The sequence below is a fragment of the Schistocerca americana genome, chromosome 7 (genome assembly GCF_021461395.2).
Source record: "Schistocerca americana isolate TAMUIC-IGC-003095 chromosome 7, iqSchAmer2.1, whole genome shotgun sequence".
NCBI lineage: Eukaryota > Metazoa > Arthropoda > Insecta > Orthoptera > Acrididae > Schistocerca > Schistocerca americana.
This window is the reverse complement of record NC_060125.1, coordinates 201,394,049-201,466,137: the sequence shown is the minus strand read 5'-3', so window position 1 is coordinate 201,466,137 and position 72,089 is coordinate 201,394,049.

Here is a 72,089-nt window from a genome sequence, read left to right as displayed (position 1 = left end):
CAAAGGGTTACAATCGAGCAGCAGCAACACAGATAAAAGTGAGCTGCTATCGTAAGGGTAAAATCACACCTTCCAATCCATAGATTTCTCAAGGCCTGATTTTTTCCTCAATGAGCACTCGTTTGACACAAGCGACCTCCCAAATGAAGGTTGGCACGGAGCCGTCCTTGAAGTAACCGATTTGTAACGGTTCATTGTGTCATTGTGGTCCCAACTGCTACTAGTATTGCTGCTGCAGATGCAGTACCATATGCAGGCACTATACGTCGAACACGATTCACTTCCCATTCAGTATTGCCACGGGGCCGTCCGGAGCTTGGTCTTCCTGCGCATGAAGATCGTTGGGAGCGCCGCTGTCAGCAATCATGTAAAGTGGCTTCATTACGTCTTTCTCCATTATCATACAAGGAATATCCAGTTTCACGTAGCCATATTATACGACCTCCTTCAAACTCAGTGCGGTGCTGAAAATGCTGTCATTGTCGCCTTAAGGGCATTCTTGACAAACAGCAACTCAATACGTCAAATCTCAGAGGTAACTAACGCTCACAAAAGTTACTGAGTGTATTTAAAACAAATCCAATTCGCATATTCATCGAGGCGTTACTAGCGCCACTCTTATCCGACTGGGGCAGAATTTGAATAGTCTTCGTCTCGCAGACATAGAGACATGCCTACCAACTTTCATTCATTTCGCACAACTCCTTCTTGGCGTTGTTAATTTTTTGCAGTCATTGTATATCTCCCTCAATAATCCTTTCACGACATTATAAAGTTTAATGCAGGGGACATCAGGTACCCCAAAGAAATCTCACGCCCCTTCCCCATATGTGTCATTGTCAGTACCATCCATGAACGATGCGAGTTAATAACAGCTATTGTCGTTGTCTCCTTGTCACTTAGCGACATATGTGTAAGCTGAAGCCTTTTGTTGATTGACTATTGTAGGAACGTACGTTCTGGAGCTTCTACATCTGTATCTACATGCTTACTCCTCAATTCACACTTAAGTGCCTGGCAGAGGGTTCATTCAACCATTTTCATACTACTTTTCTACCATTCCACTCTCGAATGGCGCGTGGGAAAAAAAAACACCAAAATCTTTCCGTTAAACCTCCGATTTCTTTTATTTTATTATGATGATCATTTCTCCTTACGTAGGTGGGTGTCAACAAAATATTTTCCTATTCGGAAGAGAGAGTTGGTGATTGAAATTTGGTAAATAGATCTCACCACAAAGAAAACCGCCTTTGTTTCAGTGACTGCCAACACAACTCGCGATACCTTATCAGTGACATTCTCACCCTTATTGCGAGATAACACGAAATGAGCTCCCTTCTTTGCAGTTATTCGATGGTTTCCGTCAACTCTACCTGGTAAGGATCCCATACCGCGCAGCAATATTCCAGTAGAGGACGGACAAGTGTAATGCAGACTGTCTCTTTATCGGGTTTGTCCCAACTTCTAAGCGTTCTACCAACAGATCCCAGTCTATGTTTCGCCTTCCCCACAATATTATCTATGTGGTCTTTCCAATGTAAGTTATTCGTAATTGTAAGTGCTAGCTATTTACTCGAATTGACAGCCCTTAGATTTGTGTGATTTGTGGGATACCTTTTAATACCCATGTGGATGACCTCGAACTTATCTTTGTTTAGTACCAGTTGCCCCTTTTCATACCATACAGAAATTCTTTCTAAATCATTTTGTAATTGGAATTGATCGTCTTATGATATTACTAGAGGGTAAATTACAGCGCCATCTACAAACAATCTAAGGGTGCTGCTCAGATTATCACCTAGATCATTTATGTAAATCAGGAACAGCAGACGGCCTGTGACACTACCTTACGGAACGGCAAATGTTCTGCTCGATGATTTACCGCCTCTTACTAAGAACTGTGACCTCTCTGAGAGGAAATCATGAATCCAGTCACACAACTGAGACAGTACTCCATATGCACGTAATTTGATCAATTTTTGCTCGTGAGGTAAAGTATCAAAAGCCTTCTGGAAGACTAGGAATGTAGAATCGATCTGAGATCCCTTGTCGACAGCACTCATTACTTAGTGGGAATAAAGAGCAATCTGTGTTGTAAAAGAACGATATTTTCCGAATCCGTGTTGGTTATGTATCAATAAGTCAATTTCTTCAAGGTGATTTCTAATGTTCGAGTACATTATATGCTCCAAAATCCTACTGCAGATTGAGGTCAGTGATATGGGTCTGTAATTAAATGGGTTACTCCTATTTCGTACCTGAATATTGGTGTGACGTGTGCTACTTTCCAGTCTTTAGGAAAAGACCTTTCGTCAAGTGTGCGGTTGTATATGATTGCTAAGACAGGCGCTATTGTGTCTGCATACTCTGAAAGTAACCTGTTTGGTATACCTTCTGGACCGGAAGACTTGCCTTTCTTAAGTGATTTGAGTTGTTTCGCAACACCTAAGATACCTTATGTCACTCACGCTAACAGCTGTTCTGGTTTCGAGTTCTGAAATATTTACTTCGTCTTCTTTCCTGAAGGAATCATGGAAAATTGTGTTTGGTAACTCCGCTTCGGTTGCACCACCATCGGTAACATTTCCATCGCTACCGCGCAGTGACGGTATTGACCGTTTTCTGTAACTGGTGTACTTTACATACGACCAGAATCTCTTTGGGTTTTGAGACAATGTTTCATTGTGGAAACTATTAAAAGCATCTCGCATTGACGTCCGCACTAAATTTCGAGCTTCCGTGAAACTTAGCCAGTCTGGGGGATTTTGCGTTCTTCTAAATTTGGCATTCTTTTTTCGTTGCTTCTGCAACAGTGTTCTGACGAGTTTTGTGGACCATGGTGGATCAGTCCCGTCTCTAATTTAATTATGCGGTATGAATCTATGTTTTGCTGTCGATACTGTATCCTTGAATTTGAGCTATATCTAGTCTACACTTACATGATTAGCTTTGAAGGAATGGAGAGTCTCTCTCAGGAAGGCATAAAGCGAATATTTTTCTGCTGTTTTAAATATATATATTTTGCGTTTATTATAGTGGTTTTCGTTGATATCGTTTTGAGCCTCGCTACAATGACGTTGTGTTCACTAATCCGTGTATCCGTCATTACGTTCCCTATTAGGATTATTTGTGGCTGAGAGGTCAAGTGTGTTTTCGCAACCATTTGCAATTCGTGTGTGCTCATGGACTAATTGTTCAAAGATATTCTCAGAGAAAGCATTTAGTACAATTTCTAAAGATGTTTTCAGTCTTTCACAAGCTTTCAACATGTATTTTCGCAAACAAATCGAGGGTAGATTGAAGTATCCACCAATTATAACTGTATGAGTGGGGTACTTATTTCTAATGAAATTGAAATTTTCTGTGAACCATTCAGCTATTATATCACCTCAGTCGGGGGGTCGGTAGACGGAGTCAATTACTATTTTGGTACGGCTGTTGAGTATAATCTCCATCCATAGTAATTCGCAGGAACTATCTATTTCAACTTCACTACAAGATAAACTACTATCAACAGACACAAACACACCTCCACCTACTTTATTTAATTTATACTCTCTGAACACGGTTTGCGCCTCTGTAAAAATTTCGGCAAGATTTATCTCCGGGTTTAGCCAACTTTCGGTTCCTATAACGATTTCAGCTTCAGTGCTTTCTATCAGCGCTTGAAGTTCTGGTACTTTTCCAACACAGCTACAACAATTTTACAAGTACAATAACGACACTTACTTGGTCAATTCTCGTCGTTTCTTTGCCCCGTACCCTTTGCAGTTCTTTTCGATCTATCCCGAGACTAACTTAAAAAACCGCTTAGTCCACGCCACAAAGCCCCTGCTACCTCTGTGGCCGCCTCATGTGTGTAATGGGCACCTGACCTATTTAGCGGAACCGGAAACCCCACCGTCCTATGACGCCAGTCGAGGAATCTACAGCCCACACGCTCGCGGACCGTTTCGGCCTCTGATTCAGACCCTTCACGCGGCTCTATACCAGATATCCGCAATCGGTCCTGTCGACGATGCTGCAGATGGTGAGCTCTGCCTTCATCTCGCTAGCAAGGCTGGCATTCTTCACAGATATCCGCCGGAAACCAGAGAGAATCTCTTCCGATCGATAGCGAATCACGTCATTAGTGACGACATGAGCCACCACCTGCTGTTGGCTGCACCCTGTACCCTTTATGGTATCCGGAAGGACCCTTTCCACATCTTGAATGACTACCCCCGGTATGCACACGGAGTGCACATTGGCTTTCTTCCGGGCCTTAGCTGCCATATCCCTAATGGACCAATCACACGCCTAACACTGCAGCTCCCAATAAGGCCGCCCTCGCTGGCTCAGAAGTACTTTCAGCAGTGGGCAGTACCTCAGACCTGTTAGAGAGGCGTAACGGAACAACCAGCCAATAGGCGAGGCCACCCTTGCTGGCTCAGAAGTAGTGGACAGTATCTCAAACCTGCTACGGAAGCGTAAGGGTAATGCCTTCCGGCCACGCCAACTTTCGCCCTCCGCCCAGGGATTCGCGACGCCGCCACGGTTCGCCAATCACCGTCAGGCAAGTGTCGACCACCATAGACATCCGAATCCCAGGGGTGAAGTGGCATCAGAGATTCCAGGCGATGCTACAGGTTCCAGAGGCGCCAAAGCGCTCACCTCTGGTGTCCCAATGTAGACAACCTAAGGGAGAAGTGGTTTACAAAACACTGATTCGACGGAAATAACCACAGAAATCAGTGTGAGACGTACGACGAACGTACCCGTTAGGACAAGGTGGCGAAATTTTTCTTTAATGGGCTATGGCAACAGACGACCCACTCGAGTGCCTTTGCTAACAACACGGCGTGATTTCCAGTGCCTCTCCGGGGCTCGTAAGCAAATTCGAGAAAATGTTTTGCGTTGAAACTACCCGCCGGATTAAAACTGTGTGCCGGACCGAGACTCGAACTCGCGACCTTTGCCTTTCGCGGGCAAGTGCTCTACAATCTGAGCTACCCAAGCACGACTCACGACCCGTCCTCACACCTTCAATCCTGTCAGTAACTCGTCTCCCACCTTCCTTCACAGAAGCTCTTCTGCGTACCTGGCAGAACTAGCACTCCTGGAAGAAAGTATATTGCAGAGCCATGACTTAGCCATAGCCTGGGGGATGTTTCGAGAATGAGATTTTCACTCTGCAGTGGAGTGTGCGTTGATATGAAACTGTGTTTTGCATTTTACAAAAACAAAATATTTATTTTTAAAGTATTTCAGACGAAACAGGAAAGGTTTCTGGAAAAAGAAATTCAAATGCAAAATAAAAATAGATATTTTGCCTATTTATTTCCACTTAAAACACTTGTATTTCATATAATTCATATCTCCGCCTCTTGTAAACACAAGGTTGCCGTTATCTATTGTTGTAATTGAGCCTGGTCGATCATTCTCACTCCATCGGACATGGATGCCTTTGGAGCCTTCTCATGTACATAAGGCAATGTTCTGAGTAATACAAAACTCCTGAGCTTTATTCGTCACACTGGTCTTTGGTTCAGTTTCACGATGACTCTTACCCTTGTCATAGAAATATTGTCTACGGGTCATGTTGTAACGAGGAACACCGCCACAGGGTTCCGGAGCTGCTCGCTAATTGGGCCACACTGTCCTGCCCCGTTCCTTCAGCAGCCTCGTTTTTCGGGGCCAGCACTATGTGGGTCTACAGTTACGCTGACTTCACGTCATTTGTACTCCAACATTCTGTACACGACGGGGAAACGTCTGGCAAAACACTCCCACACTTCCATTCATTTGCACCAGGTATTTGATATGTTATATCACTTTATATACCACCTCCATAAATTTTTCAGTGCAGTGTATACCCACGTTAATCAGTTATAGTCCTATAACTCACTTTTGAAGTTCTTCCGAAGCGACCTTCACTCTTTTCCGGGAATAATTATTCTGTAGTTACACTTTATTCCTTTATTTATTTGATCATAGCTACTTTCAGGACGAATCCGCAATATATAGCACTATTGCACGAAAGAAATGCATGAAGCATGAGTTCTAGTACGCACAAATACATGACACTTAGATAAGTGATTCCGTTGCTAACAACCACGTGACAGTTATCAAAATAAGCTGGTATGCAACACATTATGTCATGGAACATTCCTTATATAGTTGTCGCAAATATATGTAGGAGCAACAAGTACGATGTATGTTGCGAGACAGCTTCGAACATCCACCCTGAATAAAATCAATGAGAGTCCTTAAAAACCCGTTACATGTTGTGTAACTAAACATGTAATGGTACCCTTAGTACAAATGTGCGTAAACTGTATTACGTCTTAAAGCAAACGCGGACAGCACACTCATTTTAAGGTTTTCATTCAGTCTTACTGCAGCGAGACTGCAATCTTACACTGTGGTTTGAAAGTTACACACAGCTACGTAACTTACGAAATATACAGGAATCTGCCCAAATAATGTCAGAGGAATAAATAAGATACCTTACTTCTGAAAACAGTAAACTTTTCCGGAGGCAATAATCAATAATAAATAGCACAATTCAAGCACAAATTTATAACTTGCTTTTGTTTTTAGTTGAATGTCTTCTAGGTAAGCGCATTTATGCGTCTTTCACACCATGTTGTAAATATTAGTTTAGGAGCACTTAACGAAAATTTTGATGCACAAAAAAATATTTTTTTCCAAATTACACTGATTTTGCTACCGATGGTCTTCGACTAAAACCAAAAAAATTCTTAGGTGGACGAAATATAGGCACATTACCTACAAGTATTTGCAACACTTGACATACATATGGAAATTAGTATATGTAGAGGAGGAAAATTTCGTATGTAATATTTACAAGGTCCAGAAAGTTTAATTAGTGGGACAAGGAATGTATTAGTTGACTCTGCGTCAATATAGATCATTAGATTTAAGTATGTGGGCGTAGCACACAGGTTTACTAATGAGGTTCCGCTAGAAAAATGTCGAGAACTCTAAACTAGCCATTTGACTTTTCGTCATCATAGATTTATCCCATATTTTGCCAGTCCCTGGGGCAAGAGGTCTCTCCAGTTGTAACGAATCGCAAACGCAAATGACAGATTCTGTAATATGTCGCTGTAGGTTCAAGATAAGTCATTTGTTATTTGCCCTGGAATAGATGTAAGTGTGAAGCTTATTATCAGAGGTCACCCACTAGCTACTGGAAAATTTTCTTCACTACGATTCTTGAGTGCTCATAAGGGACCACGCATTTATCGGACAGGATATCCACTATCATTACCACAATTTGAACTGCCTGTTGGTAATAATTTAAATAAACATTGCATTATACTGATATAATTAATAGATCTAAAGTCCGGACCATGAGATTTCACCTTCAAATAGCAGGTTCGACATTGTAAGAGAACGAAGTCTTTCGCGACGGCACTGAAGTGTGAAACATTCTCCGTTTTCTTGCCGCGTCAATTCGGCTTTCGACGACAGCCTCCATCGTCATCGTCAGGAGCAACTGTCTGTTTTCACTGCTTTTTATTTATTTTTTCTTTATTGTGATTTTAAAACCTGGACAACAGGCAGGCTGGCAGCAGCATTCTACGCTGCTCTTCAGCCGTAGAATAGACAATGAGAGAAAAACATAAGGAATTCACATAGTTTACATAATGGCGGGTAATAAAACAGTAGACACATAAATACAAAAACACGGAGACGTTCACACTCGACGATAATCCACACTGAAGATGTCGATGGCACATGTGAACGATGGAGTGTGACGTTGAACACTAAACACAAAACACGACGGCACACACGAGAAATGGATGGCGACGATCTCCGGCGCCCTAATGTTCACGTAACGTGTGCGAGTCCGGGAACCTGCAAAGAGGGGGAGAAGGGTGAGGGGGAGGGAGATGGGAGTGCAAAGATGCCAATGGCTGAGGAGATGGGAGGTGGAGTAGAGAGACGGGGGTAGGGGAAGCCCAGGGGAGGAGTGGGAAGAAAGGGAGGAGGGAGGGAAGGAGGAGAGAAGGGAGGGAGGGTGCCCAAGGGAAAAAACACAGAAAGTGGGAGGGGTGGATCAAAGTTGATAGGAGGGCTAGATGGAGGGGAGGAGGGCATCTTCAGCCACCTTAGGAGAGGGTAAAGAGGGTGGAGAGATGGAGACCAGGTGGGACGTGGGAATACAGGCGCAGCAGCCAGCAGGGGTGGGAGAGGATGGGGGAGGCAAGCGGGTGAGGAGGATCGAGTTTACGAGGGGTGTAGAGGATCCATATCCATTCGAGGAAAAGAAGAAGGTGGAGGAACGGAATTAGGTCGTATAGGATCCGTGTGGGGGAGGGGAGACGGATGCAATATGTGAGGCCAGATGGGTGTAACAGAGGATAGGGTGGATGAGGGATTTATAGGTGTGGAGTATGGTGGAGGGGTCCAGACACCACGTACGGCCGGAAAGGAGCTTGAGGAGATGGAGTCGGGAGCGTGCCTTGGCTTGGATTGTCTGGAGATGGGGGGTCCAGGAAAGGCGACGGTCGAGGGTGACGCCAAGGTACTTAAGGGGGGGGTTAGGGCGATAGGACGGCCATAGATGATTAGATAGAAACCGAGGAGGCGGAAGGAAGGGGTGGTTTTTGCCTACAATGATCGCCTGGGTTTAGGTATTTTCATTGCTGCTGTGGTGACCTTATGTAGCCTGTAGACGGCTTCTGATTGGTCGGCTTCTGACTGGTCGACGACTACATACTGCTGTCGCAGACAATGTCAGTGTCTGTACTGGTGGCGCCACCGCTCCCCTGGGAGAGTGAACACTGCAAGGAATGTCTCAGCTGCTTCTCTGCATCGAGTGCTCGTTTCCATGCACTGCTGAGATAATATCCGCTATCACGATTATTATTTCAACAGCGTCCTTAATAACAGAATCCTAGTATGTGGATACATGGGACGAAGTTTTTGTTTTATCAAACAATATTTTATGTTAGTAAGGTTGTGCTCCATAATTGCCGATTTCTCTAGATCTCTATTTTTAATATACCGTTGGTGGTCTGCACAGCGGTCGGAAACGGTATGAATGGTCTGACCCCTATAGCTGGTCGGCGATTAGCTCGCAGAGAGCAGTCATGTTTTGTAGCTCGCAAAGAGGACTTGAGTTCTGGAGTTCGAACAGGGCAGTCCAGCGGGTGGCTTGTGTTGGGCCGGTCGTGCAGGACAATGGCAGTGCCTGAGCGATGTAGCATAAGTCAATAAAAAAAATTATTGTTGTCTGTTACCGTGCTCATATGTTAATTGCCACAACTTATTTAACCATAATTGCAATGTTAGAGTCCTATGTAATTCCCTGAAGAAATGTTTCAATAATAGCTTTTGTTCTGAAGAAAGCTTTTGCCAGTCATTTATCTGAGTTCAAATAATTTACGAATTTTTCCTGTGCATACTCATGATGATGAAGCAAAAGAAAATCAGTTGTTTTCCTGGAAATGAAAATCTAGTGGTCAGCATTGTACCGGTCTGTGTTAAAAATTTCTTATAGAAGCAGATATATTGATAGCCTTATCCGGTGACATCATTATGAGGTAAGAATTTTTCAGTTTATTCAGGATGATTTCACAGGGCCACGACGCAGCGCTGCTGACGTCAAAACTTATTAATCTCGATATGCAGTCAGTCTTTAATGGAAGGTTACATTAAAACTTGAAATTTTATTATTGGCAAGAAAAGTTTTTCTTGGGAACATACACGAGATTTTTTTCTGTTAGGAGGTTGCAACCTAGAAACGAGGGAGAGGATCCGTCCCCGCCGCAAGCCACAGTGGTCCGCAACCCCCGACGACTACCGCAGTCCACTTCGCCCCTCCGCCGCCCCACACCGAACCCAGGGTTATTGTGTTGTTCGGCCCCTGGTGGATCCCCTACGGAACGTCTCACATGGACGAGTGTAACCCCTATGTTTGTGTGATAGAGTAACGGAGGTGTACGAGTACGTGGAGACCTAGTACAGTTGAGGCGGAATAAGGGGAACCGGATCGCATTCGCCGAGGCAGATGGAAAAGTGCCTAAAAGCCACCCACAGGCTGGCCGGCCCACTGGACCTCGACCGAAGTCCGCCGGGCGGATTCGTGTCGGGGACCAGGCGCTCTTCCCCGCTCCGGAATGCCGTGCGATTGAGCGCTCGGCTAACCGGGCGGGCATACAAAGATTAGTTAGAGTTGTATTAATGCAGGGTAGGCCAAGAATTCGGCTCGCAGGCAATGCCCGGGCCAAGTGCCAAAGCACTCTTGTCTCGCTTCGTAGTTCCTCCATCGCCACGCCACGCTGTCTGAGCGCGAGGACAGGGTAGAGGGGAAAACAGCTAACTGGCCGCATTGAAACAGCAGTGTAGTCGCACTGTAACGACTTGGTTTTATATTTCACATTCCTCAACAAGATAGATCACAAAAAATTTCAGTTTTTCTGTATCAATTAATTAATTTTGGTTGGAGATGTCATAAATAATCTTTATCTGATTGAAACTTTTGGCAGACGCAGACAGTTTCACAGAGCTTCGCACTGAAGCTGACTTATTTCTTCATCTACATCTACATTGATACTCCGCAAGCCACCCAACGGTGTGTGGCGGAGGGCACCTTACGTGCCACTGTCATTACCTCCCTTTCCTGTTCCAGTCGCGTATGGTTCGCGGGAAGAACGACTGTCTGAAAGCCTCCGTGCGCGCTCTAATCTCTCTAATTTTACATTCGTGATCTCCTCGGGAAGTATAAGTAGGGGGAAGCAATATATTCGATACCTCATCCAGAAACGCATCCTCTCGAAACCTGGCGAGCAAGCTACACCGCGATGCAGAGCGCCTCTCTTGCAGAGTCTGCCACTTGAGTTTATTAAACATCTCCGTAACGCTATCACGGTTACCAAATAACCCAGTGACGAAACGCGCCGCTCTTCTTTGGATCTTCTCTATCTCCTCCGTCAACCCGACCTGGTACGGATCCCACACTGATGAGCAATACTCAAGTATAGGTCGAACGAGTGTTTTGTAAGCCACCTCCTTTGTTGATGGACTACATTTTCTAAGCACTCTCCCAATGAATCTCAACCTGGTACCCGCCTTACCAACAATTAGTTTTATATGATCATTCCACTTCAAATCGTTCCGTACGCATACTCCCAGATATTTTACTGAAGTAACTGCTACCAGTGTTTGTTCCGCTATCATATAATCATACAATAAAGGATCCTTCTTTCTATGTATTCGCAATACATTACATTTGTCTATGTTAAGGGTCAGTTGCCACTCCCTGCACCAAGTGCCTATCCGCTGCAGATCTTCCTGTATTTCGCTACAATTTTCTAATGCAGCAACTTCTCTGTATACTACAGCATCATCCGCGAAAAGCCGCATGGAACTTCCGACACTATCTACTAAGTCATTTATATATATTGTGAAAAGCAATGGTCCCATAACACTCCCCTGTGGCACGCCAGAGGTTACTTTAACGTCTGTAGACGTCTCTCCATTGATAACAACATGCTGTGTTCTGTTTGCCAAAAACTCCTCAATCCAGCCACACAGCTGGTCTGATATTCCGTAGGCTCTTACTTTGCTTATCAGGCGACAGTGCGGAACTGTATCGAACGCCTTCCGGAAGTCAAGAAAAATAGCATCTACCTGGGAGCCTGTATCTAATATTTTCTGGGTCTCATGAACAAATAAGGCGAGTTGGGTCTCACACGATCGCTGTTTCCGGAATCCATGTTGATTCCTACATAGTAGATTCTGGGTTTCCAGAAATGACATGATACGCGAGCAAAAAACATGTTCTAAAATTCTACAAGAGATCGACGTAAGAGATATAGGTCTATAGTTTTGCGCATCTGCTCGACGACCCTTCTTGAAGACTGGGACTATCTGTGCTCTTTTCCAATCATTTGGAACCCTCCGTTCCTCTAGAGACTTGCGGTACACGGCTGTTAGAAGGGGGGCAAGTTCTTTCGCGTACTCTGTGTAGAATCGAATTGGTATCCCGTCAGGTCCAGTGGACTTTCCTCTATTGAGTGATTCCAGTTGCTTTTCTATTCCTTGGACACTTATTTCGATGTCAGCCATTTTTTCGTTTGTGCGAGGATTTAGAGAAGGAACTGCAGTGCGGTCTTCCTCTGTGAAACAGCTTTGGAAAAAGGTGTTTAGTATTTCAGCTTTACGCGTGTCATCCTCTGTTTCAATGCCATCATCATCCCGTAGTGTCTGGATATGCTGTTTCGAGCCACTTACTGATTTAACGTAAGACCAGAACTTCCTAGGATTTTCTGTCAAGTCGGTACATAGAATTTTACTTTCGAATTCAATGAACGCTTCACGCATAGCCCTCCTTACGCTAACTTTGACATCGTTTAGCTTCTGTTTGTCTGAGAGGTTTTGGCTGCGTTTAAACTTGGAGTGAAGCTCTCTTTGCTTTCGCAGTAGTTTCCTAACTTTGTTGTTGTACCACGGTGGGTTTTTCCCGTCCCTCACAGTTTTACTCGGCACGTACCTGTCTAAAACGCATTTTACGATTGCCTTGAACTTTTTCCATAAACACTCAACATTGTCAGCGTCGGAACAGAAATTTTCGTTTTGATCTGTTAGGTAGTCTGAAATCTGCCTTCTATTACTCTTGCTAAACAGATAAACCTTCCTCCCTTTTTTTATATTCCTATTAACTTCCATATTCAGGGATGCTGCAACGGCCTTATGATCACTGATTCCCTGTTCTGTACATATAGATTCGAAAAGTTCGGGTCTGTTTGTTATCAGTAGGTCCAATATGTTATCTCCACGAGTCGGTTCTCTGTATAATTGCTCGAGGTAATTTTCGGATAGTGCACTCAGTATAATGTCACTCGATGCTCTGTCCCTACCACCCGTGCTAAACATCTGAGTGTCCCAGTCTATATCTGGTAAATTGAAATCTCCACCTAAGACTATAACATGCTGAGAAAATGTATGTGAAATGTATTCCAAATTTTCTCTCAGTTGTTCTGCCACTAATGCTGCTGAGTCGGGAGGTCGGTAAAAGGAGCCAATTATTAACCTAGTTCGGTTGTTTAGTGTAACCTCCACCCATAATAATTCACAGGAACTATCCACTTCTACTTCACTACAGGATAAACTACTACTAACAGCGATGAACACTCCACCACCGGTTGCATGCAATCTATCCTTTCTAAACACCGTCTGTACCTTTGTAAAAATTTCGGCAGAATCTATCTCTGGCTTAAGCCAGCTTTCTGTACCTATAACGATTTCAGCTTCGGTGCCTTCTATCAGCGCTTGAAGTTCCGGTACTTTACCAACGCAGCTTCGACAGTTGACAATTACGATACCGATTGCTGCTCGGTCCCCGCATGTCCTGACTTTGCCCCGCACCCGTTGAGGCTGTTGCCCTTTCTGTACTTGCCCAAGGCCATCTAACCTAAAAAACCGCCCAGCCCACGCCACACAACCCCTGCTACCCGTGTAGCCGCTTGTTGCGTGTAGTGGACTCCTGACCTATCCAGCGGATAGGTACATTTGGTACATTTCCACGGAATACTGTTGCAAAAGACAGTGGAATAACGCATGCGACATCAGGAACTTTGCAATTTGTACCATCAATTCCTCACGTTCTTTCCACAACTGGGAATAGATTTTTTACACGAATATGTCGATCGAAATATTGAAGTACTTCTCCAACTTCATTATGGAGATTTGTAAAGTCTACCTGAGAAAAGCAATGAAGACGTCCTGAACAGTTTTAAAGTAAAAAATTTTTCACTGTAACAAGAATTATCCTTGCAGGTCAGTCATTTACGTCTGCACTTGCACAGGGGCCCTTTCAACTGAAACGGGAAACGATCTCGAAACAGTTTGAAAAGAACTGAAGACTGATAGTGTCCTCAAAACTTTTATAAGTCTGTCCTTTCCATTCCAGCAATTCCACAATGAATTCTTGATATCTCGCACTTTCTCTAACGCACAGGAAACTGGACTGCCCTTGTCAGAACACATCCCTCCTACAACACGATTTTGTTTTGAAATGGATCCCCATCAAATCAGAGAGAATTTATCTTCCAATGCCTTACGGTGAGCAGTGTGCAGTAAAGTCCACTATAATATTCGAAGACTGCAGTCCATTCCAGATGTTGAAACTTTCATTTCGGCACTCCCTTCTCCTTCATAAATTCAGCAATAGCCCGTTTCACGTCGAAAAACCATTTCAGGCGTACCCTTAGACTTAACCACCGTACTTTGCAGTAACATGTGAAGCCTCCGTACATTTGGTCCATTTCCACGGAATACTGTTGCAAAAGACAGTGGAATAACGCATGCGACATCAGGAACTTTGCAATTTGTACCATCAATTCCTCACGTACCCCATGCCTGCACATTTAGCACAAAGTGCTTCACCATATACAGAACAATCAATGCCGCATGAAGATCGTTGTAATTTTTGGCTCTTTCGTTAGTATTGAGATGTTTAAATTCTCTGTGCATGGTACTGTAACGTCGTGTCATAGAAAGTAAGCAACACCCGTCACTTATGCGAACTAAGAATTACCGCTCCTCTCTTCTGTCATTCCCTTTCATTTTAAAGGATTGTGACGATATATCGCTAGACTTCCCGTTTGTGCGTAAACGTTACTGGACCAGTGAAAGTCCTTGATACCATGAGCAAATAGCGAAAGGTAAACAGCACTGACACAACGATTCCGAACTTACACAGTCATGCCCCGCGAAAACTGCCGCAACGTAACGCCAAATCAAATGTCACGCGGTTCCGGACACTTCCGAGAATGGCCGAGCAAAGCCGAATGACAGGCCGGGCCTTACACCGCCAGCGGACCGCACACGCTGCACGCCGCAGTATTGGCACGCCATGGTCGGCCCAGTATTAGAGAGTTTTCAGAATGATTCAAATGACTCTGACCACTATGGGACTTAACATCTGAGATCATCAGTCCCCTACAACTTGGAACTACTTAAACCTACCTAACCTAAGGACATCACACACATCGATGCCCGAGGCAGGATTCGAGCCTGCGATGGTAGCGGTCGCGCGGTACCAGACTGAAGCGCCTAGAACCGCTCGGCCGCAACGGCCTGGTAGGGAGTTTTCCCGGTATGGTATATCTCCTTGTCAAAGACAAATAATCCAGTTTATTGCGGAAACATCGAAAGTGACGGAATGGGCTTCATCTCCAATAGCAGACGACAGGATTGAAACAGTGTGCAAGTGTTTTTGTACTCTTGTGTACTAATCTCCTTCTTAAACACTGAGAACTCTCTGTTCAAGTGAAATATCTATTATCAGATCGGATTACATTTTCAGTTGAAACTATGTCTCGTGTTTCTCATACGAGTACTGATTCAGAGTTGGATCCTCCTGAAGCAAATAATACCGTCGGATATTATCTGGATCACGAAACAGTTCCCGTAAACGGTACAACAAAATCAGTTTTGCTTTGTTGGAGTAGAAGTAAATCATTGCTGTACCATAGAAGTTCGTTCATTTCCAGTTTCAATGAAACAGGAATGGAGGAATATGTCAGCAGTTTCCTGTAAGAGCGGCCGACTATAAATATATTTGACTGTTTGAAAGGTTGCGACTTTGACAGATATCTAGTGAAAAACCTATGTCATATCCTTGTTGTATATCAATGTATACAGTACGTCACGCAATGCACCAAGAATTAGTAGAATCTAGCAGATGCATATGAAATGCAAACATATGTGTTCCCCGAGAATGACCGAGAAGTTCTGAAACTTTAAAAGTACTAGAAGGATCCTTGTTCTGATGCCACAATAAGATTTAAGTATGCTTCTGTTGACACAGGTATTTTACTTGTATTGTAAGGCTTTCATCACATTAAATACGTGGCATAGGTTTCGCTAACTATGACGTAATAACGTATACGGGGTTGACACCTGCGGCCGATAGCGATAATAAACAGTTTTCGACTCCTGCAGGCTACAACGTAACTCGCAGTAGGGGACTCCAAGATTGGTATTGCTATTAGAAACATGCCCGTAATTATAACACGTGTGCAATGAGGCTGCGGTATACGACAATATTTGTGTGTCAGTACGGATATAACATGCTCCCAATTTTTAAAACAGTTTTCAGCTTTTATTAAATATGTTTCTAGTATTGTGGGCTAATGAAACTGTTATCATTAACGACGGAAGCGATGCATTTTACGAGCAATGCGGGGCTAGTTTAAATGAAATGGTGTTCTCGAATAGTCTGCCGTTATATGCGTGGACAGCCACCGGTTCGGTGTATGATACTTGTTTACACGTAGCCATTACAACCAATAACGGAATTAGATTACTGCGTGATTAATGAAGTGCTCAATACAGAACAGCACAATATTCTAATAACAAACAGTGCAAATACATGAATTTTTTTAAAATGATCGTTTACTTTGGTGGCGGCGCTCTTTTAAGATATTACATGATGGAGAAGAAAAGATAAAAATTTATGGAGAAGCGTATCAAGCACAAGGCATCCATTACTGACGCAACCTACGTAAGTAGAGCACTGGTCAAGACACTGTATCCGCATAGGGAGAGAAATAGGGAAATCCATAAGCAGAGAAATAGGTTAAATGGATTAAAATCGCCCTCTGTCTTTCCAAACACGAGGTATTCCACTTTTCCTATTTAATGGTTAACTTGAATATTGGAAAGCCTTTTTAAATACAGAATGGACACAGCCTGACAACATTCCCCCTTCATTTAATTCGAAATTTTTTTTCTTGCAAATAACATCGTGGTCAATGGAAGAAAACACCAATTTTCTGTTTCTCGGGTCATGGTTGGACAAAGACGGGGAAGCTTATCGCCGCCCCCATTACAAAGGAACTGTCGCGGTATCCATTTTATTGAGGTCTATATTTTCCGTAACATAGTTCATAGCGCATGTGCAGTTTTCAGGTCATTTCTGAAATATGCATTACACATGTGAATGTACTCTGAAGACGTAAATTGTATTCATAGGTATTGAATTATAGAAGGAATAATGGATTTTGAATTTCGTCACACTTGTTGAGCGACATGGAAAATAGCGCAGGTTGGGATGGAATCAATAGCCACTTAAGAGAATCCTTCGTCATCAGTGATATCACTACCAAAGAAATGTAGAACCTTCCCCGGAACTAATGTTAGGAAACAAGGATTGTCCTAAAGACTAGTTTGGAAACGTGAAGAAGCATGAAGGAGGCACGAGACTCCCTTGACCTTCTTTTTTGGTGACTCCGATTATAACTATTCCCACAAGCCATTTCGAAATCTCTGGTACAAGGTAATCAGAGAGATTCTGTATTTCCTGACATCTTAAAGCCATCGAAGCAACGCTTATTACAGTAGTACTGTTCTTTGGCACTCTCAAACGATAAAGATGACTTGATTCAGGAGGACTCGGTATGTTATAACGGATGAAGAGTTGTCTATAGAGAAGTCACTTCATGTGTGCCCCAGGGAAATGTGTTCAGATCCTTCCACATCACTATGTGTATTAATCACTGGGCAGAGTATGTTAACAGTAAACTCAGATATTTTCAGATGTCTCACTTATGTATAGTTTAGTAGCATATGAAATACGTTGTACGGTATATCCAGTCAGACCCTGACGTGATTTCAATGTGGTTTCAACGTGATGCTTTAAATGTTTCAAAATATATAATCATGCAGTTCACAAAAGACAGAAGCAAAGTGCCCTGTGACTACTACAGTGTCAGGGTATCACATTTCGGAAGAGGCAACTCTTACTAATACCTGATGTATCTCTTGGCGGAAAATTGAAGTGTAAAAGTCACAGTCACTGAGTCATAGTTAAAACAAGTGGAAGGCTTTGGGTCGCTTCTTTGACAGGACACTGCTATAATGCAGTTAATCTACAAAGCAGACTCCTCACAAAACTCCCTTGTGACACATTCTGCAACACTTATCAAATGTGTGGAACCTGAAAGTAATAGCATTAACTGGGTATACTGAAAGTATAGCAAGAGAATGTACAGCGCCATTGGTCTCTGTTTAATATGCCTCACGGACGAGTGTTCTGGGAACGTGAAAAATCACAAACTGATGGAAAATCGGAGATAGGTGCTTACCATCCAGCTCAGTCTTTCTTTGATTGTATTAAGAAATAATATTTAGTGACGAATCTAGCAATATATTAAGCCCCTGACGAATCGCTCCCATAAAGAGGAGACTACATGAATTACAGTGATCAAGGATAAATTTAATCAGTGATTATTCCTGCACTCCGTATGTGAATAAAAAATGAAATCGGGTAGACCGGTCGCCTGGGGCAGGTCTTTTGATTTGACATCATTTAGGCGACTTGCGCGTCGATAATGATGATATGATCATGAAGACCACACAACACTCAGTTTCTGAGAGAACAAAATCTCGGAACCAACCGAGAGTCGAACGAGGGTCCTTTTGATCAGTATTCTGCCGCGCAGACCACTCAGCTATGTTTTTTTTTCGGTTCGTTCGTTATTGTTCATTTTATTTGGTCGTAGCTGACGTCACATGACATCCACTGAAGTTCGTTGGTGATCCCTTTGCTCGGCTTTTTTTTTTATTTTATTACAGATCCGGCCGCTGTGGCCAAGCGGTTCTAGGCGCTTCAGTCCGGAACCGCGCTGCTCCTGCAGGTTCGAATTCTTCCCCTGCCTCAGGCATGGATGTGTGTGATGTCCTTAGGTTAGTTAAGTTTAAGTAGTTCTAAGTTCTAGGGGACTGATGACCACAGCAGTTAAGTCCCGTAGTGCTCAGAGACATTTGAACCATTTTGATTAAGAACGCTATACCTCTCCAAAACTCTTGAACAATGGAATCTCGCCCCAGGTCCCAACATACTCGCCGCCAGTTGGCATCGTGGCTTCTGCAGAGCCACGATTCATCAGCAGTCTTTGCTTCCCGGTCATGGCATGACTCCAAAATCAGCAGTTCGCGTGGTGTTGTTAATGGCGGCCTGATAATGGTACGGCACTTCCCTAGACCGTCTGCAGCCAGTATCCGACCAATGGTGCAGGATGACTCACGAGGTTGCACGGAGTCCATCACTTGGTCTCGGATAGCAGGCGCACACGTGAAGGGATTACGATGTTCTCGATGCACGGTACCACTATACTACCTTGTGGTGGTCAAACGTGATCATCTGAAGCCTTGAGGATAACTTGACGCACACTGGAATGCAGTCCAGCATCGGGCCACAGTCGCAGCAGAATGTCCCACAAATCCACATAGACTGCACAGTTCGACCCTTCGGCCAAATAAGAAACCCACATTGAGGTCCCTATCTAACTCATGTCAGGTGCTGCTTACACTAACTCACACGAACACGATGCATCCCCGTGCCCCTCACAGCGATCATTCAACATCTGACGGTATTCACACCGATTATATAGCCTACCAGGTCTGGTAACCACTATATAGGCTAGGAACACTAACGCACTATAGGGGTCACTCTATGTGTAACAGAGAATGCAACACTACCCATTTACATACCCGCCGAAGGTGTATCCGTGTACGAAGTTGCATCGACATCTGACAATGTCTTCAGAGCGCTTCGGTTCTTTTGTGAGGCAGTGTACGTGATACAATGAGAAGTATCTCTTCCTAAACACAACACGTTGGTATCTAAAATATGTATGTAGATTTACTTTTAATTCACAACTGAGCACAACTGTGTCGATTTCATACAATAGACTATGTTTCATAATCAGTAAATGAACTTTAACAGCAGCTGCGAATATGACCAGACTCCAGCTGCACAATGTATTGATGACAATGAAAATTAGTGTCGGATCTTGACTCTGAACTGCTATTTCCTCTTTACGCGAGCCTCGGCCATCCATGCACGTTTCCAGGACCGGTCCAAACTTCATATTTCATCCTTCGTCTAGCAGGCCGCGGTGGCCGTGCGGTTCTAGGCGCTTCAGTCCGGAACCGCGTGACTGCTATGGTTGCAGGTTCGAATCCTGCCTGGGCATGGATGTGTGTGATGTCCTTAGGTTAGTTAGGTTTAAGTAGTTCTAAGTTCTAGGGGACTGATGACCTAAGATGTTAAGTCCCATAGTGCCCAGCGCCATTTGAACCTACTGGAACAGGAATGGAATTGATGGTGATGTTAATTTACTTTGTTTCGTGAGACTCTATATTTTTTCGTGCTTATTACAAGGTATACAAGGTATAACTACAAGAAATTTTTGTATATTTGGTGGCATCGACTGTAGGTCATTAAACTCTGTCCCTGGCGATCCAAGATTTTTCCAATCTCAGCAACACGGCCCCAGGTGTACTCATAGGTAGCCTACTGTCAAAACGAGTACTGCGGATCTTTCCCAGGGGGTAAAAAGGCGGCCGAAGGCACGGACTCGCCAGTCATTAAAACGGTTCCATATTAAATAATATGGAGATGATAATATTTTCAATAATGTGATATTTTTGCTTGAAACTTAATGCCGATATAGGTGGCGTAATGGTCGGCACACTGCACTCGTATTCTGGAGGACGACTTTTGAATTACCCCTCCGGCCCTCCGGATTTAGTTCTTCCGTGATTTCCCTAAATAGCTACAGGCAAATGTCGGGATGGTTTCTTTGCAAATAACACGGCCTCTCATTGGTTTCATACTCCGAGTTTATGCTTCGTCTCTAATGGTGGCACTGTCGACGGAATTTTAAATAATTTTTCTTCTTCCTTCAAACAATGTGCCTTAGTATTGTTTGCCCAAATAAAACTGCGACTAAGTAACATAGAAGAGGCCCTACTAAATGCCACTGAATCTCCTTTCAGTTACCTCACCTAAATAACTGTTTGTCCAGATGCCAATTACAAAATGTTTCAAGCTAAAGTTCTTTAGCCGTCAGGGGTAAATCAATCAGCATGATTGTCTTCGTTGTAGCTTTGTTTTTTACAAAGATATGAACAGAATTTTTACTTTTTTAAATAACACGCTGTAATTTTTAATCGGTGATTCATTTCCTCTCCTGAAGAACTATTCGAAAATGTGTCACAGTGTACCATTCACTGAAACACAACGTTATTAATTATAAAACACAACAATGACTTTGAGCCCGGGATCAGAAACTCGTCCACTGGCTGGAGTTGTCAGAAAACAAATGAAATCCAAGTAAAAACAGAAGACAAAATGGACTTTGACTCTCCTGCACCGTTTCCCAGGAGTAGAACATTCAAAGCTGCTCAAAGTGGTGACCCTGGACATCGATATACTGGTGCACTCGTTGAATGAAACAATTATTTACTGCTTCCATTGTTGCCTGCTTAAGATAATTACAAGCAAGCACGATACATTCCTGCATGTCCTCTGGAGCTGTTTGAATGTCGCGATAGGCAACGTCTTTAATGTATCCCGAAAGGAAAAAGTTCAGAGAATTGAAATCAGGAGGCCTAGCAGGCCTCCTCGTCCAATCCATCTGGCAGGATACCTTCGGTTCAGAACACGTCGTGCACGAAAGGCATTATGTGCTGGACATCCATCGTGTTCTTAACGTACTTCATCCAGAAGAGGTGGAAGAATTCGTCTGAGGAAGCTGGCACACGCTGTGGCGTTTAGACTACCATTGTGGTACCAAGCATCCCACACCAGACGTTAACTCTCCACTGATGCTGATGTTCCACCTGTCTAAGCCATCATGTGTTCTCGCTGGACCAATAATGTATCTTCCTTGTATTTATCTGTCTTTTGTTTGAAAAGGAACATTCATCGGTAACTGGAACATTGGAGCAGAAGTTCGGGTTGGCGAGAATTTGCTGTTGTGCCCACTGAGAGAACTGTACACGATTCTGGAAATCATTCCCTAGCAATTCTTGATGTTGGTGTACATGGTAAGTATGGAACCGGTGACGTGTAAGAATATGGTGTACAGTGGTTTTAGGAATGCCAGTCTCGAGTTAAATCTGTCGTGGATTCACAGCAACGGAGGCGAGAACAGTAACTTCGGCAGCTTCGTCTGTGCGAGTGCTACGACGATTGCGTATCGTGGGTTGAAACTTCCCGTTTCCTGAAATGTCGCAACAAGACGAGAAGGCATCCATCGCGAAGGGGGATTTTTGTCAGGATATCACTCTCTCTGCAGTCACGCTGCCTGCGTAGCATTTCGCCTACCTTCAACAACAACAATCAAAGAAACGTTATATCGATGCTGTCCGTCGGAAGGACAGCCTTTACTGTATGCCTACGGTACACAACAGTATTTAAAAGGACTAAACTACTGTACTAAATGTACCAGTGCATTAGAAAACGGTTTTGCAGTTCCTGTTCTGCTAACTTACATTCCCCATAGATGAGTAGAATTTCTATATTCTCTTCGTTGGTGTACATTCTACTCACTCAACTACGATGGTTGGCGGAATGGCGGGTGTGCATTTTGCAAACGTTTAAAATTGTCCTCCGTCAACGTCAGCACTTGGATGTGTTCATTACCTCTAGTACCTGCACTAAGCGCTGGGAGCGTCAACGTCAGTATTGTGTTATGTAATTAATAACGTTGTGGTTCAGTGAATAGTACATTGTGCTACATTTCTGAATAGGTCTTTAGGAGAGGAAATGAATTACCGAATAAGAAATACAGAGTGCCCTTTAAAAAAAGTCATACCACTGTTCATATCTTTGGAAAAAACAAAGCTACAATAATGCTGGTTGATGTTCTCCTGACGGCTAAGGAACATTTGCTTGGAACATTTTGTACTTTGCATCTGGACAAACAGTTATTTAGGGTGATCAATATAAATGGGACACCCTGTATAACTATTCTGAAACGTAACTATTTCTCTGAAGTCCACAGAATATTTGTGGCAATATATTTGTCGTGCCATTTACTGTACTGAAGAAAGTGTGTACAAATACAGGGTGTTTCACTGTGTTTTTACGAATTATAATAACACAAAAATTATAGCGAAACAAAGTTGAACATTTTACATGTGGTACAACATTTATTCAGGTTTACTTATGAAATACTTCATCTGAGAAATGACCGCCATTTGCGGCTACACAATACTCAAGCCGTTTCACCTAGTTTTTGAACACATCTTTCGTAACTACAGGAGGAATTCTGGAAATTTCATCGTGAATTCGATCTTGCAACTGTTGCAAGCATCTCTGCCACTAAGAGTGCACTCGCGCCTTCAAATTACACCACAGGTAAAAGTCTGGCACAGAGATTGGACTCATTTACGAGTTCCAGTCGCCTTTCGGTTACATGCACTGGCAGCTGCACGAAAGTTTCATACCCAATTCAGTACTTTTTCAGGAGCAGCAATTAGATATCGCGGCTGAATCTTGAAATGCTTAAGAAAGGCAAATTGCAAGCGCACGACAGATTCGCCGTAGCGGCAATAGCAACCCCACCGCGAGCGCTCGGTATTGCTTCGAGCAGTACGATATGACTACTGGCCTGTATATGGGGTGAAACTTCACGCTCCGCACTAGTAATAGACGGCGGCACCGTCGCTGTATCTTGTTTCTCAGCGCGCGTTATGATTTGATATCGTCAAACATCATGAAACGCTCTGTAAAAATGAATTGTACTCGTGTATTGAGACATGTGTATTTCGTCTGACAATTTAAATGAAATTTTGCAATTGTAACTGTCTATCGAAACACATAATCTCACCTATGATTACGGATCCAACAGACAACCCCGTTTTTGTTAAACAGAACTATAGCACTGGGATGTATTTTCCAAACTAATTCAGGAGATATGTACCATAATACCTACTGCAGAAATAGATCAATGTAGTATTTTATGGTGAAGCATGTATTCTCCCGCAGTCAACTTAAATGGTGTGACAACATCTAACAACAACAGACTTCCGTGCGAAAACAAAACATAACTTTTGTTCTTTTTGGCAACTGACTCCGATGTTCGCTTTCCTGTGTATTCGTCTGTCTTTAGTAGATGTTCATACAGAAACTCAATGTTTACTGAGATGTGAAACAATGTTCAGCACCAAAGATGAATAACTGCTATGCTTCCTTCCTTCACTGGGATATGGCTGCTGTAGGTGACATTCGCTAGCATCGTCACATAGCAGATGTTCGACGATTCACGGGAAAAGGAGAAACTGGAGGCTTCTATCTTGTGAGTAAAAAATTAATTTAAGAAAATAGGAAATAATTCCCGCTGACACTCTGATGTGCTATCACGTCATAGAACTGCCACCGACAAAAATTTTCAGAACTACTTCACGAAAGGCTGTGGGACTGGGATGTGAAGGGGTTGAGATACGAACAGTGCTTTTATTACAACAAACGACGTCCCCAAAACTACGTATCTGAATATCAGTTTATTCACATTTTATTTTCGAAAAAAGTTGTTAATTTGTCCTGCATAAGAGCTTATTTAACAAAGTGACAGTCCATCCACGGTCCAAATCCTCAAATAACTAAAGTTCAGTAAACAATTATTTTTGACAGCACTGTCCGTACCACCACTAATGTATTTTTTTGTGTCTCCTGAATCAAACTGAAATTTATAACTGTTTAGTACACTGTGTCCCCGAATTTACCGCTACAACTCATTTTGTAAATATGACTAGCTTTTTCTGTTCTTCTGGGTAGGGCTCTTGTTGAATTTACGTTTACGGAAACCTTGGTTCTTGGTTTCTTGTTCCTTCTTCCCTCTCGCGACCCCCTAACTTCACTGAAATATGAAAACTGTATTTTTTTCTCACAATTTTGTGTCTTACTGCAACAACACTTATACAACAGTTTCCTAGCAACTTCTGCTTTCTGCTCATCTCTACATGTTCAAACTCAGTCCTTAATCTCAGTACTGTAATTCTCTTCTCCACTTTACATCATCTGACTGCCATCACAACGAGAACTTACAGTTCCTTTTTCCTCGTAATTATCACTCTTTTCTTTCCCGGAATGATACGTTCTTACCAGTGTGTCATCACACGACTGAGTCTCAGCATACAGTGACTCCTTACACTTGTCACTTTCTCTTTAGAAAGAACTTAAGACATATGAAACTGTTCCTAACGGACGAAAGGGGCTTTACATTCAATCAAAGTACATAGAATATAGCTACATATTTACGTAATATATTAGGTTTCATTTACATTTGAACATAAAATAAAAAAGAGTTCAGTATGTACAAAATATATGCAACTAACCTTACACATTTGCCCAAACCTTAAAATTTATGGCGTTCTTTTACGTCAATGAAAATATCCGTTGAGTCGTGCGTGGCTCGTGTTTCCGCGATCTTGTGTTTTGCACCCTGTTTTAACGTACTTTTACCTCACTATATTAATTTAAATTACTACTGTCACTGAGATGCTGCTTTGCTTGACCGTAACCGGCGATAGCTCTTGAAAGCTTATTGTAATATCCTTTGAAAGATTTTACAAGTTATTGTGGGCCTTCCGCCGTTGGTGTTGCAAAAGGAATTTGTAAACTAAATGTATTGTATTACCGATTGTAGCAATATATGTATTTCCTTAATTTTCAGAATTTAACTTGCAGCCTTCAGCCATTTTGTTGCGTTTGTTTATCTCTTTCTGTGCACCTTGCGGGCCATCAGCCCTTTTAGCATCTTAAAACATTGTGGCCTTTTGCCTTCAGTAATTATCATAGTATATTAGGAAGTTTGAAAATTTAATCCGGAAACCTTCAGCCTCTCCGCATGCTGATTTCATATATGTATACGATTTCTCTAATTCGAAAATTTTACTGTGCGTTAAGTTTTTTCAAAATTGAACTTATTCTAAAGCATCTGTTTGGAGGCCTTCAGCCGCGAAGCAAATTTAATTCATTCAAAAGTGTATTTGTGAACTTAATGATAATAAATTACACTTGTGAAATGAATCGGACCGCAGCTCCCTTGGCCCTTTCCACAACCCTAATTACCTGTTCGCCTTGCGTGATTTGGCGGGCGTACCATCCGTGTTACATCCTTTCCCTCCTAGGGCTTCAGTGGACAGGAAGGCTGCATTCTACCACTAGTCAGTGAGGTCACGAGCTTACGCAACATACTTTTGCTTTACGTTTATATTCACTGAGTACTACCCACAGTAATTAATACTACACCCTCCAACTCAGTGGGTTAAATTATACGTGGATGCTTCAAAAAGAGATACAGTCAAAGCAAGGAATAACCAATGTAAAGGAAGGGATAAGTTGATACTAAACCAGGCCTCCAATAAGAATCAGAGTGATTATGGAGGGAAGTGATGTGGCGACAAAAATTTGTGCTGGGTAACCAACAGATCGTTCCAGTAAGCATGATTATATGGATGTAGGCTGCAGCATATATTAAGAGAGGAAGAGGTTTGCACACGACCGACTTGCGTGGATAACTGCATACAATCAGTCTTTGTGCTAAACCTAAATATTTCATTATTATTATTTCGTGGTACAGGTTATAGAGTACTTTCTTTTACACGACTTAATTTCCTCTTCTCCCACAAGAAGACAGCTCGAAGAATTCATTCATTTTGCAAAATATTTTATCACTGAGGTATTTGTTTTTGTGTCTATTCAATATCTGAACAAAATTTACACTTTTATATTTACCGAATCGATAAATCTGTTATATGATTTTGTGAGAGTCGTGTTGCAGAGCCTACGTAAATTTTTTTTCTTTCTTGGTTGTGAGTATCGTAATTCGTCTGAAACATTTCTGTATTGTTGGACACACACATCAACACCGAGTAGGTATCTTGGCCCGCAGTACAGAATGGGAATATGCAAAATATGACAACAGCATTATTTCTTTGCGAGCTGGACATGAAGTCTTGTTATATGGCAGAAAACCGAGCGAAAAATAATTACGTGATAAATCCATCTAAGATAGATGAAAGAGACACACATTTTTATTTGAACATTTCGACCAAATGCACGGGCAGGGGGTCACGAATAAACTCGGATGCTTTAATTGTTTGGCATGCCTATCACCAGATTTATTTGATGTCGATGGTTTCCCGCCTGGTTGTCTAAAATTTTCTGTCACTCGAAGATCCAAAAGGTATGGGACGTCTCATGGCAGGTAATGTCACCACAGAGGCTGTATTCTTAGTGGTTATAGGAATAAATATAGTGAAACAGTCGTTTTAATGTGCATATAGTTGTAGAAATATGAACGGCGTCATTTGCCGGCTTTTTCATGGACAATATTGACTATTGACAATAGTAAAATACTGGGTGTCCACAGTTGAAGTTCCAATTTCGAAACGTTTTGAAAGAGAGCCAGTGCTCAGAATGACGGCAAATTCGAACAGTAAGTTATTGGAGCAGTGGGAGACGTCATGAAACAAAAAATTACTAACGGTAGTTTGAGCAATAGATGTCGCTGTAAGAATCAGCGTATACACATCAACAGACATGCACCGAGCGAGGTGGTGCAGTGGTGAGCACACTGGACTCACATTCGGGAGGACGACGGTTCAAGTCCGCGACCGGCCGTCATGATTTAAGTTTTCCGTGATTTCCCAACATATCTTCAGGAAAATGCCGGGATGGCTCCTTTGAAAGGCCACGGCCGACATCCTACCCCATCCTTCCCTAAACTGATGTGACCGATGACCTCGCTGTTTGGTCCCGTCATCCAAATCAACCAACCATCAGACGTGCGGCACAGGGCTGTTTCTCAAATTGCGTCTGAGACGCCCAACATGACTCTCTGCATGAGGCACAGCGCGCTGCTGGTAAAGCTCTTTCACAACAACAGTGAAATGCGCCAGTAGCCCTTCAGAAATTCCGAACACTCTAGGGTATGGAAAATGGCATTGGTCCGATTTCTGCTAAGAGTCTGGACAAAAACATTACATAATTCCCAAAGGCAGGTGCTTTTGAAGCGCACAGTGGCAGAGGGAGGAAATCAGTTAATCCGGCGTTTGTAGAAACGTGGCCGTAGCGTTTAAGGCCAGATCGAGCGGTTATCTGCAAACATGCAGTGGACGGGGATTTGCCCGAACGTTGGACGTACCGGCGAGCATGGGGCACAAAATCCTACAAAACTTCATACTTTGCCATCCATACAAAACCACCAAAGTTCAGGTGTTGCCTCCTTCTTACCTGCCACCAAGAAAAACCTTCGCTTTGGAGGAGGAGGAGGAGGAGATTAGTGTTTAACGTCCCGTCGACAACGAGGTCATTAGAGACGGAGCGCAAGCTCGGGTGAGGGAAGGATGGGGAAGGAAATCGGCCGTGCCCTTTCAAAGGAACCATCCCGGCATTTGCCTGAAGTGATTTAGGGAAATCATGGAAAACCTAAATCAGGATGGCTGGAGACGGGATTGAACCGTCGTCCTCCCGAATGCGAGTCCAGTGTGCCAACCACTGCGCCACCTCGCTCGGTCCTTCGCTTTGGAATTTTTGCTCTTGTGGAGGTGTAAAATGAATGGCAGTGGAACATTCTGTGGACAGACAAAGCCCATTTCGATCTCGAAGGTCATCTCAATACTCAGAACTGCAGAATTTGGGTAACGTTACCTGTGCCATCACTGCTAAACGCTATGAGAGTCTTTTGCGCATAAACTCATTCCAGCCCCTCAGCAGCTTGGTTATGTGTGTGGAATCATTTTTATGCTAAATGACGCTCCTCCTCATATGCCACACCCAGTGAAGCGGCTGCTGCAGAGGCATTTCAGAAATGCTTTAATTATCAGTCCTCATTTCCCTACAGAGTGGCTGCCTGTTCACCAGATCTTAATCCTTGTAACTACGGGCTGTGGGGATATCTGAAAGAAATGTGCAGATCCCGACAACTGCGACTGAAAGAGTAGTATGTTCACATGCGGAACAACTTTAAAGTGCCTTCATTGGATAAATAAAGAGAACATAGTTAAACCCAAGCGTGAATTTCTACTGGAGTGTGGATGAATATATTGAAAATACACTTAGGAATATAATGTACGAAAAAATAGAAACACTCACCCTCTTTCAGTAAAATACAGTTTTATTTGGCACATATTCAACTGTAATAATTTTGGGCCTGGGTGATGGTACAATGACAAATCGAATAAACATGCTGGGATTTCTGCTTTATTTTCTGAATGCTTTTGCCTTTGATTAATAGCGCGAGCCATGTTGTTGTTAAATTGCATTATCTTCCATACCTTTCTGACAGCCCTTGTACCAGGAATATAGATTTCATGGCGTGAGGGTTCAGGTGAACCTGAATTTAATGCTCTTAACACTAAAACTACGGTTCAAACAGTGTTATTAATGCTATAAGCACTCTAATATTTGAAATAAGCATACGTGTGGTATACCATTCCACCTTCGACAAGTATGTATCGCTCACTACAGAAGTGAAGTTGGGAATCGATTTGTTACGTTACACTCCGCACTCGTGAGCGACTGACTCAGAGACCATTATCTACCATATTGAAGTTGCATCTCTTATCTGATGACGCAATCGTAGTAGTAGCAGTAAGCCAAGTGCATGAATCAGTATTTGTATCGAAAATACGAATACATAAGCGTTATTTCGAACACCTGTAGGCTTCAATGAATATTACGGACAGAGGTATTAAAATTACAGGCAGGTTGCTGTTAATAGTAGTATAGCTAATGCAAGCTCATGTCCGAATTTCACAGGCGACAGTTAACTAAATTGCCTTCACTCATGTCTGTGAACTTTTGTCGCATGTTTCACACACTCAGCATATGCCTTCTAGATTCTTCATTATACTGGACATTTAAAAGACGGTTATAACAAAGTGACAATAGAGGAAATCGTAATGGTAAATTAGGTAAGAGTTCATGATAATGTATCGCTATTTACGTAACACTTTCATGGTCAAAGTTGTTTTGCTGTTAAAGAGACTGGGAGGTTAATTTTTCAGCAACCCAAAACTGTTTACTTTAATATTGTATTCCCTCGCTACCAGGCTTATTTGATAAATACTTATGAATTTGCACAAGTACACTCTAACTCTCTCGTCCACGTAGTTCTCAGTCATACGTGTGTAGCATATGGGGCCATTTAAATATTTATCGTCGCATATAATGACTCTTGCTTTCATTGAAAATGTGCTGTCATCATGCCCTTTCGACTGCAAACCCGTTTCCTCGTTGGTTCTGCGCGAAGCCTCATTTCTGATTACATCGGTCCACTTAACTTTTGGTATCCGTCGTTAACACGAGTGCTGTGCATGAATAACAGACGTCCATTCCTAGCGGGAACGGACTCCGCATGCATCGTAAGCAAAGTTGCCCACTTTCACATCCACTTACAGTCCAAACCTCCAGTTTAGAGGCCCATAAACGTGTCATCTTGTAACAGTAAACTAAATTTTAACAACAAAATAGTCTGTACATACCAAGTTTCAGGGCGTAGAGAAGTACAACGCGAAGGAATCTGAATGGATTCACTAATCGCCTATATTTGTGTGGTCTACAGGTGCAGGCTTTCAAATACGCCCTCCAGAATCGCAAACTGAATCAAATATCATGCTCTAAGCTTATACCACTAACTTATTGACTCGAACAAATAGTACCTAATATGTGACTGTCGTTTACTTAGGTCTGTCATTTCACCACATTGCAATTCTGTATTCGTCTTTTCTTTTCCGACTTCTAACAATGGACACTCACCTTCTGTATTCAAATTAATCTGCATCAATCAAATTCACGCCACTTGAAAATGATCTCTGACTAAAGAATTATGTAGTAACTGTAATTTTCTCTACGTTGAACACTGTTGCTGTTAACATAATGATTTGAATTGAACTCTGGCATAAAGTGGAAAGCAATCCATCTGTATTTGTGATCACTTTCCCTGTTATAACGTACCACTCCCACCGGCAACTACGACCTGCAACTATAAAGGGAAATTTTTCAATTGCCATTACAAATGTTTTACTACAGCACAATGGAAGGTTACGTTCTCGAAGGTACTAATTGTTCGAGGTCCAAAGATTTATAATGACAGATTGATAATGGGTACCTTTTACCGACACCTTGACACAGATGATGAAGTTTCTGGACAGATCTTATAAACTTTTAGTCTCATCACAGATTGGTACCTCTCTCATTCAATTACAGTTGATGGTGACTTTAATTTATCTTCGATCTGGTGGCGGAAATACATATTCAAAGTAGGTGGTAGGTATAAAACTTCGTAAGATTTTTACGAAATGCTTTCTCCGAAAATTATTTTGAGCTGTAAGTTCGAGAGCGCACTATTGCAATTGCTTGCCAAACACTTGACTTTTCGGTAGCAAATAACCCTGAGCAAATAGGAAAGATCATGACAGGCACAGTGATTAGGAACCACAAAATCATTCCAGTGAGACTAACTACCGAAGATACCCAAATCCACCAAAAGCAAACGTAAAATGTATCTGTTGAAAAAGTCAGATAAAAATTCGCTTGCCGTCTTCCTAACAGACCGCCTCCACTTCTTCTCAGCTAACTAAGTGTAGAAGACATATGGCTTCATGTAAAAGAAATAGATATCTAAGGCAATTGAGAGATATATACCAAAAAATTAATAAAAGCTGGTACTGGTCCAAAGAAGGTGCGAAAAATGTCACAGAGGCAAAGAAAAAACCGTCAAATTTGAATGAGTGTAAAACCCCAAGATTTCCAAAGTTTTATAGAAGCTCGAAATTTAGCACGGACTTCATGCCAGATACTGGTAATGGCTTCCACAACTAAACACCGTCGTGAAATATGACAGAAAAACCAAAGATATTCTTATCGTATGTAAGGTACACCAGAGACAATACACAATCAATACCTTCACTGCACTGTACGGTACCAATGGTAATATTACCGATGACAGCACTACTAAAGCTGAAATGTGTTTTCTTATAGGACAACTATGCAAGGAGTTCCACCCAATAATATCCAAACAGCAGACTCTGTACACAATTTATTAAATGGCCAATACTAAACTCTTTTAAGTAACAACAAATTCATATAACTTACAAAACTTAACAAATGGTTAATGAGTGAGCTTTAAAAACAATAACGGCGGCTTGCCACCATAAAATCAAGAACCTTTTACAATAGTGCTTTTAGAGTTGATCCAAAAGGCAAAATCCAATAATAAATTAACTTTGTATTACAATTTAAAATGATTTATATAAAAATCTTTGAGAAACATATTGGCGCTTGACACCATAAAATGAAAGAAGCGCAACACACAACCAATTAACATTATAACAAAATAATAATTTGATACAACCAAAGGGCGAGGGCAACTCCCAACGCAATTACAGACAATCGAGCTCTCAACACTTGGGAGCCTTCCCACTAGAAACGGTCCCAGAAATAAACCACTGAGAGCTCCCCTAAATGCCTCCCACAACTGCCCATCACTTACGCACCTTGGTTAAGTTCTGTAACACACGACAGATAATATCAACACAAAATAAAATTCAAAATACTGTATATCATCCCGACAGCACATGATGACCACGGCGCCGTTTACTCGGGCGCTCTTAATAAGTGCCGGAAGCCAACACACACAAATCTCAAACCATTCTGGCTTCCTAAGACGAAACAATAAAAGCGAGCGCACATAAATATTCAAACCACTGTCTCAGAAATGCCTTAACGACACCAAACGCGACTATTCCACCAAGTTAATTATAACACAGTAAAAAAAAATTACAGAACATACCTCTAAATGCAGTTACACAACCAAATTGACTAGATCGTGTTGTTCAGGTCCCAGAAGACCACATATACCAAGCAGCAGCAAACCACTATGTATATGCTGTACAAAGCCGCCCTTCTTAGGCAGACTTCACCTAACACATCGACTGCCAAATGTACCATACATGAACGCAACTCCGGGCAGGACTCCTGTTGAGCAAATAAATTAGCACCAACAAATATCGTAACGAGCCACACACACAGCAAAAACCTCCAACAACACCGACCCACATCAGAAAGTTCAGAAACCGCTGCTGGAGCTTCCAGGGGAAAATCTGAAGAGCCAACCGAGCCCACACCCAAACCTGGCAGACGACTCCAAAATTCCGCAACTAGTTGTCTCCGGACCAGAGTATGACAGGACCGCACCGGACCTCCACATGAGACAGGCAGGAAGAACATGTACGCCGACTCCTATTAATCATCACAGCGGCGAGTCGCCTCCGCCCCAGACCACTCTGCTCATATTGCGAGGCACAACAACCTTAGCGCTAGTGACTAGCAGGTCCGGCGGGGCGAACTTCACGTTCCGTGCAGTCTCCGGAATGCCTACTACTCTCTCGCTTTCCGCCGGCCACCGCAAACACACGCCAGCGACGTCATAGCAAATCGCCACCGGAGCGCCACCCGCAGCAGGACAGCGAACTGTAATCGATTACAGTGCGCGCTCTGAACACGATCACAGGTTAGCGGCGTGCACCATACGAAAAGCGGAGTTATTAACCACAGTTTTTAGAAATGACTGCACCGAAGAAGACGAAGTAAATATTCCAGAAGTCGTGTCCGGTATGTGCAGCGTACCAATAAGGTCCCTTTCAGAATATGCTGATGTAAGAGCGCCATACTTAGCAATCATATACAACCAATCGCCCGACCAAAGATTCGTTCCAACAGACTGCAAAGTTGAACAGGTAACACCAGTACTCAAGAAAGGACACAGTAGTAATCAGTTTAATTACAGACCCATGTCACTAACGTAGTTTGCAGTATAGGATTTTGCAACATTTACGGTGTTAGAATATCATGAATTATCTCAAAGGTAAAGGTCGATTGGCACACAGTCTGCAAGCATTCAGAAAATATCGTTCTTCTGAAACGTAATCAGCTCTTTACAAAGTAGTGAATCCTGTCGACAGAGGATGTCAAATTGGTTCTGTATTTCTAGATTTCCAGAAGACTCTTAACACCGTTCCTCACAAGATACTTCTAAGCAAGTTTCGCGCCTGTGTAGTATTGCTTCAGTTATACGACTCGATCCTTGATTTCCTCTCAGAAACAGTAATCGAGGTAGAATCATCGAGAAAAACTAATGTTTAGGCCCTCCGTTGCTCCTAACCTACATACACGATTTAGGAGATATGAGCAGCCTACTTTGGTTGTTTTCAGGTGATACTGTCATTTTCCGTACAGCAAAGTTATTAGAAGATCGGAACCACTGGAAAATCACTTAGCCATGATATCTGTATGGAGCGAAAACTGGCAATTTCCCCTCAATCTGGAAAAGTATGAGGCCAGCCACGTGAGTACAATAAGAGATCCGTTGAATTTCCATTACACGATAAATCACAGAAACCTAAAGGCTTTCAATTCAACTAAATACGTAGAAATTACAGAGATGGTGTTGTGGGGAAGGCAAACCAAGAGCTACAGTATAATGGCAGAACACATACACCCTAACTTCCAGATGTCAGGAACTCAAATCTGTACCAAGCGTTGTATGTTGATAGAGTATCAACCGTCGTACAAGGTGCTGTTGTCCAGCGGAATGGGCGTAAACGTTAGTTAAAAGTAACATCAAAACTATGGAGCACAGAAAAAGTATAAGCGTTAGTGATCACTAGACATCGCTTCTGTTGGGCAAGTTAGTAGTGCATTAGATTGTCATTCCAAGGTCCATTGGTTCAAACCCCAACGCTAACGTTCCTTTTTCTTTACTCTGTTAAGAACTGAAGTGTTACATGGGACAACATGTTTATGACAAGTAAAAGGGCTGTTTGGAGCTTACAGCAGTGTTCTCTTGGCAGTCTGCTTTCGCTGCGTTTCTTTGAAAGTAGTAACCTATAGAACTCATTTGTAGTTTCACAGAACATACAATCAGAACGGAAAAATAGAGAAACAACTGCATCACACGTGCAGAAATAATGGTTATAATGACAATAATAATAATAATATACATAACGAAACTAATAACAGCTGTGATAAAGCAAAATAATAAGTTCATTATTAAGTACATAACTTTAAAAAATCAATGCAAACACGACCACACCAACCCATCCACACACACACACACACACACACACACACAAACGAAGTATCACAGTAATGGCTGCATACGAGTGAGTGTGCTGAGAAAATTTAATGTAACAGTGTCACGTGTAAACAGTTCGAAGAAAACTGCCATCAGAGCGGTCTGAACGTGGAGCCTTTAGTAGTACGACTTCATGCTCCACCAACACCCCACACGATATCCGAAGACAATTACGCACAGGTACACTTTTCCTGTGATTCCTAGTTCTGGTGTTACTTTTAATTACCGTTTACTCATGTTCTACTGGACGACATCCAGCACATAGCACGAACTAAATCGGTGCTAAGTTGTTACTCTACCGACATATAACGTTTGGTATTGATCTGAGTGTTTGACATCTCGAGGTCTGGGTATTGAAAGGTGCTAACAGTTCTACTAAAGAGACTGCCTACACTATGCTTGTTGATCCTCTGCCAGAGCATTAATGGGATGCATGGGGTCCTTGCCAGATAGGATTGACGGAGGACATCGAAAGAGTAAGAGGGGCACCTCGTTTCGTATTATCGCGAAATACGGGACGGTGTGTCGCGGATATGATAAGCGACTTGGGATGGCCATCATTAAAACAAAGGTTTTTATCGTTGCAGCGAGATCTTTCCACTAAATTTCAATCACCCACATTTTTCTCTGAACGTGAATATATTTTACTGTCGCCAACCTAAATAGAGAGAAATTATCACCATGAAAAATAAGAGAGATCAGAGGTCGTACAGAAGGATCTAAGTGTTCATTTTTCCCATACGCTGTTAGAGAGTGAAACGGTAGAGAGATAGTCTGAAGGTGGGTTGAGGAACCCTCTGCTGGGCTCTTAAATGTGTATTGCACAGTAGCCATGTAGATGTAAATGTAGATCTTCGGCGCGTATTTTCTGAAATTTGTTATTGCGAAAGTAAATTTACTTCCATTTCTACTTACAATATGAGTAAGGTAGACAGCCGCGCTGCACACAAGAATCAAAAGAAAATATATATTTCCACATGTCTACGCAGAGGTCAATAAATTAAAGTCAATATAATGAAATATTGCAATACAGGGCTTTGATTTGCTTACCCTACGGATGCGCTAAGTGGTTAGACGCTGACGACAAACTTCACTCAATAAACAGTGCTGACCTGGTAGCTAACACAGGTAAGAGCCCTAATTAAATAAGTTTGCCCCGCCCAAGATAAGAGCAAACACAACTGCTACACCACCAAGCTATTTCCGCTTATGAGACACTATGTCGCGTCACTTCCAAATCCTTCACCGGGTGTAATAGGCCTCGGGTGATATAACCACAATCGTCAGCGTCATCAGTTCTACTTTGTTAAATTGTTTAATTTGGTTTGGTATTGTTAAATTGTTAAATGAACCACCCTACTTATGACCTGTGTGTATAACTCTACGATCCAACGTGTGAGGGGAATATTTATTTTTAAGCTTTGTTTTACATTTATTCAGAAATATTTATTGGAGAAAGTTTAATTACCTTAGGTTAATGAGGACTTTCTCTAGTCTCACTGCTGTTCAGAAATGGAGAGGCACAAGCGATGGTTCATGGTGCTTATACTCGTTTGAGAAACTAATGAATGACATAGATTGGAATTGTCCCATGGGCACGTGAAATAGGACTAAATGGGAAGTTCTAGGAGAAGGAAGAAAAAGTATCTTTTGGGCAGAAAAATCGCTGTTATCAGCACTTTTTGGTGCAAGCGTTCCAGGGAATGCACTGATGTCATTTTGAGTCGTTATTCTATGGGCTGTCGTCATCAGCACACTCAACTGTCAGCTTTCCCGGTATTGGGGTTGTTGTGCTGGTTATACCGATGTCCTCTCCCCTCCCCCGTTTTGCTCTCGGTCAGTTGGGAAAATTGGTGAGAAATTGAATGTCAACATGCTCCGAGCCAGTCTTTTCACGGACCAACAGTTTCTGGGCAATATGCTCTCCATTCTAGGTCTGTGCTCTGTTCTAAGGTATGGATGTGGGTGTGTTTATGGGTATTTATTGAAGAAAATTTCGTTTTATTGTTATTGCAGTAACATGTGTTCCATCATTCGAGGCCTGCATGCTGTGGTGAGAAGAGAGTTACCAGGAGAGTTAAAAGTGACTGCTAATTTTACCATAATTCACAAGGTACAAGACACTGTCATTATAAGTTTATGACGTCACGGCAATTTTCGGAAGTGGCGGTAAATATTAAGGTAAGGTACTTTGCCCTAATAACGTCATGGCATATTCTGCGAAATCGTAATGGATATTAATGCATGATATTTCATTATAAATTAATGGCATCACTCCATATTCCGGGAAAGGGCAGGAATTATTAACTTAAGAGATTTTGACATCACAGCGGGTGTATAAATTGATGATGTCATAGTCAATTCCACAACGTGGAATGTGTATGTGTGACAGACTATAATCTAACCAAAATTTGCTAGCCAGTACTATCATACTTAACGGCTGCCTTCAGGTTGTATGTGTTTATTAACATAATTAGCAGTGAACTATTGGCCAATTTTTGTAATTTGCTATAAGTGCACTGGGTTTGTTTCAGCAATATCTACTCTAAGAACGAGAATGAAAGTATTCCTACGAGGAAACACGTCTGACACTGTGTTCACTGTGGATTTAAACGGAACCAGCAACTGAATTCGCATTTTTACATGCCTCTTCATGACAATATAATATTCCGAGCTATTACGCTGTGGTCGAAGGGATTTCACTTTAAAACCCGACGTTTCTTCCCCATCTGCGGAAAACATTTTCAAGGGGGATCGTAGCTTTGTTGAATGTCCGATTCAAATCCTGGCTCGCTACTGATACAGCAAAATTCCGCTTCCGCGAGTTTCCTGGCAGTGGCGTCCAGTCACGATTTGAATACTCGAACGCAACTAGCCGTTGTCGACTGCGGTCGTCCGCTGTTAATATCGTCCCATGGTGGAAGACTGGTGCACATCTTCCTCAAAACCAGAACCCAAATATCATTCAATTTCTCGCCCTCCTTCTTCCCTTACGTTTGAGGATCTAATAAATCGTTAATCTTACTATAATAGTCGTTCACATTCAAAACAAACGCTGCATTTCCCCTGTCAGCTGGGAGAATAATAACACTATCGTCCTCATTCAGACGTTTTAAACCATTCCTTTCACACACAGTTTCTGCGCGAGACAATACTCTTACAACTTCTGCACACTTCTACACTCTTATAACTTCCACTTTTTCCAGCCCTAACCTTGTCCATAGTACGAATGCCTGCTTCTAAAGTAGCTACTATTTCTTCCGTGGGCACAACCCACGAGCTAATGGCAAAATTTCCACCCTTCACAAGTACAGCTATCTTGATGTCAGATAACGAACGTCCGGATAAATTGATAACTGTGCGGGAAGCGTCTAAATAGTGGATCCTCTTATTAGGTAGCAAGTTATCAATTCATTTTCTGTCTATTAGACGTTGTCAACATACGCTTCCTAGCAGAACCGTGCAAAAGGCATCTATCTCAGTTATCACTCCACAATTTATTGCTGATAGTAATACGGAGAGACATTAATTGACAGTCTGTGCCTGATAGGGCCCATCAGGTCTGTTGAATCCGCTCTCGTAGTAAAGCCTCTTCCGTCCGTTTGAAAAAACGTTGGTGGATAGAGCTAGGAAAAATCTTTGAACCAGTTCTGCTTGACACAGAATTAAAACACTCACCACTGCACTGTTCGGGAATGGCTGTTCGTCCACTGAGGTGAAAAAAGCCTTAAGAAATGGTTCAAATGGCTCTGAGCACTATGGGACTCAACTGCTGAGGTCATTAGTCCCCTAGAACGTAGAACTAGTTAAACCTAACTAACCTAAGGACGTGACAAACATCCATGCCCGAGGCAGGATTCGAACCTGCGACCGTAGCGGTCTTGCGGTTCCAGACTGCAGCGCCTTTAACCGCACGGCCACTTCGGCCGGCAAAAAGCCTTAAGACCACAACGTAGAAACCATGGTGAAGCTCAAGCGCCATTGAAATCGAAATTTTTCCTGCCGTTTGTTAAGGACGTGACTGACCACATAGGAAGTATATTAAGAAAGCGTGACGTCGCTGTAATTTGCACACCGACACCGAAATACAAGATCACCTGAAGAAGGACGCTCGCCAATCGCTGAAAAGAACTGGAATTTATAGCATTCCGTGTAGTTGTGGGGAGGTGCACGTGGGTGCCACAAAAGGAACTGTCAAAAAATGATTCCAAGAGCACAAGGGTAACTGCAGATGAGGGGAGATTTACAGATCAGCTGTTGCGGAACATGTTTTACAGCCAGGAGACCGCCACATTCACTCTGCTCAGACTCAAGTACTGGCAGCCACAAACGGACACCACGAAAGGCTATTCAGAGAAGCCATAGAGATTGCGAAAAACCGCAGTAATTTTAACAGGAAGCAGGAGGGCTGGAAACTGAATGAAATTTGGGTACCGGTTTCGATGAAGATGTGTACCATTCTTTCACCATGGGACGATAGCAACAGTGGACGAGGGCAGTCGACAACGGCCAGTTACGCTCGCGTATTCGAGAAACGTGACGTCACCTCACTGCGCGGAAGCTTGCGGAAGCGGAATTTTGCTGAATCAATAGCGAGCCTGGATGTGAATCTGACATTCAACAAAGCTACGATACCCCTACAAACTGTCCTTCGCAAATGGGGACGAATCCTCGGATTTTAAAATGAAACCCCTTGGACCACTGCGTAATAGACCGTATATTTTAATAATTGTGACAATTTCGGCCGTGAAAGTTTACGATTTTCAACAGGACGCCTCTATGGGGAGGAGATGTCAAGAAATGGGCGACGCATGGAAGGTCTCCGGAAGAAGAGGATGCAGCCTTTGTGTTCCCTCACATTTCTGCCTCGTTGCGGAGCGGTCGGTGTTTCCGAAGTTTTTGAGGATTAAGCGACCGTGCAGCTCGGCCAAGGCGCAGCTGATTTTCAAACGGACGGAAGAGGCTTTACTACAAGGGCGCATTCAACAGATCCCCCGCGACTAGTCAAGCCCAGACCGTAAGTTGATAGCCCTCCATATTACAATAAGCAATAAATTGTGCAGTGATGACTGGGATATAATTCACAGCCAGTGGACGATTCTATTAGGAAGGTTATGTTCACATTTACCGCACCGTCATTAATTTATCCAGACGTTCGATATCTGACGACGAGAGATCTGTGATAGTGATGGGTGAAAATTTTATGATTATCCTGCAACTTGTGCCCACGGAAGAAATAATAGCCACTGTAAAGCAGGTTTTCGTAGAGTGGACAAGCTTACTGCTGAAGAAATCCGTATAGAAGCCGTAAGACTACTATCTCGCGCAAACCGTCCAAAAAGTAATATAACTTTGAGTGAGAGGAATGTCTTAAAACACCTGACTGAGGACCATAGTGTTATTATTCTCACAGTAACAAGGGCAATCCAATGGTCGTTTTGAATGTGACCGACAATTATAGTAAGATTAACGATTTATTAGATCCTCAAACATACAGGAAACTAAGTAAAGACCTCACTGAAAAAGTTCTTAGAAATGTTACGCAGTTGATAAAGAAGTCCCCTGTCGAACAGAGCGTTCAGAAAAGTCTGTTCAATTTAGTTCCGCTAGAGCCGAGAATTTGTGGATTACCGAAGGTGCGCAAAGAACATGTTCCTCTAAGGCCAACAGTGAGTGGTACTGATTCGCCCACCTATTCGATTGCCAAGTTCTTGACAACATTATTAAGACCGTATGTGGTCCGATAGGATTCGTACGTCAAGAATTCGGCACATTTTACCAGGAAATTAAATGGCATAGTGGTCCAGCCGGAGGACGTACTAGTTACTCTCGACGTGGTGCCGCTATTCGCTATAGTTCCACTCCATGAAGCGTTGCAACAGTTGCATCGAATTTTTCCACCCGATGTTGCAGAAGTGTTTCAATATTGCCTCCTAACCACGTATTTCAAACGGAACGAAGAGTTCTATGAACCGGCGGATGTCGCTATGGTGGCCCCTTAAGCCGGATATAGTGAACTTCTGTATGGCAAAATTGGAGGAGCGCGAATTGGAAACTGCGAACAAGAAATCGAATATTCGGTTCCGTTACGTGGACGATACGTTTCTTTTGAGGCGGCATGGCAGGGAGGAAATGGATGGTTTTCACAAACATCTGAAAGGGATCAATCCGAAGATTCAGTTTACGCAGGAGATAGAGGCCTGTTTTCAAGAGAGATGTTAGCTTGGGCCACACATTTTACCGAAAACACACCTAGCCGGCCAGAGTGGCCGAGCGGTTCTGGGCGCTTCAGTCTGGAACCGCGCGACCGCTACGGTCGCAGGTTCGAATCCTGCCTCGGGCATGGATGTGTGTGATGTCCTTAGGTTAGTTAGGTTTAAGTAGTTCTAAGTCCTAGGGGACTGATGACCTCAGAAGTTAAGTCCCATAGTGCTCAGAGCCATTTTGAAAATACATCTACACAAACTGTTACCTATATCGGGAGTCGATCCACCACCCACAACCAAAGCGAGGCGTCATAAAAACGTTCGCGGATATGGCAATGAAAATCTGTGAACCAGAGCTGCTTGAAACGGAACTAAAACATCTCACCACTGCATTGCTCAGGAATGGTTATTCGTTCGCTGAGGTGATAAGAGCCTTAAGACCACCGCGTAGAAATTATAGTATTACTCAATCGCCGTTGAAATCAAAAGCTTACCTGCAATTCGTTAAGGACATGACTGACGGCATATAAAATATCTTGAGGAAGCGGAACATCACGGTAATCTACACACCCGCATGGAAGAAAGATATCACCTAAAATTGGCCAAGGATGCTCGCCAATCACTGGAAACAAGGTGGAATTTAAGAGATTCCGTGTAGTTGTGGGGAGATGTACGTGGGTACTAGAAAAGAAACCGTCATAAAATGACTCGAAGAGCACAAGAGCAATTGCAGATGAGGGGAGACTGATAGATCAGCTGTCGCGGAATATTTTTTACAGCCAGGAGACCGCCACATTCATTCTGACCGGATTCAAGCACTGGCAGCCACAACGGAACCCTCGAAAGGCTATACAGTGAGGCCATAGATTGTGCAACACCCCAGGAATTTTAATAGGAAGGAGGAGCGCGAGAAATTGAATGAAATTTTGGTTCTGGTTTTAAAGGAGGTTTGTACCAGTCTTCTTCCTTGGGATGGTAGTAACAGCTGACGACAGCAGTCGACAACGGCCAGTTACGCTCCCGTATTCAAGACATGTGACGTCACGCCACTGCGCGGAAGCTCGTGGAAGCGGAAATTTGCTATAGTCAGTAGCGAGCCAGGGTGGGAATCGGACATTCAACAAAGCTACGATCCCCGTTGGAAATGTCCTCCGCAGATGGGGACGAAACGTCGGGTTTTAAAGTGAATTCCCTTCGGCCACTGCGTAATAGCCCGGAATATTTGATTAATTGTGACAATTCCGACCGTGTAATTTTACATTATACCGCCTGATTATGTCCTGAGATAACTAATATTCATTTCTACTAACCTAGAGATTGCTAAATTATAGACTCCAGAGTGAGCAATGTTTACAAGCCGCACCTGGTTGTAACTTGTCGATATGAAATCGCAGACGAACATTCCGCCTGCTGCCGTGACTAAGCCAGTAAATACCGAGTATGTCAAGACCATTGGGTTAGTACATTGCATAGACCCAGGTGGTCAGCTAGCACTCTCAGGTAGAAGATATGAAGGGAATGAAGACCTGTAAGTACAGTTAACCCACCACGAAATGAAATTTTAACATGTAAACTCTTTCTGCATACCAAATGTACACCATTCCTTCATTGTTCTGGTGTGTGTGTATGTGTGGTTGAGTGTTGCATCACATAGTCCGCAGAATGACAGTAAATTGTATAATAAAGTGGAAGACTCCCATATATTAATTACAAAGCAATACCATGCCTCCAAATGTAGTACTTACAAGTTATTATGTGCCAAATGGCAAAAACGTTAGTCCATCCGATCCTCTAGGCGAATAATGTGTGACTAGGATCTATTCGACACAAAAGTGGTAGTCAATATTACCCAAAATATGTGTAAAAAATGACCAAATTAAGATTCGTATCTTCATTAATACAATGTCTTGTTTTGAAGATGTCATACAGTTTACGAAAGTCACGTGAATTGTGAAAACTTTAGCAACAGTAATACACTCCCTGTTACTTATGTGACTTTTGGCAAACACCTTCGGCCAGGCGCAAATATTACATAGAACTGATTCTTACACTTCTTCATATTTCCGCACTCCGTTCACAGGCCAATCCATTAGCAAAGTATCCCAATTCGACGTACTGGTTCAAATGGTTCAGAGCACTATGGGACTTAACATCTGAGGTCATCAGTCCCCTAGACTTAGAACTACTTAAACCTAACTAAACTGAGGACATGAAGTCCCCTACATTTAGAACTACTTAAACCTAACTAACATAAGGACATCACACATATCCATGTCCGAGGCAGTATTCGAACCTGCGACCGTAGCAGCCTCGCGGTTCCGGACTGAAGCGCCTAGAACCGCTCGGCCACCGTGGCCGGCAGTTCGAAGTACTATAAAAGTTATAGACAGGAACTGAGTTATCCCCTAAAATCATGTACTAATGCAATAAAATATAGCATACTGAACTTTGAGTTGGCAGAAGATCAAGGAGTGGTGCTGGGGCTGGCAGTTGAGCCTCAATGTAGATGATTGGAGCTTGTTGTGGATACATGGGAGAAGAAGTCCACCACTGTAAAATTACACTATAGATGTGTTAGTTTCGTGGCATGATGCCCATTAAAACTGGGCAATGAAATGGAATTTAAATATCTGAATGTACCACATGGCTATAGTTAAAGTACAGCAAGTCACGGAGGACTTTTTGGTGTGTAATTGTGGCATATCAGCGAAATGTGGTGGATATGTAAATGCGTCAATGTGGAACCGATCTATGCTGGAAAAAATTTAGTTCAAATCCTGGCCACCAGTTGCTGGCATAGCACATAGTTTGTATGGAAGAGTGACATCCACACTGTCAATTTACAAGCCATAACGTAAGTGACAGTTTGGCTAACGAGAAGAGAGAACGTCCACTGTTAGTGAAATTATTTTATGTGAACGGCAACAATTACAGTGCTGCGCTGAGAGAGTATCGCCGACTGAAAAGTCTGAGAAGAGGCTCGATATATTAAATGGTTTAAAGAAGCATTCGAAATCACACGTGGGCCTGGCGTGGAAGAGGATGTCATCCTATCCCGGTGGATGTTACTGAAACGGTTGTTGTTACAGCAACTGACTATGCAGCATGTGTCCCCGGTAGTGCCAGTGCTCATGCAGTGTCACGAGGATTGTCCATCCGATGGTCAAGAGAACAGAAGGTTTGGTGGTCTATACTTTATTGGTACCTGTACAAAATCCATACAGTGCAGCAGTTGAAATCTTATAATCAGCAACAACGTTCTGAATTTGCTCTTCGGTTTCTGATGTCGTGCAATATGGATTCACAAGGCACGTTTTACACTATATGGTGCAGTGAATATACAGAACTGCCCAATCTGGGGTACTGCTAAACCACGTACTGTACACGAAGAGCCATCACACTCGCCGTACAGCGACGGAAATGCAGCGTTAAGGCAGGTTTCGCACTGAAGTAATAGTACGATGTCTGAAACATACATGTATCGAGTGTGTTAGAAAGCAACATATAAACAATAATGACGGAAATTCATAGATTCTTTCATAACACGTGTGCCGAAAGAAGGATTATGTATTACCTAGATGGAAATTAGTATGAAGGCACTCACTGTCCTGTTGCATTATTGCACTGTTAGTACTTAGTCCAACCTTCGTTACCTCAAAAATTCTCTTCGGCATTAATTTTGTTAGGGTTTGTAGTTTTTGCAGTGAAATTATCGACTACTCTTCTGGTGTCCCTCTTTTCAGCACACATACAAATTTCCTTCCTTTTTGATAAACACGCGTTCCAAGTATTACCCAAAAATTTTCCACTGGACAAATGCAGGCTACGTGCAGGCCAGAACAAGACATCTACAGTACGTTTTTATCGTTAAACAAATTTTTTATTGTAGCAGTAACATCCAAAGAAGCATTATCTTGTTGAAACATTAGGCTTTCGTCCCCTAGATCCTCATTCATTTAATCAATTTTGTCTCTAGCTTCTCAGTGTACGTGTTTGAGTTAATTGTAGTATTCATCCATGCAATGCGAAATTTACCTTTAGAGCAGAAGGTTGCCCAAATCATACGACTTCCACCACCAAAATTACTGCTCATCCTTACTTGCTTCTCTGTTGTCAGATGATGCCAGTAATATTGAAATCCATCCGGCCCATCTAAATTAAACTTCTTCCCATCAGTGAAGATCACTTTATCCCATTCGCCTGTAATGTTACAATTAATTTTTAAAATCATTCTTTCGCTTCATACTGCGATATCGATTCAGGGCATGTAATAGTGTGAGAAACGTTATCCACTCGGTGGATGAAAACATAAATTATGTCTTAGGTCGTCGAATAATGTTAAAATTAAAGGGATTTAGTTCTAAATACGTGCAGAAATAGTCATTGTCTAGTGATAACTTTATCGTGAAGAGGCTATTGATAGGGCAAGTTGTCTGTGTAAGTCATGACCTACGTGCAGTTCAGAATATTACCTGGTTCATTATTGTAGTACTAAAATGAGTCTTCACTTTGGGAATCCGAGGAGGCTTAATCCTTCATTGAGAACTCTGAATCTGAAACAAGTGGTATACACTAATAAGCAATTTTCTGTTAACTATCCTCAGTAATTGTCCACATATGGCCGAGGTAATAAACATGAAGCTTCGTTCCTTAATTACTTTTTTAATGCCGGTTGGTTATAATTAAAGTGCAACTATCCACAAAGGGCCATTGCGGACCGTAATTGTCGATGGCAGCGAAACTTGGTAGACATGCTAATGAGTTAATACGGAACCGCTTTCCTCTCGAAAAAAGTTCCAGTGTTTGCTTGCATGTTCCAATGTGGCACTGTGAATGGAAGGAAGGCGTACAGACATGGTATCCTATGTAATGAAGTAGGAAAGAGACGTGGTAGAAATAGTTAAACAAGTGAAAAAGGCATAATACTGATTTTAATCATTAACCACCGCTACCCAATTTGTTCAATACGAGCATCAGAGATGTTGAAGAGATGCCACATCCTTGAAACGATGTGATCGACAGTTAATTCCAGCACTTCCTGCAGAATGTGAGCATCCTGCTTCTACATACTGCCCTTCAGATCAGATAGACATTGTACGTGTAGCTGGTAAACTCTTCCAACTAGCTATCCCCAGAGCAAAAATTCACATGGATTGAGATCAAGTGATTATGCAGGATATGCATGTCGAAAACCTCTGTAGACAACACGATAGTGGAAACTCGCACCAAGCGTACCTTTCATTGGACGAGCTATGTGAGATTTTGCCCCATCTTCCATGAAAACAGTGGTTTCCACACAGCTACGCTCTTCCAAAGCGGGATTGTCATGCTGCTCAAGGAGGTCTCGATAAAGTGCGGACGTCACGGTACAATTGACAGGTCCTCTAGGTATATTCACTTCAAATAAAGACGGACCGAGAATAAAGGTGTTTGTCAGACCACACCACAAAGTCACATACAGTAATGGAATTCAGTACAACGGAGTGGATATTTGTAGGAATATTAGCATTGTGGATCCTAACAGTTGTGCACAGTATATATGCGATAATGTGAGATCCTGTACACCGACAAATCACATTCCAATGGTATCGCATTAGAGTCAGTAGTACAGCACGTAGTGAGACATCATGATTCAGGTTGTACTGGGTGGAACTTCGTGTAAAGGCAATCGTCTGTGTGCGGTGTTGGTGTGTGCACACGTGCCTTTACTGCAGATGGGCAAAAGACACAATTAGTCACAGTGTGAGTCGACCACATAAACCTTAATCGTGGACTTCAGAATGGGATAAAGTGATCTTCACTGATGGGAAGAAGTTTAATTTAGATGGGCCGGATGGATTTCAATATTACTGGCATCATCTGACAACAGAGAAGCAAGTAAGGATGAGCAGTAATTTTGGTGGTGGAAGTCGTATGATTTGGGCAACCTTCTGCTCTAAAGGTAAATTTCGCATTGCATGGATGAATACTACAATTAACTCAAACACGTACACTGAGAAGCTAGAGACAAAATTGATTAAATGAATGAGGATCTAGGGGACGAAAGCCTAATGTTTCAACAAGATAATGCTTCTTTGGATGTTACTGCTACAATAAAAAATTTGTTTAACGATAAAAACGTACTGTAGATGTCTTGTTCTGGCCTGCACGTAGCCTGCATTTGTCCAGTGGAAAATTTTTGGGTAATACTTGGAACGCGTGTTTATCAAAAAGGAAGGAAATTTGTATGTGTGCTGAAAAGAGGGACACCAGAAGAGTAGTCGATAATTTCACTGCAAAAACTACAAACCCTAACAAAATTAATGCCGAAGAGAATTTTTGAGGTAACGAAGGTGGGACTAAGTACTAACAGTGCAATAATGCAACAGGACAGTGAGTGCCTTCATACTAATTTCCATCTAGGTAATACATAATCCTTCTTTCGGTACACGTGTTATGAAAGAATCTATGAATTTCCGTCATTATTGTTTATATGTTGCTTTCTAACACACTCGATACATGTATGTTTCAGACATCGTACTATTACTTCAGTGCGAAACCTGCCTTAACGCTGCATTTCCGTCGCTGTACGGCGAGTGTGATGGCTCTTCGTGTACAGTACGTGGTTTAGCAGTACCCCAGATTGGGCAGTTCTGTATATTCACTGCACCATATAGTGTAAAACGTGCCTTGTGAATCCATATTGCACGACATCAGAAACCGAAGAGCAAATTCAGAACGTTGTTGCTGATTATAAGATTTCAACTGCTGCACTGTATGGATTTTGTACAGGTACCAATAAAGTATAGACCACCAAACCTTCTGTTCTCTTGACCATCGGATGGACAATCCTCGTGACACTGCATGAGCACTGGCACTACCGGGGACACATGCTGCATAGTCAGTTGCTGTAACAACAACCGTTTCAGTAACATCCACCGGGATAGGATGACATCCTCTTCCACGCCAGGCCCACGTGTGATTTCGAATGCTTCTTTAAACCATTTAATATATCGAGCCTCTTCTCAGACTTTTCAGTCGGCGATACTCTCTCAGCGCAGCACTGTAATTGTTGCCGTTCACATAAAATAATTTCACTAACAGTGGACGTTCTCTCTTCTCGTTAGCCAAACTGTCACTTACGTTATGGCTTGTAAATTGACAGTGTGGATGTCACTCTTCCATACAAACTATGTGCTATGCCAGCAACTGGTGGCCAGGATTTGAACTAAGTTTTTTCCAGCATAGATCGGTTCCACATTGACGCATTTACATATCCACCACATTTCGCTGATATGCCACAATTACACACCAAAAAGTCCTCCGTGACTTGCTGTACTTTAACTATAGCCATGTGGTACATTCAGATATTTAAATTCCATTTCATTGCCCAGTTTTAATGGGCATCATGCCACGAAACTAACACATCTATAGTGTAATTTTACAGTGGTGGACTTCTTCTCCCATGTATCCACAACAAGCTCCAATCATCTACATTGAGGCTCAACTGCCAGCCCCAGCACCACTCCTTGATCTTCTGCCAACTCAAAGTTCAGTATGCTATATTTTATTGCATTAGTACATGATTTTAGGGGATAACTCAGTTCCTGTCTATAACTTTTATAGTACTTCGAACTGCCGGCCACGGTGGCCGAGCGGTTCTAGGCGCTTCAGTCCGGAACCGCGAGGCTGCTACGGTCGCAGGTTCGAATACTGCCTCGGACATGGATATGTGTGATGTCCTTATGTTAGTTAGGTTTAAGTAGTTCTAAATGTAGGGGACTTCATGTCCTCAGTTTAGTTAGGTTTAAGTAGTTCTAAGTCTAGGGGACTGATGACCTCAGATGTTAAGTCCCATAGTGCTCTGAACCATTTGAACCAGTACGTCGAATTGGGATACTTTGCTAATGGATTGGCCTGTGAACGGAGTGCGGAAATATGAAGAAGTGTAAGAATCAGTTCTATGTAATATTTGCGCCTGGCCGAAGGTGTTTGCCAAAAGTCACATAAGTAACAGGGAGTGTATTACTGTTGCTAAAGTTTTCACAATTCACGTGACTTTCGTAAACTGTATGACATCTTCAAAACAAGACATTGTATTAATGAAGATACGAATCTCAATTTGGTCATTTTTTACACATATTTTGGGTAATATTGACTACCACTTTTGTGTCGAATAGATCCTAGTCACACATTATTCGCCTAGAGGATCGGATGGACTAACGTTTTTGCCATTTGGCACATAATAACTTGTAAGTACTACATTTGGAGGCATGGTATTGCTTTGTAATTAATATATGGGAGTCTTCCACTTTATTATACAATTTACTGTCATTCTGCGGACTATGTGATGCAACACTCAACCACACATACACACACACCAGAACAATGAAGGAATGGTGTACATTTGGTATGCAGAAAGAGTTTACATGTTAAAATTTCATTTCGTGGTGGGTTAACTGTACTTACAGGTCTTCATTCCCTTCATATCTTCTACCTGAGAGTGCTAGCTGACCACCTGGGTCTATGCAATGTACTAACCCAATGGTCTTGACATACTCGGTATTTACTGGCTTAGTCACGGCAGCAGGCGGAATGTTCGTCTGCGATTTCATATCGACAAGTTACAACCAGGTGCGGCTTGTAAACATTGCTCACTCTGGAGTCTATAATTTAGCAATCTCTAGGTTAGTAGAAATGAATATTAGTTATCTCAGGACATAATCAGGCGGTATAATGTAAAATTACACGGTCGGAATTGTCACAATTAATCAAATATTCCGGGCTATTACGCAGTGGCCGAAGGGAATTCACTTTAAAACCCGACGTTTCGTCCCCATCTGCGGAGGACATTTCCAACGGGGATCGTAGCTTTGTTGAATGTCCGATTCCCACCCTGGCTCGCTACTGACTATAGCAAATTTCCGCTTCCACGAGCTTCCGCGCAGTGGCGTGACGTCACATGTCTTGAATACGGGAGCGTAACTGGCCGTTGTCGACTGCTGTCGTCAGCTGTTACTACCATCCCAAGGAAGAAGACTGGTACAAACCTCCTTTAAAACCAGAACCAAAATTTCATTCAATTTCTCGCGCTCCTCCTTCCTATTAAAATTCCTGGGGTGTTGCACAATCTATGGCCTCACTGTATAGCCTTTCGAGGGTTCCGTTGTGGCTGCCAGTGCTTGAATCCGGTCAGAATGAATGTGGCGGTCTCCTGGCTGTAAAAAATATTCCGCGACAGCTGATCTATCAGTCTCCCCTCATCTGCAATTGCTCTTGTGCTCTTTGAGTCATTTTTTGACGGTTTCTTTTCTAGTACCCACGTACATCTCCCCACAACTACACGGAATCTCTTAAATTCCACCTTGTTTCCAGTGATTGGCGAGCATCCTTGGCCAATTTTAGGTGATATCTTTCTTCCATGCGGGTGTGTAGATTACCGTGATGTTCCGCTTCCTCAAGATATTTTATATGCCGTCAGTCATGTCCTTAACGAATTGCAGGTAAGCTTTTGATTTCAACGGCGATTGAGTAATACTATAATTTCTACGCGGTGGTCTTAAGGCTCTTTTCACCTCAGCGAACGAATAACCATTCCTGAGCAATGCAGTGGTGAGATGTTTTAGTTCCGTTTCAAGCAGCTCTGGTTCACAGATTTTCATTGCCATATCCGCGAACGTTTTTATGACGCCTCGCTTTGGTTGTGGGTGGTGGATCGACTCCCGATATAGGTAACAGTTTGTGTAGATGTATTTTCAAAATGGCTCTGAGCACTATGGGACTTAACGTCTGAGGTCATCAGTCCCCTAGGACTTAGAACTACTTAAACCTAACTAACCTAAGGACATCACACACATCCATGCCCGAGGCAGGATTCGAACCTGCGACCGTAGCGGTCGCGCGGTTCCAGACTGAAGCGCCCAGAACAGCTCGGCCACTCTGGCCGGCTAGGTGTGTTTTCGGTAAAATATGTGGCCCAAGCTAACATCTCTCTTGAAAACAGGCCTCTATCTCCTGCGTAAACTGAATCTTCGGATTGATCCCTTTCAGATGTTTGTGAAAACCATCCATTTCCTCCCTGCCATGCCGCCTCAAAAGAAACGTATCGTCCACGTAACGGAACCGAATATTCGATTTCTTGTTCGCAGTTTCCAATTCGCGCTCCTCCAATTTTGCCATACAGAAGTTCACTATATCCGGCTTAAGGGGCCACCATAGCGACATCCGCCGGTTCATAGAACTCTTCGTTCCGTTTGAAATACGTGGTTAGGAGGCAATATTGAAACACTTCTGCAACATCGGGTGGAAAAATTCGATGCAACTGTTGCAACGCTTCATGGAGTGGAACTATAGCGAATAGCGGCACCACGTCGAGAGTAACTAGTACGTCCTCCGGCTGGACCACTATGCCATTTAATTTCCTGGTAAAATGTGCCGAATTCTTGACGTACGAATCCTATCGGACCACATACGGTCTTAATAATGTTGTCAAGAACTTGGCAATCGAATAGGTGGGCGAATCAGTACCACTCACTGTTGGCCTTAGAGGAACATGTTCTTTGCGCACCTTCGGTAATCCACAAATTCTCGGCTCTAGCGGAACTAAATTGAACAGACTTTTCTGAACGCTCTGTTCGACAGGGGACTTCTTTATCAACTGCGTAACATTTCTAAGAACTTTTTCAGTGAGGTCTTTACTTAGTTTCCTGTATGTTTGAGGATCTAATAAATCGTTAATCTTACTATAATTGTCGGTCACATTCAAAACGACCATTGGATTGCCCTTGTTACTGTGAGAATAATAACACTATGGTCCTCAGTCAGGTGTTTTAAGACATTCCTCTCACTCAAAGTTATATTACTTTTTGGACGGTTTGCGCGAGATAGTAGTCTTACGGCTTCTATACGGATTTCTTCAGCAGTAAGCTTGTCCACTCTACGAAAACCTGCTTTACAGTGGCTATTATTTCTTCCGTGGGCACAAGTTGCAGGATAATCATAAAATTTTCACCCATCACTATCACAGATCTCTCGTCGTCAGATATCGAACGTCTGGATAAATTAATGACGGTGCGGTAAATGTGAACATAACCTTCCTAATAGAATCGTCCACTGGCTGTGAATTATATCCCAGTCATCACTGTACAATTTATTGCTTATTGTAATATGGAGGGCTATCAACTTACGGTCTGGGCTTGACTAGTCGCGGGGGATCTGTTGAATGCGCCCTTGTAGTAAAGCCTCTTCCGTCCGTTTGAAAATCAGCTGCGCCTTGGCCGAGCTGCACGGTCGCTTAATCCTCAAAAACTTCGGAAACACCGACCGCTCCGCAACGAGGCAGAAATGTGAGGGAACACAAAGGCTGCATCCTCTTCTTCCGGAGACCTTCCATGCGTCGCCCATTTCTTGACATCTCCTCCCCATAGAGGCGTCCTGTTGAAAATCGTAAACTTTCACGGCCGAAATTGTCACAATTATTAAAATATACGGTCTATTACGCAGTGGTCCAAGGGGTTTCATTTTAAAATCCGAGGATTCGTCCCCATTTGCGAAGGACAGTTTGTAGGGGTATCGTAGCTTTGTTGAATGTCAGATTCACATCCAGGCTCGCTATTGATTCAGCAAAATTCCGCTTCCGCAAGCTTCCGCGCAGTGAGGTGACGTCACGTTTCTCGAATACGCGAGCGTAACTGGCCGTTGTCGACTGCCCTCGTCCACTGTTGCTATCGTCCCATGGTGAAAGAATGGTACACATCTTCATCGAAACCGGTACCCAAATTTCATTCAGTTTCCAGCCCTCCTGCTTCCTGTTAAAATTACTGCGGTTTTTCGCAATCTCTATGGCTTCTCTGAATAGCCTTTCGTGGTGTCCGTTTGTGGCTGCCAGTACTTGAGTCTGAGCAGAGTGAATGTGGCGGTCTCCTGGCTGTAAAACATGTTCCGCAACAGCTGATCTGTAAATCTCCCCTCATCTGCAGTTACCCTTGTGCTCTTGGAATCATTTTTTGACAGTTCCTTTTGTGGCACCCACGTGCACCTCCCCACAACTACACGGAATGCTATAAATTCCAGTTCTTTTCAGCGATTGGCGAGCGTCCTTCTTCAGGTGATCTTGTATTTCGGTGTCGGTGTGCAAATTACAGCGACGTCACGCTTTCTTAATATACTTCCTATGTGGTCAGTCACGTCCTTAACAAACGGCAGGAAAAATTTCGATTTCAATGGCGCTTGAGCTTCACCATGGTTTCTACGTTGTGGTCTTAAGGCTTTTTGCCGGCCGAAGTGGCCGTGCGGTTAAAGGCGCTGCAGTCTGGAACCGCAAGACCGCTACGGTCGCAGGTTCGAATCCTGCCTCGGGCATGGATGTTTGTCACGTCCTTAGGTTAGTTAGGTTTAACTAGTTCTACGTTCTAGGGGACTAATGACCTCAGCAGTTGAGTCCCATAGTGCTCAGAGCCATTTGAACCATTTCTTAAGGCTTTTTTCACCTCAGTGGACGAACAGCCATTCCCGAACAGTGCAGTGGTGAGTGTTTTAATTCTGTGTCAAGCAGAACTGGTTCAAAGATTTTTCCTAGCTCTATCCACCAACGTTTTTTCAAACGGACGGAAGAGGCTTTACTACGAGAGCGGATTCAACAGACCTGATGGGCCCTATCAGGCACAGACTGTCAATTAATGTCTCTCCGTATTACTATCAGCAATAAATTGTGGAGTGATAACTGAGATAGATGCCTTTTGCACGGTTCTGCTAGGAAGCGTATGTTGACAACGTCTAATAGACAGAAAATGAATTGATAACTTGCTACCTAATAAGAGGATCCACTATTTAGACGCTTCCCGCACAGTTATCAATTTATCCGGACGTTCGTTATCTGACATCAAGATAGCTGTACTCGTGAAGGGTGGAAATTTTGCCATTAGCTCGTGGGTTGTGCCCACGGAAGAAATAGTAGCTACTTTAGAAGCAGGCATTCGTACTATGGACAAGGTTAGGGCTGGAAAAAGTGGAAGTTATAAGAGTGTAGAAGTGTGCAGAAGTTGTAAGAGTATTGTCTCGCGCAGAAACTGTGTGTGAAAGGAATGGTTTAAAACGTCTGAATGAGGACGATAGTGTTATTATTCTCCCAGCTGACAGGGGAAATGCAGCGTTTGTTTTGAATGTGAACGACTATTATAGTAAGATTAACGATTTATTAGATCCTCAAACGTAAGGGAAGAAGGAGGGCGAGAAATTGAATGATATTTGGGTTCTGGTTTTGAGGAAGATGTGCACCAGTCTTCCACCATGGGACGATATTAACAGCGGACGACCGCAGTCGACAACGGCTAGTTGCGTTCGAGTATTCACATCGTGACTGGACGCCACTGCCAGGAAACTCGCGGAAGCGGAATTTTGCTGTATCAGTAGCGAGCCAGGATTTGAATCGGACATTCAACAAAGCTACGATCCCCCTTGAAAATGTTTTCCGCAGATGGGGAAGAAACGTCGGGTTTTAAAGTGAAATCCCTTCGACCACAGCGTAATAGCTCGGAATATTATATTGTCATGAAGAGGCATGTAAAAATGCGAATTCAGTTGCTGGTTCCGTTTAAATCCACAGTGAACACAGTGTCAGACGTGTTTCCTCGTAGGAATACTTTCATTCTCGTTCTTAGAGTAGATATTGCTGAAACAAACCCAGTGCACTTATAGCAAATTACAAAAATTGGCCAATAGTTCACTGCTAATTATGTTAATAAACACATACAACCTGAAGGCAGCCGTTAAGTATGATAGTACTGGCTAGCAAATTTTGGTTAGATTATAGTCTGTCACACATACACATTCCACGTTGTGGAATTGACTATGACATCATCAATTTATACACCCGCTGTGATGTCAAAATCTCTTAAGTTAATAATTCCTGCCCTTTCCCGGAATATGGAGTGATGCCATTAATTTATAATGAAATATCATGCATTAATATCCATTACGATTTCGCAGAATATGCCATGACGTTATTAGGGCAAAGTACCTTACCTTAATATTTACCGCCACTTCCGAAAATTGCCGTGACGTCATAAACTTATAATGACAGTGTCTTGTACCTTGTGAATTATGGTAAAATTAGCAGTCACTTTTAACTCTCCTGGTAACTCTCTTCTCACCACAGCATGCAGGCCTCGAATGATGGAACACATGTTACTGCAATAACAATAAAACGAAATTTTCTTCAATAAATACCCATAAACACACCCACATCCATACCTTAGAACAGAGCACAGACCTAGAATGGAGAGCATATTGCCCAGAAACTGTTGGTCCGTGAAAAGACTGGCTCGGAGCATGTTGACATTCAATTTCTCACCAATTTTCCCAACTGACCGAGAGCAAAACGGGGGAGGGGAGAGGACATCGGTATAACCAGCACAACAACCCCAATACCGGGAAAGCTGACAGTTTAATGTGCTGATGACGACAGCCCATAGAATAACGACTCAAAATGACATCAGTGCATTCCCTGGAACGCTTGCACCAAAAAGTGCTGATAACAGCGATTTTTCTGCCCAAAAGTTACTTGGTCATCCTTCTCCTAGGGCTTCTCATTTAGTCCTATATCACGTGCCCATGGGACAATTCCAATTTATGTCATTCATTAGTTTCTCAAACGAGTGTTAGCACCATGAACCATCGCTTGTGCCTCTCCATTTCTGAACAGCAGTGAGACTAGAGAAAGTACTCATGAACCTAAGGTAATTCAACTTTCTCCAATAAATATTTCTGAATAAAGGTAAAACAAAGCTTAAAAATAAATATTCCCCTCATACGTTGGATCGTAGAGTTATACACACAGGTCATAAGTAGGATGGTTCATTTAACAATTTAACAATACCAAACCAAATTAAACAATTTACCAAAGTAGAACTGATGACGCTGACGATTGTGGTTATATCACCTGAGGCCTATTACACCCGGTGAAGGATTTGGAAGTGACGCGACATAGTGTCTCATAAGCGGAAACAGCTTGGTGGTGTAGGAGTTGTGTTTGCTCTTATCTTGGGCGGGGCAAACTTATTTAACTAGGGCTCTTACCTGTGTTAGCTACCAGGTCAGCACTGTTTATTGAGTGAAGTTTGTCGTCAGCGTCTAACCACTTAGCGCATCCGTAGGGTAAGCAAATCAAAGCCCTGTAGTGCAATATTTCATTAAATCGACTTTAATTTATTGACCTCTGCGTAGACATGTGGAAATATATATTTTCTTTTGATTCTTGTGTGCAACGCGGCTGTCTACCTTACTCATATTGTAAGTAGAAATGGGTGTGAATTTACTTTCGCAATAACAACTTTCAGAAAATACGCGCCGAACATGTACATTTACATCTACATGGTTACTCTGCAATTCACATTTAAGAGCCCAGCAGAGGGTTCCTCAACCCACCTTCAGACTATCTCTCTACCGTTTCACTCTCTAACAGCGAATGGGAAAAATGAACACTTAGATCCTTCTGTACGACCTCTGATCTCTCTTATTTTTCATGGTGATAATTTCTCTCTATATAGGTTGGCGACAATAAAATATATTCACGTTCAGAGAAAAATGTGGGTGATTGCAACGAAAAAAAAACCTTTGTTTTAATGATGGCCATCCCAAGTCGCTTATCATATCCGTGACACACCGTCCCGTATTTCGCGATAATACGAAACGAGGTGCCCCTCTTACTCTTTCGATGTCCTCCGTCAATCCTATCTGGCAAGGACCCCATGTATCCCATTAATGCTCTGGCGGAGGATCAACAAGCATAGTGTAGGCAGTCTCTTTAGTAGAACTGTTTGCACCTTTCAATACCCAGACCTCGAGATGTCAAACACTCAGATCAATACCAAACGTTATATGTCGGTAGAGTAACAGCACCGATTTAGTTCGTGCTATGTGCTGGATGTCGTCCAGTAGAACATGAGTAAATGGTAATTAAAAGTAACACCAGAACTAGGAAGCACAGGAAAGTGTACCTGTGCGTAATTGTCTTCGGATATCGTGTGGGGTGTTGGTGGAGCATGAAGTCGTACTACTAAAGGCTCCACATTCAGATCGCTCTGATGGCAGTTTTCTTCGAACTGTTTACACGTGACACTGTTACATTAAATTTTCTTAGCACACTCACTCGTATGCAGCCATTACTGTGATACTTCGTTTGTGTGTGTGTGTGTGTGTGTGTGTGAATGGGTTGGTGTGGTCGTGTTTGCATTGATTTTTTAAAGTTATGTACTTAATAATGAACTTATTATTTTGTTTTATCACAGCTGTTATTAGTTTCGTTATGTGTATTATTATTATTGTCATTATTACCATTATTTCTGCACGTGTGATGCAGTTGTTTCTTTATTTTTCTGTTCTACTACAAATGTGTTCTATAGGTTACTACTTTCAAAGAAACGCAGCGAAAGCAGACTGCCAGGAGAACACTGCTGTAAGCTCCAAACAGCCCTTTTACATGTAATCAACATGTTGTCCCATGTAACACTTCAGTTCTTAATAGAGTAAAGAAAAAGGAACGTTATCGTTGGGGCCTGAACCAGTGAACTTTGGAATGACGATCTAATGCACTACTAACTTGCCCAACAGAAGCGATATCTAGTGGTTACTAACGCTTATACTTTTTCTGTGCTCCATAGTTCTGATGTTACTTTTAACTAACGTTTACGCCCATTCTGCTGGACAACAGCACCTTGTACGACTGTTGATACTCTATCAACATACACGCTTGGTACAGATTTGAGTTCCTGACATCTGGAAGTTAGGGTGTATGTGTTCTGCCATTATACTGTAGCTCTTGGTTTGCCTTCCCCACAACACTATCTCTGTAATTTCTAGGTATTTAGTTGAATTGATAGCCTTTAGGTTTCTGTGATTTATCGTGTAATGGAAATTTAACGGATCTCTTATTGTACTCACGTGGCTGGCCTCATACTTTTCCCGAATGAGGGGAAATTGCCAGTTTTCGCTCCATAAAGATATCATGGCTAAGTGATTTCCCAGTGGTTCCGATCTTCTAATAACTTTGCTGTACGGAAAATGACAGTACCACCCGAAAACAACCAAAGCAAGCTGCTCAAATCTCCTAAATCGTTTATGTAGGTTAGGAGCAACGGAGGGCCTACACATTAGTTTTTCTCGATGATTCTCCCTCGATTACTGTTTCTGAGAGGAAATCAAGGATCGAGTCGTATAACTGAAGCAATACTACACAGGCGCGAAACTTGCTTAGAAGTATCTTGTGAGGAACGGCGTTAAGAGTCTTCTGGAAATCTAGAAAAACAGAACCAATTTGACATCCTCTGTCGACAGGATTCAATACTTTGAAAAGAGCTGATTACGTTTCAGAAGAACGATATTTTCTGAACGCTTGCAGACTGTGTGCCAATCGACCGTTACCTTTGAGATAATTCATGATATTCTAACACCGTAAATGTTCCAAAATCCCATACTGCAAACTACGTTAGTGACATGGGTTTGTAATTAAACTGATTACTACTGTGTCCTTTCTTGGGTTGTGGTGTGCCCTGTTCAACTTTGCAGTCTGTTGGAACGAATCATTGGTCGGGCGATCGGTTGTATATGATTGCTAAGTATGGCGCTCTTACATCAGCATATTCTGAAAGGGACCTAATTGGTACGCTGCACAGACCGGACACGATTTCTGGAATATTTCCTTCGTCTTCTTCGGTGCAGTCATTTCTGAAAACTGTGGTTAATACACTCCTGGAAATGGAAAAAAGAACACATTGACACCCGTGTGTCAGACCCACCATACTTGCTCCGGACACTGCGAGAGGGCTGTACAAGCAATGATCACACGCACGGCACAGCGGACACACCAGGAACCGCGGTGTTGGCCGTCGAATGGCGCTAGCTGCGCAGCATTTGTGCACCGCCGCCGTCAGTGTCAGCCAGTTTGCCGTGGCATACAGAGCTCCATCGCAGTCTTTAACACTGGTAGCATGCCGCGACAGCGTGGACGTGAACCGTATGTGCAGTCGACGGACTTTGAGCGAGGACGTATAGTGGGCATGCGGGAGGCCGGGTGGACGTACCGCCGAAATGCTCAATACGTGAGCGTGAGGTCTCCACAGTACATCGATGTTGTCGCCAGTGGTCGGCGGAAGGTGCACGTGCCCGTCGACCTGGGACCGGACCGCAGTGACGCACGGATGCACGCCAAGACCGTAGGATCCTACGCAGTGCCGTAGGGGACCGCACTGCCACTTCCCAGCAAATTAGGGACACTGTTGCTCCTGGGATATCGGCGAGGACCATTCGCAACCGTCTCCATGAAGCTGGGCTACAGTCCTGCACACCGTTAGGCCGTCTTCCTCTCACGCCCCAACATCGTTCAGCCCGCCTCCAGTGGTGTCGCGACAGGCGTGAATGGAGGGACGAATGGAGACGTGTCGTCTTCAGCCTTGGTGCCAATGATGGTCGTATGCGTGTTTGGCGCCGTGCAGGTGAGCGCCACAATCAGGACTGCATACGACCGAGGCACACAGGGCCAACACCCGGCATCATGGTGTGGGGAGCGATCTCCTACACTGGCCGTACACCACTGGTGATCGTCGAGGGGACACTGAATAGTGCACGATACATCCAAACCGTCATCGAACCCATCGTTCTACCATTCCTAGACCGGCAAGGGAACTTGCTGTTCCAACAAGACAATGCACGTCCGCATGTACCCGTGCCACCCAACGTACTCTAGAAGGTGTAAGTCAACTACCCTGGCCAGCAAGATCTCCGGATCTGTCCCCCACTGAGCATGTTTGGGACTGGATGGAGCGTCGTCTCACACGGTGTGCACGTCCAGCACGAACGCTGGTCCAACTGAGGCGCCAGGTGGAAATGGCATGGCAAGCCGTTCCACAGGACTACATCCAGCATCTCTACGATCGTCTCCATGGGAGAATAGCAGCCTGCATTGCTGCGGAAGGTGGATATACACTGTACTAGTGCCAACATTGTGCATGCTCTGTTGCCTGTGTCTATGTGCCTGTGGTTCTGTCAGTGTGATCATGTGATGTATCTGACCCCAGGAATGTGTCAATTAAGTTTCCCCTTCCTGGGACAATGAATTCACGGTGTTCTTATTTCAATTTCCAGGAGTGTAACTCCGCTTTTCATATGGTGCACGCCGCTAACCTGTGATCCTGTTCAGAGCGCGCACTGTAATCGATTACAGTTCGCTGTCCTGGTGCGGGTGGCGCACCGGTGGCGATTTGCTATGAAGTCACTGGCGGTGGCCGGCGGAAAGCGAGAGAGTAGTTGGCTTTCCGGGTACTGCACGGAACGTGAATTTCGCCCCGCCGGACCTGCTAGTCACTAGCGCTAAGGTTGTTGTGCCTCGCAATATGAGCAGAGTGGTCTGCGGCGGAGGCAACTCGCTACTGTGCTGGCCATGCGGTGGTGATTAATTGGAGTCGGCGTACATGTTCTTCCTGCCTGTCTGATGTGGAGGTCCGGTGCGGTCCAGTGATACTTTGGTCCGGAGACAACTAGTTGCGGAATTTTGGATTCGTCTGCCAGGTTTGGGTGTGGGCTCGGCTGGCTCTTCAGATTTTCCCCTGGAAGCTCCAGCAGCGGTCTCTGAACTTTCTGATGCGGGACGGTGTTGTTGGAACTTTTTGCTGTGTGTGTGGCTCGTTACGATATTTGTTGGTACTAATTTATTTGCTCAACAGGAGTCCTGCCCGAAGTTCCGTTCATGTATGGTACATTTGGCAGTCGATGTGTTAGGTGAAATCTGCCTAATAAGGGCGGATTTGTACAGTATGTACATAGTGGATTACTGCTGCTTGGTATATGTTGTCTTCTGGGACCTGAACAATACGATCTAGTCAAATTGGTTGTGTAACAGCATATAGTGGTATGTTCTGTAATTTTTTTTACTGTGTTATTATTAAGTTGGTGGAATAGTCGCGTTTGGTGTCGTTAAGGCACTTCTGAGACTGTGGTTTGAATATTTATGTGCGCTCGCTTTTATTGTTTCGTCTTAGGAAGCCAGAATGGTTTCAGATTTGTGTGTGTTGGCTTCCGGCACTTATTAAGAGCGCCCGAGTTAACGGCGCTGTAGTTATCATGTGCTGTCGGGATGTTGTACTGTATTTTTGAATTTTATAGTTGGTTGATATTATCTGTCGTGTGTTACAGAACATACCCAAGGTGCATGAGTGATGGGCAGTTGTGGGAGGCATGTCGGGGAGCTCTCAGCGGTTTATTTCTGGGACCGTTTCTAGTGGGAAGGCTGCCAAGTGTTGAGAGCTCGATTGTCTGTGACTGCGTTGGGAGTTGCCCTCGCCCTATGGTTGTATCAAATTATTATTTTGTTATTATGTTTATTGGTTGTGTGTTACGCTTCTTTCATTTTATGGTGTCAAGCGCCAATATGTTTCTCAAAGATTTTTATATAAATCATTTTAAATTGTAATGCCAAGTTAACTTATTATTGGATTTTGTCTTTTGGATAAACTCTAAAAGCACTATTGTAAAAGGTTCTTGATTTTATGGTGGCAAGACGCCGTTATTGTTTTTAAAGCTCACTCATTAACCACTTGTTAAGTTTTGTAAGTTATATGAATTTGTTGTTATTTAAAAGAGTTTAGTATTGGCCATTTAATAAATTGTGTACAGAGTCTGCTGTTTGGATATTATTGGGTGGAACTCCTTGGATAGTTGTCCTGTAAGAAAACACATTTCTGCTTTAGTAGTGCTGCCATCGGTAATATTACCATTAGTACCGTACAGTGCAGTGAATGTATTGATTGTGTATTGTCTATGGTGTACCTTACATAGGATCAGAATATCTTTGGTTTTTCTGGCATATCTCACGACAGTGTTTAGTTGTGGAAGCCGTTACCAGTATCTGGCATGATGTCCGTGCTAAATTTCGAGCTTCTATAAAACTTAGGATATCTTGGGGTTTTACACTCATTCAAATTTGACGGTTTTTTCTTTGCTTCTGTGACAGTGTTCGCACCTTCTTTGTATACAATAAGGGACCAGTACCAGCTTTTATAAATTTTTTGGTATAAATCTCTCAATTGCCTTAGATATCTATTTCTTTTACATCAAGCCATATGTCTTTTACACTTAGTTAGCTGAGAAGAAGTGGAGGCGGTCTCTTAGGAAGACGTCAAGCGAATTTTTATCTGACTTTTTCAGCAAATACATTTTACGTTTGCTTTTGGTGGATTTGGGTATATTCGGTAGTTAGTCTCACTGGAATGATTTTGTGGTTCCTAATCACTGTACCCGTCATGATCTTTCCTATTTGCTCAGGGTTATTTGCTACCGAAAGGTCAAGTGTTTGGCAACCAATTGCAATAGTGCGCTCTCGAACTAACTGCTCAAAATAACTTTCGGAGAAAGCATTTCGTAAAAATCTTACGAAGTTTTATACCTACCACCGACTTTGAATATGTATTTCCGCCACCAGATCGAAAATAAATTGAAGTCACCATCAACTGTAATTGAATGAGAGAGGTACCAATCTGTGATGAGACTAAAAGTTTCTAAGATCTGTCCAGAAACTTCATCATCTGTGTCAAGGTGTCAGTAAGAGGTACCCATTATTAATCTATTATTATAAATCTTTGGACCTCGAACAAGTAGTACCTTCGAGAACGTAACCTTCCATTGTGCTGTAGTAAAACATCTGTAATGGCAATTGGAAAAATTTCCCTTTATAGTTGCAGGTCGTAGTTGCCGGTGGGAGTGGTACGTTATAACAGGGAAAGAGATCACAAATACAGATGGATTGCTTTCCACTTTATGCCAGAATTCAATTCAAATAATTATGTTAACAGCAACAGTGTTCAACGTAGAGAATAATACAGTTACTAGATAATTCTTTAGTCAGAGATCATTTTCAAGTGGCGTGAATTTGATTGATGCAAATTAATGTAAATACAGAAGGTGAGTGTCCATTGTTAGAAGTCGGAAAAGAAAAGACGAATACAGAATATCAAAACATGGTTCAAATGGCTCTGAGCACTATGGGACTTAACATCTGACGTTATCAGTCCCCTAGAACTTAGAACTACTTAAACCTAACCAACCTAAGGACATCACACACATCCATGCCCGAGGCAGGATTCGAACCTGCGACCGTAGCAGTCCCGCGGTTCCGGACTGCAGCGCCTAGAACCGCACGGCCACCGCGGCCGGCACAGAATTTCAATGTGGTGAAATGACAGACCTAAGTAAACGACAGTCACATATTTGGTACTATTTGTTCGAGTCAATAAGTTAGTGGTATAAGCTTAGAGCATGATATTTGATTCAGTTTGCGATTCTGGAGGGCGTATTTGAAAGCCTGCACCTGTAGACCACTCAAATATAGGCGATCAGTGAATCCATTCAGATTCCTTCGCATCGTACTTCTCTACGCCCTAAAACTTGGTATGTACAAACTAACTTGTTGTTAAAATTTAGTTTACTGTTACAAGATGACACTTTTAGGGGCCTCTAAACTAGAGGTTAGAACTGTAAGTGGATGTGAAAGTGGGCAACTTTGCTTACGATGCTTTCGGAGTCCGTTCCCGCTAGGAATGGGCGTCTGTTGTTATTCATTCACAACACTCGTGTTAACGACGGATACTAGAAGTTAAGTGGACCGATGTAATCAGAAATGAGGCTTCGCAAGAAACGAACACGGGGAAAACAGTTTGCAGCCGAAAGGGCAGGATGACAGCACATTTTCAATGAAAGCAAGAGTCATTATATGAGACGATAATTATTTAAATGGCCCCATATGCTACACACGTATGACTGAGAACTACGTGGACGAGAGAGGTAGAGTGTACTTGAGCAAATTCGGAAGTATTTTTCAAATAAGCCAGGTAGCGAGAGAATACAATATTAAAGTAAACAGTTTTGAATTGCTGAAAAATGAACCTCCAGTCTCATTAACATCAAAACAACTTTGACCGTGAAAGTGTTACGTAAATAGTGATAAATTATCATGAACTCTTGCCTAGTTTACAAACACGATTTCCTCTATTGTCACAGTGTTATAACCGTCTTTTAAATGTTCAGTATAATTAAGAATCTAGAAGGCATATGCAGAGTGTGTGAAACATACGACAAAAGTTGACAAACGTGAGTGAAGGCAATTTAGTTACCTGTCGCCTGTGAAATTTGGACATGAGCTTGCATTAGCTATACTACTATTAACAGCAACCTGCCTGTAATTATTAATACCTTTGTCCGTGATATTCATTGAAGCCTACTGGTGTTCGAAATAACGGTTATGTATTTGTATTTTCGATACAAATAATGATTCATGCACTTGGCTTACAGATTTTTACTTTGATTTTAGATGATGTGATGATGCACTGTGTTAAATGTCGACGTTTGCACAGTCTATAGAATCTTGTTTGCATATGTGGCTCACACATAGCATCTCTCTGGCAACGGTTTTCCAACCGTCGTACCAGTGCTACAATATCTTACTTGCAATCGAGCCGACAGTGTCTTCTTCTTACACGATAGACCGAATTATATCATTTGTTAGAGGCATTTTATGGGTTTCCCAAACAAGGTTAGTTTCACTCCGAAGGTACATTGTTCAATTGTAGCTCTTCTGTGAATGTGTCTGTGCTGGCTTGACGAACACATACAGAGCCCATCTCCCGTTTCTTTGGCACCTTTGCCGCCACCAGCCACATAGTTATTTTACAGTAAATCAGACTCATTTTCAGTATCTAATACAACATTCATAGAATAAATTAATAAGCTTCAACATCCGTACAAAAATCTTATTCATACAGTTAACTACAATAATTAATTTTACAAAAGGCAAGATACACCAGAAATCACACATAACATTATGTAAAAGGCGAACGTTATTAGTAAGGATCTGGAAATGTCCTTGGCGGATTTACTACAAATGTTTTCCCTGTACTCAACTAATCTTACGGACGTACACAGGCAGTATATTTATACAACAATACACAGATTTTTTGCTAAAATCGCCACTGAGATAGGAAATGCTTTGCTATGCTCTTTAACGGAGTAGTTTCATTTTCGTTCCCGCAGTCGGTCTTCAATTCGTAAAAGGTGACACGTTGGCAGGTGGTTATTGACTTCACGTCCCACCCCACAGAATGCAACCCAGCCTCACTGGTGACACTGTTTAACAACTGGCATCACCATTAAGAGTAAATATGATATTGATATAGTGGACATGAGACAGACCATTCCAGCTGCTGGCTCTCTGAGAGTAGCAGCTTAATTGAAATTGGTCCGGACGCTTTGTGAGTGGGTAGCATTGCAGAGCTTCGGACGATACAGATACTACAGTAGTACTGAAATCAGAAGCTGATAAGCCATCTTTCCTAACATACAGATTTTATGTTAAAATCTTCTGTGAGGAAGGAAACAAAACGGCAAACTATTATTTTCTAAATTGTTGGTTAAAACTATGTATCGGGAAAAGCAATGTCTATGGCAGAAGCAATATGTCTGATTGTAAAATTTCTAGTTGTAGCCTTTAAAATCGACCGCCAGGAAGAAGGCACATTTTTACACCACAGCATAGCATTTTTTAAGTTTTGCGGTCCGCTTTAATGGGAAATCTGTATAAATAAGACTCCTTTCCTAACCGCTAGGGTACAATTTTCCGTCTGAGACAGTTCAAGCAATAGGTAACGTCATTCAGGATTCTCTTCGGGTGCTTTTATGGGCCCGTTAATGTATTGGGATGTGTATAGTTCGCATCCGGAGATCCAGTGCTGGAACGAAGCGGATGACACTACTTACTGGTGCCATGCACACGCCTGCAGTACTATCAATGAACAAGCCAACAGGTACTTCGGCAAACTTGAAACATGGATCAGTAAATTGAGAATCCAATCTACTACAGCCAAAAGTCAACCTACTCTATTCAGAGATAGAAATCTTACTAACTGCCACCAACAGAATCCCCCCAAACTAAACATTTGACTTTGACAGGGAAATACTCCACAAATAAAAATCAAATATCTCGGAATGTATGTAAATGAACTCTTAAATTGGCAGAAAAACACTGCTGAAAAGATTAAACAAGCTGAAAGCCTACTTAATTTAGTATGTCTCATGAATATCGAACACGAGGACTGGAGCAACCACTTTCCCTTCTTACATTCTTGAAAATGGATCTCAAGCATGAATTATGTTATTTAACAAAACGGAAAAAAATCTACCTGCTGACTAGAGGATGCTTCGAACAGTTGGAGATTTACACTATGATTTCCCAGCGAACTCTTGTCTCGAAACACTTAAAACGAAGTGCATGCCTGACAGAATAAAAAAAAAACAAATCGCTAGGTTCGGCCTCAACAGAAATAATGGAGTTGCACAATCACTCTTACAGTACGACTCTAGAAAGTTCAGTTTTCCGAAATTAAAGTAGGTATTTCCTCCCTACGTTATTCACGAAATAGTATCGAATTCATTCCAACAGAATCATCTGGAAAAGGAAGATATCAATGCAGTGGGCAAAGAACTAAGAACACCTCTGAAGATTTGGGATGATGTAGCCGCCTGATACAGAAAGTATAACTTACTGAGCAAAATTACTTCAGCGAACACTTATACAAGAAAATCGACAATATTCTCAAGTTTCTCATCTTGTATAGAATCAGACAGAAATTTTCTGCGTCGAAACAATGTTCCGAGATTACAACGTAACATTATCAAGAATTCAGTGACAATATGAAGATAAAGAAGCCAAACAACAGGCAACCAATCCCAGATGGAATATTTTTCGACCGACAGATTTTCTTCAGCCGTTTGGCACATGTCGGGATTTGAAATGAAGGAGACGTAATGAACAACTTCGTCTCAACCATCCATCTATACGCAATGAAAAACCTTACGAAATGCCCTAGACGAATATTGCCACCACAGCGCAAACTACAACTATTGGACCGAGAGAGGTGATTGTCACAGTGGATTCTCATTCGCGAGGACGACTGTAAAGCCTGCGAATGGCCACCCAAATGTAGGTTTTCTGCCATTTCCCTACATCGCTTAAGGCAAATTCCGGAATTATTCCTTCGAAAGGGCACAGCCGCTCTCCTTCTCTATCCTTCCTTAATCGGACCTTTTGCTTCGTCTCTAATGACCTCGTTGTCTACGGGACGTTAAATACTGAACTCTTTCCACAACTATTGGATGAAATACGCTCCTACAGCCTACCATTCTTGTCAGAAGTGGAATGAAAGTTTTAAAAAATAATTTAAAGTGGGCAAAGTCGAAATTCTATGCCAAACCATTCCCGGTAACATACACTCATTCCCCACTCTCACAGGTATGAAAAGAATCCCTCCAAAATTATCGATACAGGTATGAACGTAGGTAAATGAATCTGGAGTGGAGAAGACTGCACAAAACCGTAAACAAAACTGAAGGAGAAAACATGAGATACGTATTTGAGCCAACAACTTATTCTGAGTTTGTGCTTCCAAAGAAACGCCATCTAGTCTACATGAAAGTCATGTTTGCATGACTGTATCACCGAATATCCTGTCAACAAACCATTGTTCTTGTTGTTGTGGTCTTCAGTCCAGAGAGTGCTTTGATGCAGCTCTCCGTACTACTCAATCCTGTCCAAGCTTCTTCATCTCCCAGTACCTACTGCAACCTACATCCTTCTGATTCTGTTTAGTGTATTCATCTCTTGGTCTCCCTCTACGATTTTTACCCTCCACGCTGCCCTCCAGTACGAAATTGGTGAACCCTTGATGCCTCAGAATATGCCCTACCAACCGATCCCTTCTTCTAGTCAAGGTGTGCCACAAATTTCTCTTCTCTCCAATTCTATTCAATACTTCCTCATCAGTTATGTGATCTACCCATCTAATGTTCAGCATAACGTGACAAAATTTGTTGACTGTATCACAGAAAATCCTATGAATGAATCCTATCCTGTACAGGGTCGGCCATTGTATGCGAAATGTCATGTGTGTGTTCTAACTGGACATAGTGAGAGGCAGTTTCCTCCTTGAATTCCAAATGTCTAATGAAGTTACACAACGAAAATTAATTTTACTTAATTTGGTTATAAAATTCCCTTAGCACTGAATTCCAAGTACCAAAATTTCCATATTTTTTCTTTCCATTTAGCCGGCCGGGGTGGCCGACGCTTCTAGGCGCTTCAGTCTGGAACCGCGCGACAGCTACGGTCGCAGGTTCGAATCCTGCCTCGAGCATGGATGTGTGTGATGTCAGGTTAGTTAGGTTTAAGTAGTTGTAAGTTATAGGGGACTGATGAACTCAGATGTTAAGTCCCATAGTTCTTAGAGCCATTTGAAACAATTTTGTTTCGATTATCCTCATGAGAGGGACCTACTAAACAAGTAATTAAATGCGTGGCTTAGATGTACCCCTGTTTCATTACAAGTTGTAGTCTGTGGTCATATTACTAGGAAGACATCACAACATTTCGTTACCCATTCTAGAACATTTAAATGCTACATTAAATCGATTGCAAGAGAAAGAAAATTAGGGATATGAGAAGGCTATCTGATGCGGGGCATATGCGACGTCATAAACAACTCCCTAATAGATGCGTTCAACGTATTGAAGCTTCTTCAATACATTGAGTACATGAGAGAGAAAATGAAGAAGACCTACACATGTACTATGCCTTTGAAAGCAGTCATGGAGAGCCGGCGCTAATTTAGTTGAATTTAGCAACACCGCACATTTATTTCAAACTAATCCACCAAAGCTGATGTACTATTTAACCATAATTGCAGACGTATAGGTGGAAGTCATCAGAATTAAAACTGCTACTGGTCTAATTACATATATCGCCTTCTTCTTTGTCTAAGTCCAAGACGGTCCTGCGTATGACGTCAGCATCGTGCCGTCTGTGTCTTACAAGGAACCCTTGACTGCTAGTTAGTAAGTTAAATTTTTAGAAACGCTCATTTCAATGTTTTCTACTAACAATTACGGCAGGAAAAATATTGACTGCTAATGACTCACCAAGTGCATCAGGAGGGTGTGTAAACAAATGTTCAGGAGGTACTGAGATCAACCTCCTGTGGAATGTATGTATTACAGTTGAAAGAGGACTATCCTACTCGCCGTGAAGGTTTTCACATAGCTTTGGCTATCAATGTGAATGACGCTGCGAATTTGATAAGTGTACTCAACCGCTGTAATATCGATATAATCATATTCTTCGTAAGACTGTTTTTGAGATCGCAGATGTAGGTCAGAGATAAGGCAGCAGCAGCAGCAGTAGCGTGTGTAGGACAGTCTAGCAATCTACTTTGTCTAGAAAGGGGGGAAGGTGTCCTGCTGTGTAGAGGAGAAAGTATTATTTAAAAACAACTTTGTACCAACATGTTTTGATGAAGTATATTGAGCAAATGGGATTATATTGATGGAAGGATATTAAAAGCCAACTTTTAAGGTAATCCGGTATTTTTAATTTGTTGTTAGGATCTTGTGTATGGTTTTAGTTTTCTGTAGAAGTTATGTAATGAAAAACACGGCCTTGTCTTATAGTGGAGACAATTGTGAAGGAAGGCAATTGTAAACAGAAGAGTTATTAAGAAATTATTTTTCTGGATTGTCTAGATGTGAGGTCTTTACAAAGACGTGTATTGTTGTCATGACATAATGAAGCATAGTTACAAGTGGAGTCTTTGTCCTCGTTTATCAATCTCAACATTAGTTCCCCTTTTTCATTATTCTCCACGACTCTGTTTGCACACATGCTTTGCATATCGTTAGTTGTGGTCTGAGAAGCAGATATTAAAATTAGTAAGATACCCTCTTGCATTGCGCATCGCAAGTACGTCAAATGAAATTGGATTTTTGGCAGTCTCATCATTGTTTCTAACAGCAACGAAACTGTAAGGAGACGAGCAATCTGTGTGCACAGGTACGCCAAGAAATTTAATTACCGTCGAAATTCATGTGCAGTGTAAGGCACAATGATACAGAGTATGTTTTGAAAATAATATCTGTTCAGAGACTTAATACCAGTAGAAGATTTCAGAAAAGTGCTACCTTGGAAATTTTTCAACAGTTTCGTCAGGAAGCCACATGCATTAATTTTTATGTTCATTTGCTGTGCAGGTACAACAAAAGTTCTGGTGCCGTGATTGTTTGCACGACTAAAGATTCATGTAAGCAATATTCGTGGCTGACATTTTGATCTGAGTCATTTAGTTTTGCAGGCAGATGAAACATGTAAATTCATCGAAAACTGAATGCCTCTGGAAGACTAACTGTCTGATGTATTGGCTATTCTAGATTTCGTATATTGTTCACAGATGTAGAAGCTTGCACAGGTTAGAGTAGCATGGAGAAGTGCTTCAAACCAGTCTCTGGACTAAAGACCACAATAACAACAGCTTGATTTCCACATATTCCACTTCAAAATTAAATTTTGACATAGTTCTACGGCTTTGCACTGACATTTAGGTATTTAGATACCAAAATAGTTTTTACGCATTACTCAGAAACCACCTTTACACACATGAACATGAGCTTAAAATATAAAATAAATTTTCGCCTTATGACCCTGCCAGGATGCGTAATTATATGGTATTCAACTGAATTTTGTAGTAAAATGAAGTATTGTTTTGCAGCCATATAGTTATTACAATTTCAATCATGGGCTTTGACTTAGGAGTTGCTTTAAGATTTGTGATGCAACAATTAAAGTAATTATACGCTGTATCCCACTACAGCAACACAATGTGTTTAGCATGTTTAGTATCAGGTAACAGTGTAGATAATTTTTACGGAGAACCCTTGCAGTTTGCTTGTACAGGAAGAGACCTATTATTTATTCTCTGGATCTTTGAATGCCGATTTGTAAAAAGTATTTACTTTCAATTGGGCACATTTGAAATACCACAGAGTGTAGTGCAAGAGAGATTCTTTCTTTTTATTTGTTTGTCGTGGTACGTTGTGGTTAGAGTAAGAGATTTTGCTATTGATCTATGTTATTGGTAATGGTACACTCCCAGTTAACAAGTTTTGTTGTATGTTGAATCTTGAAGTGTTATATGGCTATAGAAACGGTAAATTTTAATAGGCCTTGCGTCTGGTGTAGGTATTTCATTGCTCAGTTATATTATCAGAAACTTGTAATGCATCTATTCAGTGAATTCTGTCAATTTTAATTTCAATATTTTTCTGTTTTCATTCACATTTATATGAGGTGATTTTAGTAGTTATCTGTGTAGTGTAGATCTTCTGTGTGTCAGATATTTCCTTTTTGTTTGCTGTATTACTGTAATTTGCGGGAAAGTCTCAAGAGCTATCAGAGTTAGGTGAAACGTTAGAGTTCTGGCTGACGGAACTTCAATGATGGTGTGGATAGAGAAGGGACAAGTGAACAGGGATCCTTTGAAAGAACTGATCTGACAGATAAACAGGACAATGCCTCACAGGAATGATTAGCGTCTTTTTTCTGTATAAACCATGGCACACAAAGAGCATTTGGTGATTCTACTTTGGAAAGTGAGTCTGATAGGATGTAGTTTGTTATAACTGTCGTGTTCTGTAGTTAAAGATTCACGTTTCTCATCCACAAGCGTTAACAAAACTGAGCTAGTTCCTGTACCTTGCTGCAGTAATGACGAAGATGGGAAGAATAATTTTTCCAACGTATTCTGCAGGTATTTTCATACCACGGGAAAGGACAGAAAATTTTAAGAACGTGAAGTAAGACTGAATACGAAGTTATCGGATATTGCCAGCAACCCAGAACAGAATAATAAAAAATTTAGATATAACTTTCCTCGATTTAAAGGAGAAAACTAAATATGTTGATCAAGATGCACGTGAGCCGTTCAATCCCGTAATAAATAATCTAAAGCCAAGATCTGATAACATTGAAACGGTTGAATTTTCGCAATTAAAACAGTAGTTTACTCTGTTTGGAACCCAGATACGAAGT